The 67830-nt window shown below is 38.1% G+C and overlaps 1 protein-coding gene, 1 long non-coding RNA gene and 1 pseudogene across 2 annotated transcripts; 1 reads left to right on the forward strand and 2 right to left on the reverse strand.

The window, feature by feature from the left end:
- Positions 1–1245: 1245 nt before the first annotated feature.
- LOC129355643 (uncharacterized) lies at positions 1246–1731 on the reverse strand. The gene is made up of 3 exons (XR_008605295.1): positions 1649–1731; positions 1379–1492; positions 1246–1296 (listed from the first exon to the last, which is right to left on the reverse strand). It is a non-coding gene; the product is annotated as an uncharacterized LOC129355643 (long non-coding RNA).
- Positions 1732–24111: 22380 nt separating this feature from the next.
- Positions 24112–26768, forward strand: LOC129355609 (macrophage mannose receptor 1-like; annotated as a pseudogene).
- A 32938-nt stretch (positions 26769–59706) lies between these two features.
- LOC129355610 (low affinity immunoglobulin gamma Fc region receptor II-like) lies at positions 59707–61972 on the reverse strand. The gene is given in 4 exon segments (XM_055025195.1): positions 59707–59840; positions 59946–60059; positions 60062–60187; positions 61864–61972. Coding segments are annotated over 4 exon segments (483 nt in total).
- Between the last annotated feature and the right edge of the window lie 5858 nt (positions 61973–67830).

Consider the following 67830-nt stretch of genomic DNA (forward strand, 5'->3'; position numbering starts at 1 on the left):
AATATAGTTACATTAAGAATAATGTGCAAAATAAATAGATTTTGTTTTCTGAAAAATGAGTTGTTTTTTACAGTAAAGACAAACGAGGAAATAAAATTTAAAAAATCAGGATCTGAATGAGACATGTTTCACAACAAGCTGAAAAACTGAAGTTAAATGTTGCAACCTTAGCGTTTGAACTCTGTGTCGGTGAGTAAATGAGTGAATTTTAGTTGCAGACCAAGAGGGGGAGAGAATAATCCTCCAGCTCAGCTCAGATGTTTCTCCTGTTCCAGTTCACTTTGTGTTTTTTTTATATATTAACTTCATAAAAACAACAAATTCTGCTTTGTTTTATGAGTACTTACCATGAATAACTCACTTAATCATTCGACTGAAAACATAGAGCAAAGTTCCATTGAAACAGCCTTTTATTGTGAAGGGCAAGAGTTAAATTTTACATCATGACTTGGTTTATGAGAACCGCTTTAAAAAAATGCATTCAAAAAGACAAAGTTAGCAACATTTTGAGGTCAACTCTTGGAAAATGTAAACTGCAAAAAAATATTATTTTTCAAACACAAATTAAAGACAAGCATTTACAACTAATCTATTGTCAAGAAGTTGATAGAAAAAAAAGCAAGATTTATTCTCTTGTAGTCTAACAAGCCCGTTCTCAAGTTAAAAAATAATATCGAGCAAAAAAAAAAAATATATTTATATATAAATATACATTTAAAGTTTCAACAGTCAAATGGCAATATTAAGAATGACACAAATAAAAGCATTTATTTTATAAAATATATAAAATAGATTTAAAAAAAACATTACTGTGACAACATGTTCCATAAATAAGAGAGTAAAAAAAATTCTGGTGTTTAGGTAGAAAACAAAATATAACTGGTTTAGCAAAAAAAAAAAAAAAAAAAGATAGCTTTGGTTTTATATAATTAGCTCACTGACAAGACATGTGAAATAAGATCTTCCAGGAAATTCTTACATTAAATTTTATTTAAAAAATATATATGCTGTTAAATAACATGCAGTAGTCAACCCAACTAGCTCACTCTCTTCTTTGGGGCTTTCCTGACTTCAGAATAAAGCGCTGCGTCAGCCGCTGCAGCACTCAATGCTTCTGTGAATGAAATGGACAAATAATGTCCAAAAATAGATAAACAACTGGTGAAAATGAGGAAATATTTGTCAAGGCAAAGTGTTCATGTCAGTGCAAACTCTGCTGCTGACTGACTGTACCTGCAGCCGCTGTCCTCACATCGGAGTAAACAGCGCCCTCTTCTGGCTCACGATTCCTCCCTGCTGGAATCAGAACTGGATTCATGAATACATTTTTGATATAAAAAAGAAAGAAAGAAAGAAAATCATTTGGTAAAATCAAAACCTTTTGTATCCAGCGTACCGCGTTGGACTCGGCCTCGTTTGGAGGACTTGGTCGTCCGTTTGGTGTTTTTGAACTTAATGTGAGCGTATGTGACGTCGCCGGCTTCATCTTCACCTGGCACAGAAAACAGTTTCATATCCATCAAACTCCTGTTGCAGTTTAACTACTGTCAACAATTGTTTTTTTTGGTGTTTTTTTTATTAACATCCAAAATCTTCTGAATATGCCGCAAACGAGTGTGGATGTAATGCATCGGTTAAAAACACCGACCATGAGAAGGCAAGCTGTAATCATTGGTTGAGGTCTGATTGAGAGGTTGATCTATAGAAGATCCCCGATCAGCGATCTCTGACTGGATCACCCTGGAACACACAGGAAGTCCATTTGAAGCAGCAAGTCAAAACACTCCTGATTCAAGATTAAGGAGAATGGAAATGAGTAAAAATAAGATGTACTGACCTGTGGCAAGAACCTGAAAAGAATTGAGATAACACAATGATGTCAACATGTATTTACTTATTTATTTTTAATTTTGCATTTGTGACATTAGACAAAGCATTTGTATGACCAGATGAAACGGGCGAACTGTGTAAAATAGTTTCAGGAGATGAAAGTTTCACCTTTGGAATGTCTAAAGCAACACAGCAGGAGCAGCATAATAACAAATACGGATCCACAAACTACACCGAGGACCAACAGGACTGGAAATGAAGGGCTCCCAGGTTTGGAAACACCTACGTAAACATTTGGGAAGACATCGTTCATTTCTCACGGCATCGTAATGATTAAAAACGCAACGATGTAATGAATCTCTGCTCACCTTTTAACAGCCATCCAGCTCTGAGGTGAAACGTCTCCTGAATGTTCACTTGTAGAAACCTTCATCTGACTGAGACACTGCAGAGATATTCAGCTTTCCTCTGCTGTCATTGATATCAGTTTGTCATTGTGATAGAAAATCACATTAGAAAGTTTGTTTTCTCCTCTCAGTCTGCAGCTCAGAGTGACAGAAGCTCCTTCAGTCACAGGATGGACGGGGCTCACCAGGAGAAGATCTTCATCTGTGAACCAGTCAGACATCAGTATCACTGTGTTAGTGAGGAAAATATATTTTATGTGGTTATATTGAGCTACTCTGCTTATTTGCGAAGCTAACTTTGGTCATTTCTCAGCTGGCATTATGTTCAACAAATGCTGTGCACAAGTGAAACTTGTTCAGTTCATCTTGAATGTGCAGACGTATACAGCATATTCTGTTTTTTTTGCAGAAATAGTTTGGGTGTGCTCAAACAGCTGTCTTTTTTTTTTTCTCTTATTTTCTCTGTACATAGAACTGTGTGTAACGCGTTAGCGCAGGCGACTAACCTGAACATTTAAAGGCATTAAAATTACAAAATGCAGATCAATGAACCATCTATTTTGACATGAGAGCCTCTCTCCCATGCTGGATTATCCAGTTCACAGCAGCGCGTTACAGACGGAGCTATGAACAGCAAAATACTTTTTTTTTTTGCAGAAAGCAACAAGAGTTGAACAGTTTCAACTTTCTTGTGTTGGGTCTTTAGCCAGCGTTTTGCATATCTAGTTTATATAATTACTGTGCTATTTTAAAGAAACTATAGTAACACTAATCAAATACAATAGATAGTAATAAAAATGACAGTAAACCTCAATAAAATCACAATAAAACTGTAATAGAATTACAATAAGAATACTGTAAAAAATTACAGTAAGTAAAGTGACTGTAATTTCTTTACAGCAACTGGCTGGAAACCCTGCTGCCAGGAAGTTACTGTAAATATTACAGTGTATATAATTAAACAAAAGCTAAGAAGAGGAAGATGGTACATTGATTTGTTTCTATTCCATTAACTATGAAAAAAATGATCATAGTAATGGAAAAATCTTGTGGCCTGTATATTGCAAACTCTCTCAATGAACTGCATAAAAAATTTGCTTCAGAAATATTTCAGTAAATCTTCTCTGACAAATACACCCATTGGATAGTAACCTACTGTGGAAGGTGATGTTGACGGCGTTGCTGAACTGTCCTGATCCAGACTCACACCAGTACCGATTTAGGCTTTGACTGATTTTAACGCTGCATGAGATCCAGACATTTTCCCCCAGGAAGCGCAGTTTGGTATTTGGGTCAGGTCACCTGCTTCTGAAAACCTCCTCACTCTCCATTCAGCAGAGTTTCCTCCACAGTTCAGAGTAAAAGACTCAGAGCTGAAGTGTTGATCTCTGTCAGGACTCACTGAGAGAGACGCTGCTGGATGAGGGACTAAATAAAACAAGACAAAAAAAAAATAAAGACAACATATTTGAAAAAATCAGTGTTGATGAATTAGCTTTCATTGTTTTCATTTAGACTCATTTCTTCAACTGTATTATTAGCAACATGTCCTTCAGACATTTTTTGCTTCATTAAGTTTGTTCTTCTTTTGCATAAGTTTAAAGGAAACTAAACATTTGTCACATTGCACATGGGATAATTTTAGGATATATTACCAGTGAAGGAAAATTAGGAAAGAGAAGAACTGACCTGCAGACCAGACAAACTTTGGTTCACTGTAATCAGTGAAATATTCTGGGTTTCCTCTTCCAGCTCTACATGAATATCCTGATGTCTGATTCTGTTCATGTATGATGAATGAATCTTGTACAGTCCCACTGATGCTGTCAGGCAGCAGATCATATCTGTAGCCGTCCCCAGTCTCATCAGGAACAGCTTTACACCAGAAGAACCTCCATCCTGCAGACTGGTCATCATGGTTACATCTCAGAGTCACTGAGGCTCCAGGACTCACCAGGATGGAGACACAGTGAGGACTGACTTTGGTCCTGTAGGACAGAGAAATGTTTTCAAAATCAAGACATGTTCCACCTTCATAAACTATGATCACAATAACATAGAAATAAAAGTCTTAAATATTATCAGTAATGACCTTTCTCACAATATTTGCTTACAGCTAACAGCTTTTCTCTATCAAGACAAAAACTGCTTAGATACTTTACAAATATCTTGTCAGTAAAACGAAAAACTTAAAACATCTTTTTCAGTGTTTATATGTTCATATGTGCAACAGGTTACTGTGAACTACAGTTGTGATCAGAATCATTCAAATTAAAATACATTCATATATAATAACCTACTGTATATAGTGATGTTGACGGCATTGCTGAACTCTGATCCAGACTCACACCAGTACACTGCTTCATGGTCCTGCTGACTGTTAATGATACATGAGATTACTCATTGTCCACCAGGTGGCGCAGTCATACAGATATGACTGCCTGCTTATTTGTTTATAATGTCTTATTCTCCCATCAGTAGATTTTCCATCACATTGTATGAGACGTTGTGATCAGTGAAATGTTGCTCTCTGTCAGGACTCACTGTCAGAGTGAGTCCAGCTGGATGAGCATCTGAAAAACAAAGATTTGCAAAAATCAATAAATCATTCACTGAATCTTCTGATTAGTACATGTGCCTATTTATTTATTGCTGTTATTGAAGTATTATTATGCTGTCATTACTTACACTAATCCAGAGGAAAGTGACAGTTTACTAACTTTACATGCTGTTGTATTTAAATCTAAGTAAATGGTAGTTAGTCATGCAAACTGATAAAAAGTCAAGGCAGTAATACATCAGACTTTATATAACTTTTATTTTCCTTATGCAATGTAGTAACCAAAGTTTTATCCAGTTTTACCATTTGTGTGATTGTTCCTGCTTATGTGAATTAGGAAAGTAAAATATACTTTGGTTCAGATTATTTTATGTCAGATCTGTAACTTTCAATAACCTCAAATATTCCCCTTTTTTCCTACCTACAGTTCAGAGTTATTTCTGGTGTTACTGTACATAAAATTGGCCTTTTGTGACTAAATGAGTTCACTACAGTTTCTATCTCCTATTTTTTCACATTGCTGTATATATATGTATATTATGGCAGATTAAAAGTCAATATGAGAATTTATCATGGACATAGAAACAAATGATGGAATATGAAGTACTGACCTGCAGACCAGACAAACTTTGGTTCACTGTAATCAGTGAAATGCTCTGAGTTTCCTCTTCCAGCTCTACAAGCAAATCCTGCTGTGTGTTTCTGTCCAGTAATGATGAAGGAGTTCTCTACAGTCCATGGATGGCACCATTGAGCAGCTCATATGTGTAGTTCTTGTTTCTCAGATCAGGAGCAGCTTTATACCAGAAGAACTTCAGTTCTGAAGATGAAGATTTAACCTCACAACTCAGAGTCACTGAGGCTCCTGGAGTCAGCCATGATGGAGACACAGTGAGGAAAGGCTTTGGTCCTGTTACAGACATAATAACGTTTATGATTTCTTTTTCAGTTTATGTTCTCGTTGACATTTCAAAACTAGTGCATATTGTTTTAGTCCAGTATTTAAAACAAACTATTAAAGGTTCAACAGTGATTGTAATTGCCACAGGAGGGGAGCTGTCTTGTAATGTAGAAGTCCCTAAAAACTACCAAATAAACAATAATTTTTGATAGAAGAATGAATTCATGATGAGTAAAAAAAGGAAACCTTACCTTGAGTTTTTCCACACCCAAGAAAATAACTGAGACCTAAAAACACAAAGCTTTTCAGACATCATATAAAAATGAAACATGAAAGAGGAAATGTGAAAACTCTAAAATAAATGTTTTTCTTTTTTACATTTCTATTAATAACAATAATACAGGTGTAAGGAACTAAAGCTGTGACAATATTTCATTAAAAATGAAGCTTTTCTCACAGAGAGATGTTCACACACAGTGAACTCGACTTTCAGTCATTTACTTCTGCATATTATATGAGTCAAGTTAAATGTGGATGCATTGAGCTTTTCATGCTCCATTATATCTTAATATCTTAAGCTACAAAGATACCAGATACTGAAGTGCCCGTCTTGTGAGGTACACATGGAAGATGTTTTTATTCAACAGAAACGAATCCAAACGCACCAAACAGAGCAACGCAACCATAACCATGAGCTCAGTGTGGTGCAGTATGTCAAGATCACAGAAGTAGCACAAGTTCTCTGTTCACAAGCCAAAATAAATGTCATGGATACAAAGACCGTCTACCAGGAGTGCTGTGGTGTGAGGGCTTTGCAAAACCCACGTATGAAGGCCTGAGTCCTCGACGCGGGTTCGACTCCCGCCCCGGTGACATACGCTGCACGACTTCCCCTCTTTCCTGTCTGTCTACTTGAAAAAAATAAAATGGGTCATTAGGGCCAACAAAATCTTCAGAGAGAGAGAGAGAGAGAAAAAAAAACTCTACCACTGTGTGTCTTTTACATTCTGAGAATGTATGTGGTCAAAACTTCCTCCACTGTTTCTAGTTTTGCACTTGTCTGACACTTCCCCATAGATGCCACTGAACTGTCTTTTCGCGGCTGCATGCAAGCGATGCTAAGTTTATCTATGCATTGTGAAAAAAGGCCAGAGATACTTGACGACGCTAGAAAAGCGTGAACCGCTTTTTGTCCCTCACTGGCTGTTTGCACAAGGTTATTTGAGCACCAAAATAAAGCTCCTCAATTATTCACCATTTGGGGGTCTGCATTTTGGTTATTAAAGACTTGGTGTCTGATAAGCAAGATACAAGTGTGTGTTTTTTTTTTTCACTGAAATATTTTTAGGTACAATTTGTTCTTTTTTCTAAAACTTTTGTTTGCAGTTAGGCATGTTCATCTGCTTGAATTTATAATGCTGGAAATTATTGCTGACTCCTGTTTCTTTGTCCTCCAGGTTGTATCATTACTGTTACAGTAGACCTGACACCCGGGACCTGCAACACAAGTTCTGAGTCTAGGCAAACAAAAATAATGTTTCTGTAGTCGCTAAATGATTTAGACATCCATCCATCCATCCATCCATTTTCTGATCACCCTTCTCCTTAACGGAGTCGGGAGTTGCTGGTGCCTATCGACAGCTGCGACCCGGGTGAGAGGCGGGGTTCACCCTGGACAGGTCGCCAGTCTGTCGCAGAGCAACACACAACCACACACACACACACACACCACACACACACACACACACACACACACACACACACACACACACACACACAACACACACACACACACACACACACACACACACACACACACACACACACACACAAACACACACACACCACACACACACACAAACACACACAACCACACACACCACACACACCCACAGATACACACACACACACACCTAGGGAGAATTTGGAAAGACCATTAACTGACCTGACAGTCATGTTTTTGGACTGCGGAGGAAGTCGGAGAACCCTGAGAGAAACCCACACACATACAGGGGGAACATGCAAACTCCATGCAGAAAGACCCCGTGCCGGGATTTTGAACTCAGAACCTTGTTGCTACAACTAACAGCGCCACTGTGCAGCCCATGATTTAGAAAAATGTTAAAAATGATTTCACAGTTTTGATCAACTGCCATTTTTTTTGCCATCATTGATGAGTTTAAATAGCATTGCCATGTCTTTCACAAACTATAACTGATGTCTTTCAAAGTGTCTCAATGTCTCTTCAGAGACGCCTGCCTTCATCCCTACTAGAACAATCTTGTGTGTAAAATGACGAACATCGACTAGCCATCCTGAACTGAATTGTTTGACACAGATCATAAAAAGACAAAAAAAAAAGGAGATTATTGGTTTTCCAAATGTCAAAATCTCATCTTTTCTCATTCTTGTGATTCTAATATGCCCCGCACATTCTGGCTTTGTGAAGTGAATCATAATTTACCCCAAAACAAAACAGTAAAACAAAAAGCAACAGACCTTCTGCACAGTTAACTTTTTTGTGCAAAACTGTGAATCTCTGACACGCTGTAAACATTGCTGACATTTTTCATCCCTTTCACACTTCAGAACGAAAAAGCGATCTACTCACAGAGTGCGGCCAACACCGACAGCAGAAACGGACCCATCCTCACAGCCGACACCGATGATGTGTCACTGCTTCAGACGGACTGCAACTTTTTGAAAGTAGACGGACTGAAACCATAATGTTGTCACTTCTCCTTAGCATGCATGTAAATGCTCCTATCAAGATGAAAGTTTAGTCTTCCTGCTTCCTTTTTTTCTCTTGCTCAATTCTCACACTTCTTCAGTGGTTTACATTTCCTGCTTTTGATGCTCACATTTTCTGAGTTGTTGAGAAAAAAGCCCATGAAACACGACCTTTACATCTCAGCTGAAAGTAATCAATATGTTTCATAGTAGAGAATCCTACTTATATATATATATTAAAATCTAGTAGTGCAATTATGACCACTGCAATGTCTGTAATTTGCAGTAGTCTCATCGAAGACTCAATCTTTAGTTTCAGGATTTTATGCAACTGACCAACATAAAACTGCAAATACCTTGGAAGTGGAAGAAAAAGTTGACAATTTAGTAATTGCCTTCGTCTTCCTGCTCTTCCATAAAGGCCATATTTGTCCCAGGTGAACAGTTGGTTTCATGTAAGACTTCTAACACTTCCAACAGCCTCTTTAGAGAAGGCGGGACTTTTTCCAGGATGAAAAATATATTCAGCAGTAGTAGCGTTTTAATGCACGGTTGTTATGTTTGTACTTGTAGTTTCTCCAAGCATGATGTGTTTAGATGTGTAGTTTGTGCTACTATTTGCTTAAAGCAAATGATCTTATTTACACTGGGCTTTTTTCCCCTCCTTCTTCTTCTTCAAACCTCTGTCTACATTTCCTCTGCAGTATGCGGTCATGTGTAGATGGGTTTGTACCCTGCCCGGGTTGTTGCAGCAGTTTCATTTTAGAAAGCTGCTCACGCCACTAATGGCCAGAAACCGACCTGCACTTGTTCTGCAGATTCTGAGGGGCTGTTCCCCTGAAATCCCACAGAAGCTGTAAGATTACTCATCATTTTCACATATAGCTGCTCCACTGTTGTTCAACTTCTCTAAATTGAAAAAGGGCTTGTGAAATATATTGAATCCGGTCTAATTAAATTTCCTATTGATAATAATGGGAAAGTAGCCAAGTACACCTCGCTGCAGCAAACAGAAAGGGGCGGGACGGACCACTGTTGGTCTCTTACCTTACTTGGAAATGGGACCATTGCACTCCGGAAGTGAAGGGGTCGCTATTTCCTATTTTATCCGCGGCCTCTTGATTTTATTTTCTTGGGAAATCTGTGATATATTTTCACCATAAGCAGGATTCACTCTCAGAATGTATTTGATCTTCTCTTATCTACTTCAGTGTAGCTCACAGTTGTTGTTGTTGTTTTTTTTTTAACAAATTCTATAGCTTTCGGTGTAATTCTGCTCCTTAGTTCTGCATCTTTCGGGCTTGCTGCTGCCTCTAGTGGTGTGGGGGTGGTAACACAACTAATTACAATTACTAAATTGTCAACTTTTTCTTCCACTTCCAAGGTATTTGCCGTTTTATGTTGGTCAGTTGCATAAAATCCTGAAACTAAAGTTTGAGTCTTCAATGAGACTACTGCAAATTACAGACATTGCCAATTCAATGCACAGTGGTCATAACTGCACGACTACATTTTTATAATTATATATATAAAAAGTAGGATTCTCAATTGTAAAATGCATTGATTTCTTTCCAGCTGAGATGTAAAGGTCCTGTTTCATGGGCCTTTTTCTTGACAACAACTATGACCCCGAGAGCATCAGTTCATCAAAAGCAGGAAATGTAAACATGTAGCATAGAGAAAAAACACTGAGGAAGTGTAAGAATTAAGCAAGAGAACAAAAACTTCATGCTAAGGAGAAGTGACAATATTATGGTTTTAGTCCATCTACTTTTAAAAAGTTGCAGTCCGTCTGAAGCAGTGACACATCATCGGTGTCGGCTGTGAGGAGGTCCGTTTCAGCTGTCGGTGTTGGCCGCACTCTGTGAGTAAATCGCTTTTTCGTTCTGAAGTGTGAAAGGGATGAAAAATGTCAGCAATGTTTACAGCGTGTCAGAGATTCACAAGTTTTGCACAAAAAAGTTAACTGTGCAGAAGGTCTGTTGCTTTTTGTTTTACTGTTTTGTTTTGGGGTAAATTATGATTCAGTTCACAAAACCAGAATGTGCGGGGCATATTAGAATCACAAGAATGAGAAAAGATGAGATTTTGACATTTGGAAAACCAATAATCTCCTTTTTTTTTTTTGTCTTTTTATGATCTGTGTCAAACAATTCAGTTCAGGATGGACTAGTCGATGTTCGTCATTTTACACAGAAGTTTGTTCTAGTAGGGATGAAGGCAGGCGTCTCTGAAGAGACATTGAGACACTTTGAAAGACGTCAATTATAGTTTGTGAAAGACATGGCAATGCTATTTAAACTCATCAATAATTAATGGCAATGTCAACATTACAGTCACGAAGCCATTTTCTATAATTGCGGACATCTCTATCAATGGTATTTAACATTTACATGGTGATAAGATTGGAAACCAGTTTGGAAAAATCAAAAGGTTACAAAATATCCCAAGAATATGAATAATTTGGGGCTTAACAGTTTGTGTGGCGTTCATGTTTGTCACATTGTAGTGTGACGCTCATGCCAAAAAAAAAAATGCATCTGTTCAAGTTAAACAGTCCAATTCAGGTTTTGTCCGTCCATAACTGCCATTAAACAAATGGCAGTTGATCAAAACTGTGAAATAATTTTAATATTTATGTTAATCATCTAGCGACTACCGAAACATTATTTTTCTTTGCTTAGACTCATTACTTATCAGACACCAAGTCTTTAATAACCAAAATGCAGACCCCAAATGGTGAATAATTGATGAGCTTTATTTTGGTGCTCAAATAACCTTGTGCAAACAGCCAGTGAGGGACAAAAAGCGGTTCACGCTTTTCTAGCGTCGTCAAGTATCTCTGGCCTTTTTCTCACGATGCATAGATAAACTTAGCATCGCTTACATGCAGCCGCGAAAAGACAGTTCAGTGGCATCTATGGGGAAGTGTCAGACAAGTGCAAAACTAGAAACAATGGAGGAAGTTTTGACCACATACATTCTCAGAATGTAAAAGACACACAGTGGTAGAGTTTTTTTTTCTCTCTCTCTCTGAAGATTTTGTTGGCCCTAATGGCCCATTTTATTTTTTTTAAAGTAGACACACAGGAAAGAGGGGAAGTCGTGCAGCGTAGGTCACCGGGGCGGGAGTCGAACCCGCGTCGAGGACTCAGGCCTTCATACGTGGGTTTTGCAAACCCCTCACACCACAGCACTCCTGGTAGACGGGTCTTTGGCTTGTTGACGGAGAACTTGTGCTACTTCTGTGATCTTGGTCACATTGGCCTGATGTGAGCTCTGACACACTGCACCACACTGAGCTCATGGTTATGGTTGCATTGCTCTGTTTGTGCGTTTGATTCGTTTCTGTTGAATAAAAACATCTTCCATGTATAACTCACAAGACGGGCACTTCAGTATCTGGTATCTTTGTAGCTTAAGATATTAAGATATAATGGAGCATGAAAAGCTCAATGCATCCACATTTAACTGTTGACTCATAATAATATGCAGAAGTAAATGACTGAAAGTCGAGTTCACTGTGTGTGAACATCTCTCTGTGAGAAAAGCTTCATTTTTAATGAAATATTGTCACAGCTTTAGTTCCTTACACCTGTATTATTGTTATTATTAGCAGAAATGTAAAAAAGAAAAACATTTATTCTAGAGTTTTCACATTTCCTCTTTCATGTTTCATTTTTATATGATGTCTGAAAAGCTTTGTGTTTTTAGGTCTCAGTTATTTTCTTGGGTGTGGAAAAACTCAAGGTAAGGTTTCCTTTTTTACTCATTCATGAACTCATTCTTCTATCAAAAATGATTGTTTATTCTGGTAGTTTTTAGGGACTTCTACAGACAGCTCCCCTCCTGTGGCTATTAAAACCACAGTTGAACCTTTAATAGTTTGTTTTAAATACTGGACTAAAACAATATGCACTAGTTTTGAAATGTCAACGAGAACATAAATTGAAAAATAAATCCTAAACGTTATTTTGTCTTAAATAGGACCAAAGCCTTTCCTCACTGTGTCTCCATCCTGGTTGAGTCCTGGAGCCTCAGTGACTCTGAGATGTAACCATGATGACCAGTCTGCAGGATGAGTTCTTCTGGTGTAAAGCTGTTCCTGATGAGACTGGGGACGGCTACAGATATGATCTGCTGCCTGACAGCATCATGGGACTGTACAAGATTCATTCATCATACGTGAACAGAATCAGACATCAGGATATTCATGTAGAGCTGGAAGAGGAAACCCAGAATATTTCTGGTTACAGTGAACCAAAGTTTGTCTGGTCTGCAGGTCAGTTCTTCTCTTTCCTAATTTTCCTTCACTGGTAATATATCCTAAAATTATCCCATGTGCAATGTGACAAATGTTTAGTTTCCTTTAAACTTATGCAAAAGAAGAACAAACTTAATGAAGCAAAAAATGTCTGAAGGACATGTTGCTAAATACAGTTGAAAAATGAGTCTAAATGAAAACAATGAAAGCTAATTCATCAACACTGATTTTTTTTCTCCAAATATGCTTGTCCTTGTTCCAATTTTTTTGTCTTGTTTTATTTAGTCCCTCATCCAGCAGCGTCTCTCTCAGTGAGTCCTGACAGAGAGCAACACTTCAGCTCTGAGTCTTTTATTCTGAACTGTGGAGGAAACTCTGCTGAATGGAGAGTGAGGAGGTTTTTAGAATCAGGTGACCTGACCCAAATACCAAACTGCTCTTCCTGGGGGAAAATGTCTGGATCTTCATGCAGCGTTAAATATCAGTCAACGCCTGAATCAGTTCTCTGGTGTGAGTCTGGATCAGGACAGTTCAGCAACGCCGTCAACATCACCTTCCACAGTAGGTTACTTTTTGTCGTGCTACTTTTGTTCATCCATTGTTACATCCCTTGGTTTAAAGTCAAGGGATTAAAGGCTGTTTGTTGTTCACTTGTGGTAACAGTGCAAAAAAACCTTTTTATGTCGTGTAATCATGAAACTGTCTGCATAACTACATTTTTATATAAATGTTACTGACTTTAGCCAAAAGATAAAAAAAGGATGCATATTTTAAGTTTATCAATAAATCATTTCTAATCATTATCTAATTGTCTCCAGCAGCTGATTTCTGACTGAAGCGTCATTTCCTCTGACTGGTTTACAGATAGAGGTCCTCTCCTGGTGAGCCCCGTCCATCCTGTGACTGAAGGAGCTTCTGTCATTCTGAGCTGCAGACTGAGAAGAGAAAACAATCTTTCTAATGTGATTTTCTATCATAATGACAAACTGATCCAAGGCGACAGCAGAGGAGAGTTGAAGATCTCTGCAGTGTCTCAGTCAGATGAAGGTTTCTACAAGTGTCAACATTCAGGAGACGTTTCACCTCAGAGCTGGATGGCTGTTAAAGGTGAGCAGAGATACAATATTTTATAACTTAATGAGAAATAATTTGTATGAAAGTGATCTTGTTTTTGTGTATTCTCTGATCATTTTCAGCTACTAAACCTGTATTAACTCCTGGAAGCTCTTCATTTCCTGTGCTGTTGGTCGTTGGATCAGTGATTGGAGTCGTTCTTCATTCTCCTGTTGCTGCTGTGTCGGTTCAGACAGACCAAAGGTGACAACCTGAAGTAGTAAATTTGTATGTTTCACTCTTTCATTTATCAAATGAAGAACTGAGTCACAAACTGAAACAACAAAAACCAAGAGAAGTGATCAGAATAATTACTGAAATTAACACTTTTTTTTTTTTGAAATAGCAATGTTTGGTTGTTATCATGTCTTTCAATTGAAATATATTTAGTTTGACAACTGAATCAATCAACTTATTTTAGCTCTAAACATGAAGCAGGTCTGTAGGAGTTAAAGCTGGCTTTAGTATCCAAAAACTTAAATTAATGTAATTAATGTAAACAGCAATTTTCCAGAGAAAAAGATCAATAAAAAACTTTTCAGAAAAGGTGTTTTTGTTATTATTAATATCAGTGTATTTCACAAACTGCAGTCAAAACTCTTCTCAGATCAACATTTTGTTTTCCATTATTGACATATTGTCAATCTTTGTGCACATTTGTATTGGAAATGCAGCAACATGTTTTACACTGATATAATTTTATGTGTTGAATAGAAGAAATGGTCTGTAGGATCATTACTGCCACCTGCAGGTCAGAGAGAAGAATTGAAGTGAGGGATTTGAGGAAGGTGTTTCAGCAACATGTTTAGGATCCAGTGTATTTACCTGTTAACAGCATTTATTACTGTTTCCTTTTCTCCACCACTTTGTGTCACTTGACCCAGTTATATATTTGATCTGTATTTATTTACAAACGCAACATTTAAACCAGCCACCAATGTCGAATGTCAAAATTTTACAGTTTTTCAATTTATTTAGGAAGGAGATTACATAAAATAAAAATGTCTCTTTTGTGAAAAGGTCTTGGAAGAGTGGAGACTGTCTACCAGGACGAGCAGCAGCAGCCAGTGTACTCCGCTCTCCTCCATGGTCAGTGTCTCACTTTGCTCTCAATGTTTCTACACGTTTTTAACATAAATTATATTCATAATTTTTATCCTTAATGTTTGATTCTCAAAAAAAAAAACTTTGGTTTTACTTTTATGATATAACAAAAACATGTATTGAATAAAATAATAAGATAAAATATTTACGTTATATTTTTAACTATTGAGATTGACTTTGTAGACAAGGGAATAATATGATGCCTGAATATTATCTTTAAATGTCCTTCTGCCCAGCCTTATGTTGCTGATCTTAGTCACACAAAAAAACACAATAAATTTCATTTTTATGGCTTTCAATCAATTTAACATGAATTATATAAGTATACTTGAAGCTGGTATTTTTCAGTCATATGTAGCTGGTAATTTCAATATAAACTTAAAAGACATTTCAGGAATGTTAACTTTCCCATCAGCATCACTGACACAATGTGAGTTTTGAACTTTTCTGTGTTTGTCACTGACTTGTAGGAGACCTCGGTGTTTACGAAACAATCAGACAACTTGGAAACTACGTAAATGGTAGAGTAGAAAGATTTCTCATCATATAAATGCGTTAAGATCTGCAATTATACAACAACTTGAAACAATAAACTGAAGGAATAAATTTCAGTTTCAGGTCAAGAACAATCGGATTATGCTGATGTCAGCGCCAGGTCAGATTCAGACTGAAGATTTTGTCAAGAGGAATGAATCAACAAGCTTATATTATGTCACGTTTTATTGGGCTCAGAGTTCATCTCAGATTCATTCTTCATGGCTCTTGGCTGGGAAAAAAAAAAAATTCACCCAAAAATTGGTTTGTGTTCTGTTGGAACTTGTTAATGAGACATGCTATTTTCGCCTCATGAGAAAAAGTGTGTATTTTTGAACATAGCGCCACCTACAGCTGAAAATGACTTAATGTGTGCTTGTGAGTAGCAGTGTGTTGTAATAAGTTGCGCGGCGGAAGAAGAACATATAATAAGAATAATGGAAAAATGTAGTAAAACAACATGGCTCCCTGCTTTGCTTTGCTCACTTCCATGGGCTCAGAACCCAATAAAGAAATGTTGACTAAATACTGTCTTTGTGTTTTTAGTGTCTTTCTAACTACACAGCTAGCATATTCACATTACCTATGATACAACGTTCTTCAGAGTTGTTGCTGATTCCGGTGGGGAGGAAGAGTCTGCTGTAGCTGTCTGTGTTACAGCGCCTCTGTTGAAGCTGCTGACTGACTCTGACTTCTGTGCGCTCTACTCATGGAGGAAGCTTCGGCACAAAGTGACGTAAAATAAAGAACAGGCAGAGAAAAACCACAAGACAACTTCATTATGACAGTTTTAGAAATGCATTATGTTTGAGACGAAGCTCTAATAGGATCAGTTTTCTGGAAAAGAGACAAACATTTCAGTGTTTCTTTAACTGACCCACATTAGTTCACCCTTTTGCCTGGTAAATGAAAAAGGATTCAGTTCACTCCTGATGGTAAAATGAATAGAAGAAAGGAGACAATCCTGGCACGTTATTAAATACATTTGAGCTTTCCATAAACTCAGCCAAACTCACCTTGAATTTCCTACTGACACAATACATGAGTACAGTCTTTCTAGGAACTTCCTACACTTCATTTTCACTTTCATTTGGAAAACACTGACAGCATGCATATTTCATTTAGGAAACAAGTTTAATAAGATAAAAATATGTTCAAAGTTTGTTTTATAAGTAATGCTGGAAAGATCTTTCAATTTGAAAAACAAGCAAAATGACTGTTTTCCCAAATTAAATGTGTAAAATATATATTGTCAAATTCTAATGTGTTTCCTATGTTAGGCTTTCTAAGTGTCACAGAACTAATCAGACCTCAGGCAGAGCTCCTACTGGTAAACAGGATGAAACACCAAACTAACGAGACTCAGCTCTCCTCCAAGGTCTCTAAAGCTTCAAAAATTATTTCCAATAAGCCAGATAGCAGCGACCCACTGCTGTTTTCACTACTCCCCCTCACGCACATACACATATAATGTTTTTATATATTCACAAAAACTTTTCATTGGCATCCATTCATCTCTTCAGCCTAACCCTAAACTCAATTCCGAACCGAACCCTAAAACTGTAGTGTTTATTGTAAAAATGGGCCTTACAATGTGAGAAATGCTAAAAACACATAAATGTATATGTATATATAAATGCATAACACATGTGTTCAACATAATAATCCTGCTGAAACAGTTTGCAGAGGTAAAATTAGAGAGATTGTGGTTCGTTACTGTCTTCCTTTCCGCCCTGCAGGTGATTCTGCCATTTATGAGTCAATCGGAAGTTCTGGAAATCCAGTCAATGGTAGAGTATAAACTGATTCATAAAAGATGACTCTGTATACATAAAAAAAGTACAAATCATTTTAATTCCTTTCAGATCAAGGAGTTAAGGAGGATGAGAAAGTCGCTCTGCTGTGAGCTTCTCGACAAAAAGAGATGAAGCGAAACCCGAGTTCCCTGTTGCTTTACTGTCGAGGGAAACTGTACAAATCAATTTCTACTTCTGTGTACAGTGTAGGTGTAGAAATGAATGATTTACAAGGCAATGACTGACTGAGCACGGACATACATTGAAGATCTGTTGTTACATCAACCCTCCAGACCTCTCAGGTCTTCCGGTTCTGGTTCTGCTTTATGCACCACAAGTCTGGATCATCGTGGCGGACCAGTGGAACGATGTGGCCCCTCCAGTCAGAAAAATGGCGTCGCTGTTTACATTCAGATCTCACTAATTATTTAAAGGTAAAACGTGTTTTGAAGTTGCATAGTAAGCATATTCCTCAAAAACTCTTGCCTGAAGCACAGCTGGACCAAAAGATTTGATGACGCGCTTCTCACTTATGGTTGCTAATCTTTTCTCTCGCGTCTCCAATTCCTGCCATAAACACTGTTTGCCAGACATTTCTTTCTGATTACATGTACTTTATATAGCAGTATCTAAAAAAGTAAGACTGCATGATCAAGAGCAAGATGTTTCTGTCAGTATGAGCAACCATGAAGGAAACATGTTTAGAGAAATGGATGCAAATGAGTTGATTTTTATGAGAGCTGCTCTGAAAAGTTTCCAGGAGGAAGTGAAAACAGTCATTGTGCCGAGTTTGGCTTTATGAGCAGACAAGCAAACAGAACGAGGATAGGGTCAGTTTTTATCACTATGACATGCAAATGGCTGCAGAGACACGAAGAACAGGCGGAGACGCGACACCACAAAACATTAGAGAAGATGATCAATCATGTTTACAATTGATTTTAAAAAAACTCAATCGATTCATTGATTGATCGTTATGCTTGAGTTTGAGAGCTTGAAAGTTTCAAATGCGTGTGTAGGTGTGTGTGTGTGTGTTTTATGATAGCTGCTCTCCGGGTTGGAAACGTCAGTTTTTATTATTATGACATGCAAATGGAGATGAAGACCAGAAAGAGACTTCACAAAACATTACATCATCAGAGACATTTAGTTTTGTGTTTGTTTTTAAAAATATGCTTGTTGATCAAGTGACTCTTGTGAAAACAGTGTTTTGTGGAATACACTAATTTTGATACAGCCAAAAAAACAGCCAAAGGTTTCAATATGCATTTAAAATATAATACTGACTATAGAGGAAACTTTATTGTTCAAGTGCAGAAGAAACTCTGCATAGAGAATGAGAAACTGATTACATAAAAACATTTTTCTTCAGAGAAGATATTCTTCATAACCAGGCTGGTATTTTGGAAAAACTCCCAAAATGACAATGATGGACTGATGATGGTAAAATAGATGCTAAACAAAGAGACTTATCCTTAAATCCATCAATACTGACACTTTTTAAAGCCACATCTAGTTAGCTCAGACATGTGATGTTTATTTTTGCATGTTTAAATATTCAAATCCGCACACTGAGGGTTATCTGTCCGGCGGTGCAGAGCAAACAGATCTGCAGGCAACAGAACGAGAACATCTTTATTTCACTTCGACGCAAGAGAACCTGACTGAATGTAAGTTTTTCAATCTTTTATCAGATGTGCGTCTGTTTGTAGGTGGATCCACAATAGTGGCTTCTTCTTTTTCTGATTCCTTCTATGAAGTTTGATGAAGTACAGTCTTTTAATTTTATTTATCTTCACACTTAGATATAAAAAGATTGTTTATTGTTTCATTTTGTTTTTGGGGAGATTTTACATGTATGTTTTTTTCCCCAACAGAAAAGAATTCGTCAAAATCAAACATTTTCGTCTAACAGCAAATATGCAGTGGACTCTGCTTCTGCTGATTTGGACGAGTAAGTGGCTCTGCATGGATTATGTTGGCATTTTCATTGAAAGATACTATATTATTTTACACCAAAAAGACTTGTAGATGATAAAAAAATGAATACAGTCCAACAAAGTCTTTGCTGTGACTGCCTTACAGCACTTTAAAGTTGTCTTGTGAATAAATCCACTAAGTATTTTCATCTGTTTTAGGTCAATGTTGTCCAGTGGTTTGTCAGCTCTATGAGTTTCACTACATTAAAGAGGCAAAGAACTGGACTGAAGCTCAGCAGTACTGCAGAGAGAAACACACTGACCTGGTCACAGTGACTAACATGAAGGACATGAAGAGACTCATCAACATCTCAGATGGAGATATAAAGGAAGCTTGGATTGGTCTGTATGATCAAACAAATGGTATCAGAACATGGTACTGGTCTCAATCTGAAGTGGAGTTCAAAGAAAGTGAGACAAACTGGAATGAAGAAGAACCAAATGACAAAACTGGGTGGCAAAACTGTGGAATCATATGGAAGAACCTGAAGTGGGGAGACCTGTCCTGTAATGATCATCAATATTTTCTCTGCTATGATGGTGAGAATGTTTGAGTCTTATGGTTGAATTTAAATCTACCATTTTGAATGGAAAATTTTCATAGACGTACGACTAATAATTTGGGTTCTTGAACATGGTATTTTTGTTGCAATATTTAACTTATGATTGTATTCTGGGAAGAAAATATTTATTTCAACTAATGCTCATATCTCGTTTATCACACAGACAGTAATTCATCCAAGAAATATCACTTGATTCAAGAAAAGAAAAAGTGGACAGAAGCTCAGAGTTACTGCAGAGAGAAACACACAGACCTGATCAGTGGAACGAAGCAGCTAAAAGATGGAGAAGTGGAGAATGAGATCAGTTCTGTGGGAAGTAATACATACATTTTTACTGGTTTATTCAGAGACACCTGGAGGTGGTCAGATGGAAGCAGTTTCTCTTTCAGATACTGGAAAACATGGTTTGACAATCAGGCAAGTTATGGTGGTCAATGCGCCATGACTAAGTTTGACGATGGAGGCAGATGGAGGACTGAGAACTGTGATGGAAGAAAACCCTTCATCTGTTATGATGGTGAGTTGTTCTAATAAATATTCCCACAATAAAATAATGAATATTGTATTGCAGAAGAACAGTTGATTCTATTCATCTTCCTATATACATTTTTATATTTGTGTTTGGAACAAAATATTTAAGTTACTTGAAAATATACATATGTTTACCTCAAATCATGAACGTACAAAACACATTTTAAATGTCATTCTTCTTGTTTACAAATGACATCCTAAGACATAAGATATTAATTATTTTAGTCTTTTTCTGAACTTCTGACAGATAAATTGATCCTGATCAAAGAAAATAAAACCTGGGAGGACGCCTTGTACTACTGCAGAGATCACCACCATGACCTGGTCACCATCACCAACATGGATCAACAGATATCAGTCCAGCAGGAAGCCCAGTTTGCATCGACTGATTATGTCTGGTTGGGTCTGAGCTATGCTTGCACTCTGGATTTGTGGTTCTGGGTCAGTGATGAGATGGTCAGATACAACAACTTGGCCCAGAATGAACCGATGGACGACTGTGACATGTCTGGAGCCATGGAGACGGGAGGAGGATATCATTGGTTTAAGAAAAATGATACTGAGAAGTTTAATTTTATTTGTTCCAAGTAAAGGTCATCAGTACATCAGTACATCAGTTGCTTTTAGTCAGGTGTCATTTTTCATCTTTAATCTTTTTTGATTGTTTGATTGCCCTGGACATCAAGAAAGACCAAATTCAATGTTAATTAAAACCTTGTATTTGCATGTTGAATATTTACATAGTTAAAAGACACAAATGTATCAGAGTATGTCAAAAAGGACGTAAATAAACCATAAAGTACCAAAAAAGAAGTGGAAGTCTTTCTATTCTTTTCAGTTTATCAAGACTCAGGCTGAGTAATTTGGTTTCGGTACATCAGAGCTTCTGCATTTTTGACATTCATCACAACTTTCAAGTTTCCAGGAGCTCCACATAAATTTAGAATATGGAAACATCATTAAAAAAAACATCTGAAATCAGATCTCTGAAAGACTGAAGAATGTCTGAGGAGCAGGAAACTCTCTGAATCATATTTCTCTTATAAGCTTGAGAAAAGAGTCAATTTGTCAAACGTCAAGTATGTAGAGAAAAATATCTGAAACAAAAATATCTGGTCTGTAATTTTCATGCCATTAATAATGAAAAGAAACGTTTCTTAATTTTCAAGAAACGTTTGTGCGTTGAAGGCTCCCAGAATGAACTGTACTCTGTTAAATAAATGCATTTATTTGTTAAGGTTTCCTTTAGCATTACCTGTTTCATTTGTTTAATATCTTGATTAAAAACAATTTTTAAAAAATCTTTTTAGTAAGAAACTGCAGCTTCTGAAACCAAATCAATTTTAGTTCATGGAGCTTAAATGTTCCTCAAAATGTTTTTAAAAGTCTTCTCACGTCATGACAAATAAATAAATAAATAATCTGACTGCGTTTTATGACAGGTGCAGACGTTTGGGTGGAGTAATTTAATATTCAAATACTGACATTCTGCTGAATAGAAGGAATACATGAGAACCAGGAAAAGCAAGTAATTTAAAGGAAGTGGCTTCAAAAAATGACATGGAAGAAATTTGAATGAGATGAAAAACAAAAAAGTATTTTAAAACATAAAGAGAAAAAAAAAACTGTTCTTTGCTTTGGACGTACTGCAGAGATCATCATGATGACCTGGTCACCATCACCAACATGGATGAACAGATATGGATCCAGGAGAAAGTCAAGAATGCATCGACTCCTTTCGTCTGGTTGGGTCTGCGCTTCAAACTGCACTCTGAATTTCTGGTTCTGGGTCTGTAAGGAGATGATCGGCTATAAGAACTTGACCTCGGCAGGATGGATGAACGACTGCAACACGTCTGGAGCCATGCAGGCTGGAGGAGAACATAGATGGTTCCAAAGAAACGACACAGAGGAACTGAACTTCATTTGTTCTAAGGTCTAATTGGAGCATTATGGCCACTGCAGGCCAAAGGAACGATGAGGCCAAAGACGAGATAATACCAATTTGATACAAACGTGGTTATCTACAGTCAGTTCATACGATAAATATGTAAAATGTGTTTGAAGCTGCATAGCATAGATTCTTTCAAAACTCTCACAGCTGAACCAAAAGCTTTTATAATCTTGATGTTCTGAAGAACTCAGATGATGCGTCGTTCTTTTATTGTTGCTATTATTTGTTTCTTTTTGATTTCATGTTGCATAGCTTCATATAAACAAATTAGACTAATTGAGTATTTTTCTCTCAGTTCTTGATCCCAAACAGAAACACTTGTGCTGATCTTGTGAGCTCCATCCTCCTCTCCTCTTTTCTCTCCTGATTCACAGTGAATAAAAGGACTTTGTGCCTCAATCTGAGTTCTTAAGAGGACATGAGTCTTCAAAGATTACATATAGTTCACATGTTGTTGTGAAAACAAATGACACTTTGTTTCCATATGAGGCAAAATAAAATCAGTTTGTATGTGATTATATTGAGATGTTCTGTTTCTTACTGACTGAAAAATGACGACAAGTTCTGTTTTTCATCCGCTGACTTTCCTCTCTCTGCAATCGCAAACTCAGTTTTTCACACTAAAAATAGAAGCTGGGTTTCTTTTGTCACAAAGGAGACTTTCATTTTCATGTTTACCTGAACATTTTATGTCACATGATGTCATTTCCTCCGAAGGAAGAAAAAAACTATCTTCTTCTGTCATCCTGGAAAACACAGCTTTCACTAGAGTTCACCACTCAAAACAAAAGGAAGTGTTGAAAAGGTGAAAAGTAACTCAGAAGGTGAGATTAACTTGAAAAAAACAAAACATATATATATTTATATATATATGAAAATAAATTAAAATATCCCTATTTCTATCATTTGTGTGATCAGCTATGAGTGACATTGAAGACATTTCGCTCCTCAGTGATTAAGTTCATTGACAGCAGAGTTTCCATTTAGAAAGAACAGGACGTTTGCGTCACCATGAAGGAAACATGTTTAGAGAAATGGATGCAAATGAGTTGATTTTTATGAGAGCTGCTCTGAAAAGTTTCCAGGTGGAAGTGAAAACAGCCAGTCATTGTGCTGAGTTCAGCTTTATGAGGAGACAAGCAAACAGAACGAGGATAGGGTCAGTTTTTATCATTATGATATGCAAAAGCTGCAGAGACACGAAGAACAGAAGGAGACGCGACACCACAAAACATTAGAGAAGATGATCAATTATTAATTATTAATTTTTAAAAAACTCAATCGATTCGATTGATCGCTATGCTTGAGTTTGAGAGCTTGAAAGCCAAAAACACGCAAGTTTCAAATGTGTGTGTAGGTGTGTGAGTTTTTCATGACAGCTACTCTCCCGGTGGAAACGTCAGTTTTTATTATTTTATTATTATAAATGATGAAGACCAGAAAAAGACTTCACAAAACATTACATTATCAGAGACATTTGGTTATGTGTTTGTATATAAAAATACGCTTGTTGATCAAGTGAATCTTGTGAAAACAGTGTTTTGTGGAATACACTAATTTTGATACAGCCAAAAAACCAGCCAGAGGTTTCAATATGCATTTATAATATAATACTCTGCATAGAGAATGAGAAGCTGATTACATAATATATTGGAAAAAAACTCCCAAAATGACAATGATGGACCGATGATGGTAAAATAGATGCTAAACAAAGAGACTTATCCTTAAATCCATCAATACTGACACTTTTTAAAGCCACATCTAGTTAGCTCAGACATGTGATGTTTATTTTTGCATGTTTGAATATTCAAATCTGCACACTGAGGGCCGTCTGTCAGGCGGTACGGAGCAAACAGATCTGCAGGCAACAGAACGAGAACATCTTTATTTCACTTTGACGCAAGAGAACCTGACTGAATGTAAGTTTTTCAATCTTTTATCAGATTTGCGTCTGTTTGTAGGTGGATCCACAATAGTGGCTTCTTGTTTTTCTGATTCTTGATGCAAGTATAAATATTTGTAATATTGAGTTGTCCATGTGCCTCCTGCTAACAAAACTATATTTTAATAATGTGATGTTGAATTAAAAATAGTTTTTTTTAAATGGATTTACAATTCTTGTGGTTATTTTTTAGATTGTAGTATAAAACAAATGCTCTATGTTTTCAACTAGGCCTATAAAATCCTAAATAAATGTAAAATAAATAAATAAATGAAAAGACTAAGTCACATAAAACTTCAAGGAAGCTATATGAAATACAGTCTTTTTATTTCATTTATCTTCATACTTAGATATAAAAAGATTGTTTATTGTTTCATTTTGTTTTTGGGGAGATTTTACTGTATGTTTTTTTTTCCCTCAACAGAAAAAAATCTGTCAAAATCAAACATTTCCGTCTAACAGCAAATATGCAGTGGACTCTGCTTCTGCTGATTTGGACGAGTAAGTGGCTCTGCATGAATTATGTTGGCATTTTCATTAAAATATACTAAATTTATTTTCCACCAAAAAGACTTTTAGATGATAAAATAATGAATACAATCCCAATAAAGTCTTGCAGCACTTTAAAGTTGTCTTGTGAATAAATCCACTAAGTATTTTCATCTGTTTTAGGTCAATGTTGTCCAGTGGTTTGTCAGCTCTATGAGTTTCACTACATTAAAGAGGCAAAGAACTGGACTGAAGCTCAGCAGTACTGCAGAGAGAAACACACTGACCTGGTCACAGTGACTAACATGAAGGACATGAAGAGACTCATCAACATCTCAGATGGAGATATAAAGGAAGCTTGGATTGGTCTGTATGATCAAACACATGGTACCAGAACATGGTACTGGTCTCAATCTGAAGTGGAGTTCAAAGAAAGTGAGACAAACTGGAACCCAGGAGAACCAAATGATGAAACTGGGTGGCAAAACTGTGGAATCATATGGAAGAACCTGAAGTGGGGAGACCTGTCCTGTAATGATCCTCGATATTTTCTCTGCTATGATGGTGAGAATGTTTGAGTCTTACGGTTGAATTGAAATCCACCATTTTGAATGGAAAATCTTCATTAAAGTACAACTAAAAATAACCAATATATTATTAGAAAATTCTTAACTATGAGATTTGGAGACTTGAACATGGTATTTTTGTTGCAATATTTAACTTATGATTGTATTCAGGGAAGAAAATATTTATTTCAACTAATGCTCATATCTTGTTTATCACACAGACAGTAATTCATCCAAGAAATATCACTTGATTCAAGAAAAGAAAAAGTGGACAGAAGCTCAGAGTTACTGCAGAGAGAAACACACAGACCTGATCAGTGGAACGAAGCAACTGCAGGATGGAGAACTGGAGAATGAGATCAGTTCTGTGGAAATTAATACATACATTTTTACTGGTTTATTCAGAGACACCTGGAGGTGGTCAGATGGAAGCAGTTTCTCTTTCAGGCACTGGAATAAATGGTTTAACAATCAGATAATCAATAGTGGTCAATGTGCCATGACTGTGTTTGATGATGGAGGCAGATGGAGGACTGAGAACTGTGATGAGAAAAAACCCTTCATCTGTTATGATGGTGAGTTGATCTGATAAATATTCCCACAATAAAAGAAGGTGATTTTATTGATGTAGCACATTTTCAGCAACAAGGCAAAACAAAGTGCTCAATGCTGTGTGGAAAGAAAAAAAAGTTTTTAAAGCGTTTTTCACAGACATAAAATGACAAAGCATTGTACAATAGAAGTCAACCTTAAAAGCATTCAAAACAGAAAGCCAACATGAGAAGTACAATAAAATCAAGAGATAAAAGCCTCACTGAGGAGTGAAATGTGTAATATTATATGTATATTACTACTAAAATCAAGAATAAAGAAAGCAAAATGCCAATAAATACATATCCTTTAGTTCATAGATAAATGAGTTAACAGTGTGAGCCGAGGATCAAGACTTACGTCTGCAGCTGTAGTCTTCCCTAGTTCTATATATATACTGAAACATATTTGAGTATGTTTTAGTCATTTTTCAAATGACTAAAACATAAAACAAATTAAAATTCAACATGTTCCCTTGAATCAGACACATTATTGTTTCTCTGTGCTGTATTTCACTGTTTTTAAACCTAAAGTGTGAATGTGATTGTCCTGTGATCCTTTGTTACAGATAAAGTGATCCTGATCAAAGAAAAGAAAACCTGGCATGAGGCCTTGACCTACTGCAGAGATCATCATGATGACCTGGTCACCATCACCAACATGGATGAACAGATATGGATCCAGGAGAAAGTCAAGAATGCATCGACTCCTTTCGTCTGGTTGGGTCTGCGCTTCAACTGCACTCTGAATTTCTGGTTCTGGGTCTGTAAGGAGATGATCGGCTATAAGAACTTGACCTCGGCAGGATGGATGAACGACTGCAACACGTCTGGAGCCATGCAGGCTGGAGGAGAACATAGATGGTTCCAAAGAACGACACAGAGGAACTGAACTTCATTTGTTCTAAGGTCTAATTGGAGCATTATGGCCACTGCAGGCCAAAGGAACGATGAGGCCAAAGACGAGATAATACCAATTTGATACCAACGTGGTTATCTACAGTCAGTTCATACGATAAATATGTAAAATGTGTTTGAAGCTGAATAGCACAGATTCTTTCAAAACTTTCACAGCTGAACCAAAAGCTTTTATAATCCTGATGTTCTGAAGAACTCAGATGATGCGTCGCTCTTTTATTGTTGCTATTATTTGTTTCTTTTTGATTTCATGTTGCATAGCTTCACATAAACAAATTAGACTAATTGAGTATTTTTCTCTCGGTTCTTGATCCCAACAGAAACACTTGTGCTGATCTTGTGAGCTCCATCCTCCTCTCCTCTTTTCTCTCCTGATTCACAGTGAATAAAAGGACTTTGTGCCTCAATCTGTAAGAGGACATGAGTCTTCAAAGATTACATATAGTTCACATGTTGTTGTGAAAACAAATGACACTTTGTTTCCATATGAGGCAAAATAAAATCAGTTTGTATGTGATTATATTGAGATGTTCTGTTTCTTACTGACTGAAAAATGACGACAAGTTGTTTTTCACCCGCTGACTTTCCTCTCTCTGCAATCGCAAACTCAGTTTTTCACACTAAAAATAGAAGATTGATTGCTTTTGTCAAAAGGAAAACTTTCATTTTCATGTTTACCTGAACATTTGATGTCATTTCTTTCAAAGGAAGAGCAAAACTATCTGCTTCTGTCATCCTTTGCTTCCTGAAGACATTTCGCTCCCCAGTGATTAAGATCATTGACAGCAGAGTTTTCATTCAGGAAGAGCAGGACGTTTGCGTCACCATGAAGGAAACATGTTTAGAGAAATGGATGCAAATGAGTTGATTTTTATGAGAGCTGCTCTGAAAAGTTTCCAGGAGGAAGTGAAAACAGCCGGTCATTGTGCGGAGTTTAGCTTTATGAGGAGACAAGCAAACAGAACGAGGAAAGGATCAGTTTTTATCACTATGACATGCAAACGGCTGCAGAGAGATGAAGAACAGAATAAGACATCAAATATGAGAGAAGGTGATCATCTCTTTCCCACTGCTTGATCTGATATGGCATCTAATCATGCCTGAAGGTCATCCAGGTTTTATCAGTTTGGACTGTGTTGTTACGGCGATGATGTGCTTCAGTGTATTGACCTGAAATAAAATGCCAGTAAAGAGCGTTCTCAGTGTCTGCGTTTCCATTACAAATAATATCCTGCTAATGTCAGAAAGACACAAATACGCAATTTCCATTAAATAAGTTAACTTTCAGCACATTAGAACAATAGCACAGGCCGACTGCCAGTAAGTAGCATCTTACAGGCACAGCTCCAGTACAGTTCAGTCCATCACAACCAATCAAATTGCTTAAACTTGATTTTGCCCTTGACTGACCAGTAAGGTAGGGACAAGTGAAATTGATGCATTTTCCTGCGGTACTAAAAACATTTATTAACAAAACTCTACATTTACTTCGTGTTTTAAGCCAACAAAAATTATCTGAGGGTTACATATAACCTCTCAGGTAATATGTTCCCCGTTCCTTTTGGAAATGTCACGGCAGACGCTCTCGCAAAGTTTCCACGCTCATCCGCCCATAAATCTGTTTTGTCATTGGCGGAGAAACACTGAGGCCTACTGGCAAAATACTAATATGGTTATTCATCATCTTTAGCTGTCTTTCCAATGCAGTGCGTCTCAATTAGCCTGTCTATAAAATTGTAATGAGTACATCTCTGCATAACACTTTATCCTTAATAACGTATAAGAGAATAAAAAAATTAAGAAATATGGACCAACTTACAGCAAAGAATATCTTTATTAACTGTAACAGAAAAGATTTAAAGAGCATCTGAAATCCAAAATACAATTAAATCCTTAATTAAATTGAAAAAACTGAAGCAGCTCATCAGCGTGATTGAAGTGTGATGTCTTTAAGTGACGCCTTAATTGATTTGGCTTCGTGCTGTCTGCTGCTAACATGTTTAGGCACAGTGAGCAAATCGGTCTTTCCTCGTCTCCCACTGTAGTCACAGTGAAGCAAAGCGCGGATACATACGCTTCGTCATATTTCCTCGTTTTAGCTTTTGGGAGAGTTTCGTTTGTCTCTTTATCTCTGTCTCTCTGCCTGTCTTCTCATCCCTGTTAAATATTTTTTCATGGTGTGACTTGAGGGTTTGCTAAACTCCGTGTCATGCTCGTAATCTGCGCTGTGTGCAAAGCGCGCATGCTCAGTGCATACAAAACCCCAACGAAGCGAATGCTCCCTGCACACACTCTGCCAATGAGAGCGCCACTGCCCCCTAATGTAGTGGAGGTGCAATTGCACGTTATACTTGGACAGTAAATAAAAAATGAAAATGAAAAAATAAAAAAGCATGTTTCCCGAAATCAAACGTCCCTTGACGGAGCCTCCCCACTATTTGAGAAGCACTGTTTTAGGGGGAGATTTTAATGTGGTCTTTTCCACTCAACTGGATAGAAATGGACAGAACCTTATTTTGGATTTCTCTAACCGGCTAAATTCAGTAGATATTTGGAGACATCGTCATCCTACTGACTCCGATTCACTTGGAGTAACAAAAGCTTTTCAACTCTTCTAGAACTGACTTCTCATAAGCAGATCACTGTTTTGTTTTTTTTTCTTTTGTTGCCTTTATTGTTCTTTTTGCTATAATGTAAAATTTTCATATGTATTTGAATATATTTTTGACATTTTGTTATGAAAACCTAATTGAAAAAGTACACATCATTATATTTCACCAATGTATATTTAAATTTATTTAACTTTTGTCTTTCTAGACTTTAACATCAACACCCTCAATATCTGTAATTGTTCTTTATTTGTTTTTATTATATTTGAATATATGACGTTGAGTTAACCTCTGTATGCATGTTATTTGTTTGAAATAAGGTAAAAAAACAAAACAAAAAAACAGATTGTTTTCATTCAAACTTGATGAGTTTGCCATTTGTTCTACTGAGGCTGTGACATCAATTTGTGACATCACGCTGCTCTCTATTACATCACAGTACTTCAATCTTGAGTTTTGGTACGAAACAAACACATTTAGTCAGTGAAGAGCTTCCACAGCAGACTACTTTTGAAACCAACGAATCACAATAAAAATGGATAAAGACATTTACCTCGAAACGATTTCTGAGATGATTGATTTATCAAATTATTCTCCACTGCTTTCACAAGAAGAACTGGAAAGACAGATTGCGGAATTAGAAAATGAAGTCCTTCAACTAGAGAAGGAATTAGAAATGATGGAACGACAAGATGAGATCAAATTGGAGGCAGAGAGAGAGTCACAGATTGTGATTGAAGATATTTTAAATGGAATAATGGAGCAAGTGAAGAAAGATAAAGATAAGAAAGACGTACAGGATGTGCTTGACGGTGTGTTGGACAGAGTAATGCAAGTGGAAATAGAGAAGGATAAGAAAGAAATTCAGGATTTGATTGATGGTGTGTTGAAGAGAGTGATACAAGTGGAAAAAGATAAGGATAAGAAAGAAGTTGAGGATGTAATTGATGGTGTGTTGAACAGAGTAATGCTAGTGGAAAAAGAAAAGGATAAGAAAGAAGTTCAGGATTTGATTGATGGTGTGTTGAAGAAGTGGGGGATAAGATTGAGGATGTAATTTGAGAAAGAAGTTGAGGATGTAATCGATGGTGTGTTAAACAGAGTGATGCAAGTGGAAAAAGAAAAGGATAAGAGAGATGTTCAGGATGTGATTGATGGTGTGTTGAACAGAGTGATACAAGTGGAAAAAGATAAGGATAAGAAAGAAGTTGAGGATGTAATTGATGGTGTGTTAAACAGAGTGATACAAGTGGAAAAAGATAAGGATAAGAAAGAAGTTCAGGATTTGATTGATGGTGTGTTGAAGAGAGTGATACACGTGGAAAAAGATAAGGATAAGAAAGAAGTTGAGGATGTAATTGATGGTGTGTTAAACAGAGTAATAGAAGTGGAAAAAGAAAAGGATAAGAGAGAATCAAAGGCTGTGAACACAGATACAGTAAATGAAGTGGAGGACGAGACAAAAGTGATTACAGAAGATAAAAAGGAGGGTAGTTTCTTGAAGAAACTCACTATTGGAATTGGTGCGGTGGTAGGGTAGGATTGGATTGTTGTGGTGGGGGAATTGCACTGTGGAGAAGGTATGCATCTCGCTCATGAAACCGCCTCTTTAGAGGCCTCTTTAGAGGCGGTTGCATGTTTTCAATCACAGCCTGTGATTGTTTCATTTCTTTCTCCACTTTGGACGACACCACTAGTTCCTGCTGGCAGGGGGAATTTGTGTTTTCTTTGTTCAGAAAAGTTAGTAACACTTTATTTGACGGGTTGCGAATAAGGTTAGGTGACAAAAGGGAAGTCCTGGACGAGATACAGGATCTGGGAACAGTGTACCCAGAAGGACGTTCACTGGAGTTTGGCCAGGCAACTGGCACCAGGCTGGGCATTTCCTGGGAACTCCCTGGGACGGGGCCCAACCCTGGGAGCCGTCCCCTGGTCCCCCGGCCGAGATCAGAGAGCGATGTACACTTCCTTTCGTTTTATTCATCATTTCCACCAGTGGTAACATTTGCTTGTTGATCATGTGACTCGTGTGAAGGGAAAACAGAGTTTCCATTGGAGTTTTGTGAAATAAACTCATTTTAATTCAGCCTAAAAAAACCCCCAAAACAAAACAAAAAAACAAAAACACCAACAAGAAAAACACCTAATCTTAGCACAAAAAACGAACAAAACATTTTCTTCAGTCAGGATAGTTGACTGGACTGTAGTTATCCATAACTGGGTTGGTATTCTGGCAAAATGCCATTTGTTCTATTTGTTAGCGTGCACATTTAGTTAACATATGTATTTATTTCAAGTTAACGTTAATTTTGTTGTAAGACAAACTCTTGTTGTTTCTTGCCGGTTCTTACCTGCCTTGGAGTTGCCAGACCAAAGACGTTGGTCAGGGCTCAGCAGGCTTGCATGCTGATTGGACGACACCACTAGTTCCTGCTGGCAGGGGGAATTTGTGTTTTCTTTGTTCAGAAAAGTTGGTAACACTTTATTTGACGGGTTGTGAATAAGACTGTCATAACACCTGCCATGAACATGAGTAAGTCTTCATGAATATTTATGATTGTTGTCATAAAGTGTCATTCAGTAAATCATGACACTTTCAATACAAAGTTGATATGATTCAAAATGTCGTCGCTATGACAACTTGACAACCAAGAAATCATTATCTGATATAAATTTGTTTCAAAATTAACTTTAAAAATAATGTAGCTTTATGTTATTAAAGCTAAAGTTTAATTAAAGTTATATTTGAGCAGCCAGTTTGCTTTTTTTCAGTACAGTTTTTGTTTCTTTGATCTCTTTTATGAGCTCAGACTATTTTGTCCTTTAAAAGTCTTTGGATTATTATTATTATTATTATTATTATTATTATATAATATAATATAATATTATTATATTATTATTATTAGTAATAATAATAATAATAATAATATAATAATGATAATAATAATAATAATAATAATAATAATAATAATAATAATAATAATAATTTTCATTAATACTATATTATTAATAATAATATAATGATCATTAATATTATTTTTACTACTAATAATAATATTATTACATCATAATATAATATTATTTATAATAATAATTAGTAATTATTATTAATAATATTAATAATTATTAATAGTAATAATATTATTGTTAATATTATTATTAATAATGCCATATTATTTATTATGATACGTTTATTGTAATAAACTCATTATTATTAATAATTATTATTGCTTATGATTAATTAATCATAATTATTATAAATAATAATAATAATAATAAACTATTTTTCTAACGTCTCCTGAGATGCCTCCTGTTTTTAACTCTGTTCATCACGTTCACCAATGCAAAAAAAAAAAATAAAAAAACTGAACTTGGTATAAAAATTTGATGTAAATAAAGATTTTTTTCCAAGTTCTGTATGAAAGTGTCACCATGACAACATAAACAGAAAACCACAAAATGTTTTGAGGTTTTTTCTGGTGTGGAAGGAAAAAACACAGCAGGTTTTTATTCCCTGGTTTCCCAGCAGAAAAATGTATTGTGGAAGAATAACAGAGAAAAGAAGAGATGCTGTTTGAGCAACAATCAGTTTATACTGAAAATGTGTTCAGTGTCATGTTAGTCTTCATCAATTTAACGTCTGTTTGTTATTACGCAATAGCCAGCCCCGCCCTAACCCACACAACTCCTCTGGGCTGACTACTGACCAGCTCTCCGTCTAACGGGTCCAGAAAGTCCCTAGAACCTGATATTACCCTGCAATGAGGCTGTGAGGGACAATCTGTCTAAGCTGGTTGAGAAATACTGGTTTAGCTCTAACTACCTACAATCCAGAAGTTATGACCCTTTTCAGTAAAGAAGCAATCAGTTGAGTCGCCCTCACAACTGCATAACCCCAATAACCACTTCTGTTAACGGTCGCCCTCTCTCTAAGAATAACCACACTTGTTAACGGCTAGATTAGTTTTAGCGACTTTGTGAGTCCCAGGGTCATTATCTGTATAACAACTAAAGGAAAATCTGGAGCCACCACATTTCTAGAATCATGTACATAGATTTTACATGAAGTAGAAGAACCATAACCAATAAAATGACTCAATTAATTTCAATGTCCACAAAATTTATTAGAATTTTGATATATATATTTATTTAAGCAAGCTTTGAGCAGGAGTAAATGACAACTGGATTAATAATCAATGATTGTAAATATGTAAGAACAACAAAAAGTTTAATTAAGATCAATCACAAACCTATCCTGACTTCTTTCCCTAAACTGTGCCATCAATTGACTAAAAAAGGCTTTGGGGTGCAGGCAGACTCATACCCAGGTGGTACAGAATCTCGGCAACAGAAGACTTGAATATCCTTGGACAGAGTCTTGTCTTAGTAAGACAAATCCTCCTTTGAATAGGAACAAAGCAAAGTTGGCTGTTATCTTCCAAACATCCCAATCTTCATCACTCTTTGTGGCCTTTGTCCGATTCCCAAGTCCGCTGCAGCATTCTTGAGATCTTTTGGGTTGAGTGCGAAGCCACGATCAAATCAGCAGCCAGAGCTGTTGGGTGTCGGGTCCCGTCTCCCTTTCAGCGGTGCGAAGGCTTGTCTTCCCTCTGGTTCCACGGCGCGGCTTCTTGCTAGTCCATTGGCCTGCTGCTGCCAGCTCGATCCGCCAGAGACAAAGAACCACAGCTCTCTGCTTCTCCGTTTATTTATACTCTTTCCTCTAGCTGTTGTGTTTGGGGAGATGGTATACGTGACTTCTCAAGCATTTGATTACCTCTTCGAAGGTCCCATACTTTCCCATATTTGGTCGACGCCCTGTCCACTTCTGCTTTATTTGTTTATTTCAAATCCTTGGCTTGGCTCTCGGATTTCCTAATTTGGTACAAGACCAGGCAACCCCATCCTCAAGACATGTCCAGGCTTGTCTCTGCACCCACAGACTGTCCCTATTCTTTTATTATGTGATTTCAGTTCTTTATATGCTACACGATTACCATAAATCCTCAACACAGTCATTTTTATTATACATTTCTCAAACCATAACTGGTTGAAATTCATTAGCTTTAATAATCAAATAAGATTATAGTACTTGCAACTTGTGATTCAACTGTTTTATATAATCATCAATAATCAACTTCAGAATTTACTCACTTTATAATCATGAATACATCAACATAATACACTTTTTCATAATCAACAGTGAATCAACATACAAGATTACTTCAGTCTCTCAGGCCTTTCTTGATCTGTTTTCTGCATCAACCTGGACATACCAGTTTTAATCTAATAATCCAAAAGTTTACTACAAAATACTTCAGCTCCTCTTTCTAACGAAGTGACATTTGCACATTTGCTCATCTTGTTGGCCTGCGATGTGATGATGCAAACATTTTCACCTCAGTTCACCTCTCTGTGTTCCCGTTCTCATGATTGATCTGTGGCGAATCTTCTGTCTTGGTTTGTGTTACACATGCAACCAAAGAACCAAACAATACTAAAACAAAATCACTATAAAAATCAGAACATCGTTTAATTACAAGCACATCAGAAAGTTTGCAAGTTTGCAAACCAAAACAGCAACCAAACAGATGGGCGACAAAAAATGCGACTGCAGAAACAACAGCAACAACAAAATCCTACCAAATATTTTTGTCCCGTATCTAGAGCAAATATCTTCCACTATAAATGAGCCGAAACCAACTCAAGAGCAACTTGATCTCTGAAAACATTCAGGACAAAGTGAAAGACTGACCATGTTGGAGAGAGGAGTGAACCTGATGCAGATGTTCATCCTGACCGACTGGCTGCTCTGATCCCCGACCTTGACCACAAAAGAAGATTTAAAAATATTTTTGATGAAAATGGTTTCTTATTTGGTAATTCCTGTGTGTTTAACGACATCGATGTGCTCTGGTGGGAATATGACAGCGTCAGAAGGAGATGCCCTCACATTTTGACTTGATGAAGTAACAGAGCAGCAGCAGCAGTAGGATGAGAACGATGAATCCAATCACTGATCCAAAGACGAGGCCAGTGGAGCTTCCAGGTCCGGATGCAGCTGTGATTAGAGACGGATAAAGATTGCAACCTGTGACAATGGAAGTGCACAAAACCAACAAACAAACTGTGACGGTGAGCCACGCAGGGTGAGACCCACCCTCATCATAATTTGGTTTCACTTTAGTTTACTTTGTAGTTATTTTTAAAAAATATTTCTTAATGCCGTATTTTCAAACATCAAGCCGTTGCTTTTTTTCCTCACTGTAGCCCTGTGCAGCTTTCCTTCAACCACCAGGGGGCTCTTGAGCATACAATATATTATATTTCTTCATTATCCTATAACAACTTACAATGTTTATATGGAGTGCTCACATATTGACGCTGCAAGGTCAAAAGTCAGTTTTATGTTGTATTAATACCATTTTTTTGTTTGACTTTTCTCAAACTCCCCCTACCTGCAGGACAGATGACTGAGGTTCCTGAAGTCCAGCTGTTGGCCTCGTTGGACTGAACCACATGCATCAAGCTTGGTGGGGGTGTTTTGGGACTCATTTGATGGTTTTGTGTTAGTTGTCGTGTGGCAACCATTTTGTTTTCCCATATGGTTTCACTAAACCAGTATTTAAATGTCCTTATGTGTCATTTCAGGAGGTCAATTAGTTTGTCTCATGTCAGTTTGAGGGTTTTGTCAGTTAAATTTTGGAGTTGAGTAATTTGAGTTGACCTCTCTCATTGTTTAATTGCTGTTACATTTCTCATATTTTGGGGGTAAATAAAAGCCCACTTTTTTGAATTCTACACTTGTGTTCTCCATTCTGCACCCTTGGTCCCTGACACAAACAAACACACAAACAAACACAAAAACAACCATTCAAGAAGATCAGTGCATTAAGAATCTCACCTTTAACAGCCATCCAGCTCTGAGGTGAAACGTCCTGAATGTTCACACTTGTAGAAACCTTCATCTGACTGAGACACTGCAGAGATATTCAGCTCTCCTCTGCTGTCATTTTGGATCAGTTTGTCATTATGATAGAAAGTCACATTAGAAAGTTTGTTTTCTCCTCTCAGTCTGCAGCACAGAGTGACAGAAGCTCCTTCAGTCACAGGATGGACGGGGCTCACCAGGAGAAATCTTCATCTGTGAACCAGTCAGAGAAAATGAAGCTTCAGTCAGAAATCAGCTGCTGGAGACAATTAGAGAAAAACAGGTTATATAGAACAAACAGAACATTTTATTTCTATTAGATTTTTACATTTTAACTTGTCCACCTTTTGTTTAAGCACTAATATGAGGAACACTTGTGAAAACATAGCGCTACACAAATAAACTGCAGAAACTCTATGTTGACATGGTTAGTAGCTGCTGAAACAGCAATGAAGACTTGATGGTAGGGATCAAAAATGCACAAAAAATGTTAGACATTTTGAGATGCCTTTCTCTGGTGGATGACTGAAGCTTCATAACAACTACTTTACATTAATTGGGAACAAAAAGAAAACTGGTCTATTTGAATTCAGTTCCTTTTTTTGTGATAAACCATAAAATTTGTGATGAATGAAACATGTACATTAACATACCATTGATGCTGATGTTGACTGCATTGCTGAACTCTCCTGATCCAGACTCACACCAGTACACTGATTTAAAGGGCCAGTAACTGTTAATGGTGCATGAGGATCCAGTCATTTTTCCCCAGTTGGAGCAATATGACAACCTCTGATATGTTTCTATAAACTCCTTCACTCTCCACTCTGTAGAGTTTCCTCCACAGTTCAGTGTCACAGACTCAGAGGTGAAATGTTGATCTCTGTCAGGACTCACTGAGAGAGACGCTGCTGGATGAGGATCTGAATAACAACATACAGAAAATAATTGCTTGAAGCTAACAGAGCCATAAAGATTCTGTTTCTAGGCTGTTTCTTTTTCTGTGTTGTTTGGAATATGTTTGAATTGTTTTGGTTATAATATCTAAATAAGAAACACTTTTCCCTTTTAGATAGAGCCTTTATTTGCTTTGATTTTAAAGTCTTAGTCACATCACTTGGCACGCTTGTCTGCAATGGTGAATATTGCAGACAAATGACTGTAAATATCATTATAGTTCACAGCAATTTATTTTTATGTTTTATTTTTGTGAACAGTATAATTCTTATTTTGTGTCCGAAAATAAAAAACAAAAAAACAACCTAAGTTACAAAACTCTGTTAGGAGAGGTTGATGTGACTATTTTTGTGAAAAAATGTTGATGTTTCACAAAGATTTATTTGACTATTTTGAACTTTTGTAAACTGATGAAAACAAACTACAGAGAAAATTCTATCCATATGATCTTTGAGACTCACATATTCAGAGAAATAAACAGAACTGACCTGATGACCAGATGAACTTTGGTTCACTGTAATCAGTGAAATATTCTGGGTTTCCTCTTCCAGCTCTACATGCAAATACTGCTGTGTGTTTCTGTCCAGTAATGATGAAGGAGTTCTCTACAGTCCCACTGATGCTACCAGCTAGCAGCTCATATCTGTAGTTGTACTTTGCTAAATCAGGAACAGCTTGATACCAGTAGAACCTCCATCCTGCAGATGAAGGTTTAACCTCACAGCTCAGAGTCACTGAGGCTCCAGGACTCAACCATGATGGAGACACAGTCAGGACTGGTGGAGCTGTTGGAAGAAGATATTCAGTTAAAATAAATCAAATACTCTGTAACTTGTTGAAAATTTCAAAATCTTTCCAAGAAATTATAACTCCATATTTTTGTTTTACAGTTTTCCAGATCACAGTCTAATATTCTGCTAGAAACATTCACTGATGGCTCTTATTTGAAGAAGAGACACATTGAAGAGCTGAACCAATTCAGTTAGTTTCATTTTAAGTAGCTCCAAAACAAAACATACCATATATGCTGATGTTGACGGCATTGCTGAACTCTCCTGATCCAGACTCACACCAGTACACTGCTTTAAAGGGCCAGCGACTGTTAATGATGCATGAGGATCCAGTCATTTCCCACGAGTCAGAGCAATCTGACAACTGGTCAACAGAGGTTATTTCTCCATACTCCATCTCTCTCCACTCATCATATTTTTCTCTCAACTCTTTCACTCTCCACTCAGCAGAGTTTCCTCCACAGTTCAGTGTCACAGACTCAGAGGTGAAATGTTGATCTCTGTCAGGACTCACTGAGAGAGACGCTGCTGGATGAGGATCTGAAAAACAACATGGAGAAAATAATGAACACAGATAAAACTCTAGCTAAACCCTAACAATTTCACTCGTAGTCTTCTAAGACTCTTATAATAATGAAATTCAAGGTGGATCTCCAGGAGGGGAAAAGGTGAAACCTGTAAATGAAGGACGGTCACAGCTTAATGAGTCCATTAATCGCTTGCATGCAAAGACTCAAACATGATTTGTAAGAGCTCTAACATATTTAGCTATTCAGTTTCATTTACCATGAGAACATAACAGTTAAAATGTAAAAATATAGTTAGGAATGGTTCAAGAATTGACATTTCCTAGATAGCTTCGTTAAACTGCGTTGCAATTTTACTGTGACCCAGGAAACATAAATATGCTATGACTAAGTCTAATTTAAGTCTGATGTCATTGGAAATAAAATGGAGGAAGAGAAGAAGACAACTGAATAAACTGGATAAAGTAGATGAACACATGAACATCGATGGGAGAAAACCAGAACTGACCTGATGACCAGATGAACTTTGGTTCACTGTAATCAATTAAATGTTCTGGGTTTCCTCTTCCAGCTCTACATGCAAATCCTGCTGTGTGTTTCTGTCCAGTAATGATGAAGGAGTTCTCTACAGTCCCACTGATGCTACCAGCTAGCAGCTCATATCTGTAGTTGTTCTTTGATAAATCAGGAACAGCTTGATACCAGTAGAACCTCCATCTTGCAGATGAAGGTTTAACCTCACAGCTCAGAGTCACTGAGGCTCCAGGACTCAACCATGATGGAGACACAGTCAGGACTGAATCTGGTGGAACTGTTAAGAAGAGATTCAGTTAAAGTAAATCAAATACTCTGCAATATGTTGAAAATTTCAAAATCTTTCCAAGAAATTATAACTCCATATTTTTTACAGTTCTCCAGATCACAGTCTAATATTATGCTAGAAACATTCACTGATGGTTCTTATTTGAAGAAGAGACACATTGAAGAGCTGAACCAATTCAGTTAGTTTCATTTTAAGTAGCTCCAAAACAAAACATACCATTTATGCTGATGTTGACTGCATTGCTGAACTCTCCTGATCCAGACTCACACCAGTGCACTGATTTAAAGGGCCAGCGACTGTTAATGGTGCATGAGGATCCAGTCATTTCCCACGAATTGGAGCAATCTAACAACCTCTGATATGTTTCTCTAAACTCCTTCACTCTCCACTCAGTAGAGTTTCCTCCACAGTTCAGTGTCACAGACTCAGAGGTGAAATGTTCATCTCTGTCAGGACTCACTGAGAGAGACGCTGCTGGATGAGGATCTGAAAAACAACATGGAGAAAATAATGAACACAGACAAAACTCTAGCTAAACGCTAACACTTTCTTTGTTTTTTTGTTAAAGACTTTATTGATTAATTTGAAATCAAACCACACACTCCTCTTTGTATTTTTATCATTGAATTATGTTTTCATTGAGGTTTGGTTTAGTTGTGCATCAATCACCTCTCCTCGGGCTGCCACCTTATCGTGGTGGAGGGGTTTGAGTGCCCCAGTGATCCTAAGAGCTATGCTGTCTGGGGCTTCATGCCCCTGGTAGGGTCACCCAAGGCAGACAGGTCTTAGGGGAGGGACCAGACAAAGCGCGGCCTGAAGACCCCTATGATGAATAAAAACTTTGGCTCTCGTGTTTTCTCGCCCGGACGCGGGTCACCGGGGCCCCACTCTGGAGCCAGGCCTGGAGGTGGGGCACGTTGGCGAGCACCTGGTGGCCGAGCTTTTACTTATGGAGCCCGGCCGGGCTCAGCCCGAAGAAGAAACATGGGTCCCTCTTCCAATGGACTCACCACCTATGGGAAGGGCCACAGGGGTCGGGTGCAGTGTGTGATGGGTGGCCGAGGGAGAGGGTCCTGGCGGTCCGATCCTTGGTTACAGAAACTGGCTCTTGGGACGTGGAATGTCACCTCTCTGGTGGGGAAGGAGCCGGAGGTGGTGTGTGAGGCTGAGAGGTTCCGGCTAGAAATAGTCGGTCTCACCTCGACGCATGGCTTTGGTTCTGGAACCAGTCTCCTTGAGAGGGGCTGGATGTACTTCCACTCTGGAGTTGCCCACGGTGAGAGGCGTCGAGCAGGGGTGGGCATACTTGTTGCTCCCCATCTCAGCGCCTGTACGTTGGGGTTTACCCTGGTGAATGAGAGGGTAGCCTCCCTCTGCCTACGGGTGGGGGGACGGGTTCTGACTGTTGTTTGTGCTTACGGGCCAAATGACAGTTCAGCTTACCCACCCTTTTTGGAGTCCTTAGAGGGGGTACTGGAGAGTGCTCCTCCTGTGGACTCCCTCATTCTGCTGGGAGACTTCAACACTCATGTGGGCAATGACAGTGAGACCAGGAGGGGTGTGGTTGGGAGGAACGCTCCATCCGATCTGAACTCGAGTGGTGTTCTGTTGCTGGACTTCTGTGCTCGTCACGGATTGTCCATAACGAACACCATATTCAGGCATAAAGGTGTCCATATGTGCACTTGGCACCAGGACACCCTAGGCCGCAGTTCGATGATTGATTTTGTCATCGTTTCGTCGGATCTGCGGCCGTATGTCTTGGACACTCGGGTGAAGAGAGGTGTGGAGTTGTCCACTGACCACTACCTGGTGGTGAGTTGGATCCGGTGGTGGGGGAGGATGCCAGTCAGACCTGGCAGGCCCAAACGTGTTGTGAGGGTCTGCTGGGAATGTCTGACGGAGTCCCCTGTGAGACAGAGCTTTAACTCCCATCTCCGGCAGAGCTTCAAACACGTCCCTGGGGAGGCGGGGGACATTGAGTCTGAGTGGACCATGTTCCGTGTCTCCATTGTCGAGGCGGCTTATCGGAGCTGTGGTCGCAAGGTTGTCGGTGCCTGTCGTGGCGGCAACCCTCGAACCGGTTGGTTGACACCTTCGGTGAGGGATGCTGTCAGGCTGAAGAAGGAGACCTACCAGACCTTTTTTGCCTGTGGGACTCTGGAAGCAGCTGATGGATACCGGCGGGCGAAGCGGCTTGCAGGTCTGGTGGTTGCTGAGGCAAAAACTCGGGCATGGGAGGAGTTCGGAAAGACCATGGAGAAAGACTTCCGTATGGCTTCGAGGCGATTCTGGTCCACCATCTGGCATCTCAGGAGGGGGAAGCAGTGAAGCACCAACACTGTGTACAGTGGGGATGGTGTGCTGCTGACCTCGACTCGGGACGTTGTGGGATGGTGGGAGGAGTACTTCGAAGACCTCCTCAATCCCACCAACATGCCTTCCATTGAGGAAGCTGAGCCTGGGGACTCTGGGTTGGGCTCTCCAATCTCTGGGGATGAGGTTGCCGAGGTAGTTAAAAAGCTCCTCGGTGGCAGGGCCCCGGGGGTGGATGAGTTTCGCCCGGAGTATCTTAAGGCTCTGGATGTTGTTGGGTTGTGTTGGTTAACGCGACTCTGCAGTATTGCATGGACATTGAGGGCAGTTCCCCTGGATTGGCAGACTGGGGTGGTGGTCCCACTGTTTAAAAAGGGGGATCGGAGGGTGTGCTCCAATTATAGAGGGATATAGTGTGGTTTTCGTCCAGGTCATGGAACACTGGACCAGCTCTACACCCTCAGCAGGGTCCTGGAGGGTGCATGGGAGTTCGCCCAACCAGTCTACATGTGCTCTGCGGACTTGGAGAAGGCGTTCGACCGTGTCCCTCGGGGTGCCCTGTGGGGGGTTCTCCAGAAGTATGGGGTACCGGGCCCTTTTATACGGGCTGCCAGGTCCCTGTATGACCGGTGTCAGAGTCTGGTCCGCATTGCCGGCAATAATTCGGGCTTGTTCCCGGTGAGGGTTGGACTCTGCCAGGGCAGCCCTTTGTCACCGATTCTGTTCATTACTTTTATGGACAGAATTTCTAGGCGCAGCCAGGGTTGAAGGGATCCGTTTTGGTGGCCTTAGGATTGCATCTCTGCTTTTTGCGGATGATGTGGTCCTATTGGCTTCATCGGGACGTGATCAGCAGCTCTCGCTGGAGCGGTTCGCAGCCGAGTGTGAAGCAGCCGGGATGAGGATCAGTGCCTCCAAGTCCGAGACCATGGTCTTGAGTCGGAAAAGGGTAGAGTGCATTCTCCGGGTCGAGGGAGATGTCCTACCCCAAGTGGAGGAGGTCAAGTATCTCGGGATCTTGTTCACAAATGAGGGAAGAAGGGATCGGGAGATCGACAGGCGGATTGGTGCAGCGTCTGCCATGAAGTGGGCGCTGTACCGGTCCATTGTGGTGAAGAGAGATGAGTCAAAAAGCGACGCTCTGGATTTACAGGTTGATCTACTTTCCCACCCTCATCTATGGTCATGACTGGAAGAACAAGGTCATGGATACAAGAAGCCAAAATGGGTTTTCTCCATAGCGTGGCTGGGCTCTCCCTTAGAGATAGGGTGAGAAACTCGATCATCCGGGAGGGACTCTGAGTACAGCCGCTGCTCCTCCACATCGAGAGGAGTCTGTTGAGGTGGCTCGGGCATCTGGTCAGGATGCCTCCTAGACGCCTCCCTGGTGAGATGTTTCGGGCACGTCCCACCGGAAGGAGGCCCCTGGGAAGACCCAGGACACGCTGGAGGGACTATGTCTCTCGGCTGGCTTGGGAACGCCTCGGGATTCCCACGGAGGAGCTGGATGAAGTGGCTGGGGAGAGGGAAGTCTGGGCCTTCCCTCTTAAGCTGCTACCCCCGCGACCCGACCCCGGATAAGAGCAGAAGAATGGATGGACCACACACTCCTCTTTGTATTTTTATTATTGAATTATGTTTTCATTGAGGTTTGGTTTAGTTGTTTATTAGTCAGCTGATGAGATCTCAGACTATGACTAATCTTGGTCTAAAGGTTCTGAGTGAAGTCACTTGTACTCTTCTAAGACTTTTATAATAATGAAATTCAAGGTTGATCTCCAGGAGGGGAAAAGGTGAAACCTGTAAATGAAGGACGGTCACAGCTTAATGAGTCCATTAATCGCTTGCATGCAAAGACTCAAACATGATTTGTAAGAGCTCTAACATATTTAGGTATTCAGTTTCACTTACCATGAGAACATAACAGTTAAAATGTAAAAATATAGTTAGGAATGGTTCAAGAATTGACATTTCCCAGATAGCTTCGTTAAACTGCGTTGCACTTTTACTGTTACCCAGGAAACATAAATATGCTATGACTAAGTCTAATTTAAGTCTGATGTCATTCGGAAATAAAATGGAGGAAGAGAAGAAGAGAACTGAATAAACTGGATAAAGTAGATGAACACATGAACATCGATGGGAGAAAACCAGAACTGACCTGATGACCAGATGAACTTTGGTTCACTGTAATCAATTAAATGTTCTGGGTTTCCTCTTCCAGCTCTACATGCAAATCCTGCTGTGTGTTTCTGTCCAGTAATGATGAAGGAGTTCTCTACAGTCCCACTGATGCTACCAGCTAGCAGCTCATATCTGTAGATGTTCTTTGATAAATCAGGAACAGCTTGATACCAGTAGAACCTCCATCCTGCAGATGAAGGTTTAACCTCACAGCTCAGAGTCACTGAGGCTCCAGGACTCAACCATGATGGAGACACAGTCAGGATGGAATCTGGTGCATCTGGTGGAAGTAGAGATTCAGTTAAAGTAAATCAAATACTCTGTAATATGTTGAACATTTCAAAATCTTTCAAAGAAATTATAACTCCATATTTTTTACAGTTCTCCAGATCACAGTCTAATATTCTGCTAGAAACATTCACTGATGGTTGTTATTTGAAGAAGAGACACATTGAAGAGCTGAACCAATTCAGTTAGTTTCATTTTAAGTAGCTCCAAAACAAAACATACCATCTATGCTGATGTTGACGGCATTGCTGAACTCTCCTGATTCAGACTCACACCAGTACACTGCTTTAAAGGACCAATAACTGTTAATGGTGCATGAGGATCCAGTCACTTTCCCCCAGTTAAAGCAATCTGACAACCTCTGATATGTTTCTATAAACTGCTTCACTCTCCACACAGTAGAGTTTCCTCCACAGTTCAGTGTCACAGACTCAGAGGTGAAATGTTGATCTCTGTCAGGACTCAGTGAGAGAGACGCTGCTGGATGAGGATCTGAAAAACAAGATGGAGAAAAGAATCAACCCAGATAAAACTCTGGCTAAACCCTAACATGTTAAAGACTTGTTACAATTACGTTAAATAGAGCCATTATTTTGTCTTTGCATTTTTACCACTGGATTAAAATTTTTGGTTTGGTTGTTTCGTCGTCAGCTGATTGCCAGAAAACTACTAGATTTGATCTAAAGGTTCTGAGGACAATTCCTCACATTCTACCATGACCCGTGTAAAGACACAAATAATACGGCAATCCATGAGGAGGATCTCCAGGAGGGACCTGGGATGCAACCTGTAGGTGAAGGATGGTTATGGTTTAATGAGTCCATTAATTGCTTGCAGACAATAAATTATGTAATTTCTAGGAGCTTCAGCAAAGTTCTACAGTTAGTTTTACTTACAATAAACACAGGAATATAATAGTTAAATTCTAAAAGTATTTCGGACTATATCAGGGGTTGAAGTTTCACAGACGTTTCTGTTAAACTACGTTGCTCTTTTATTGTCAGACTGGAAACATAAATAGGACACAATTAGAATAAGACGGCTAAATAAAACTGCTTATTATTCTAAAAGAGGAACAGAAAAACACAGAAATATACAAACCCAACCCAAGAACACTGAGACCTGAGAGAAACATAAAATTACCAAAATCTGCCGTGTTACAGCAGATATCATTAAATCATATACAATTTAGATTATGCAAGGTGTTTATTTCAATGTTTGCTTTTAACAAATTAGAAATATCTCTTAGGACGACATTGTGAGCATTTGATCTCTGAGACCCGACTTCAAAGATTGGTAATAATCATAGATGGATAAAGTAGATGAACACATGAACATTGATGGGAGAAAACCAGAACTGACCTGATGACCAGATGAACTTTGGTTTACTGTAATCAGTGAAATATTCTGGGTTTCCTCTTCCAGCTCTACATGCAAATCCTGCTGTGTGTTTCTGTCCAGTAATGATGAAGGAGTTCTCTACAGTCCCACTGATGCTACCAGCTAGCAGCTCATATCTGTAGTTGATCTTTAGTAAATTAGGAACAGCTTTATACCAGTAGAATCTCCATCCTGCAGATGAAGGTTTAACCTCACAGCTCAGAGTCACTGAGGCTTCAGGACTCAACCATGATGGAGACACAATCAGGACTGGTGGAGCTGTTGGAAGAAGCGATTCAGTTAAAATAAATCAAAAACTCTGTAACTTGTTGAATATGTCAAAATCTTTCCAAGAAATTATAACTCCATATTTTTTTTACAGTTTTCCAGACCACAGTCTAATATTCTGCTAGAAACATTCACAGATGGTTGTTATTTGAAGAAGAGACACAATGAAGAGCTGAACCAATTCAGTTAGTTTCATTTTAAGTAGCTCCAAAACAAAACATACCATTTATGCTGATGTTGACGGCATTGCTGAACTCTCCTGATCCAGACTCACACCAGTACACTGCTTTAAAGGGCCTGCCACTGTTAATGGTGCATGAGGATCCGGTCACTTTCCTCCAGTTGGTGCAATCTAACAACCTCTGATATGTTTCTATAAACTTCTTCACTCTCCACTCAGCAGAGTTTCCTCCACAGTTCAGTGTCACAGACTCAGAGGTGAAATGTTGATCTCTGTCAGGACTCACTGAGAGAGACGCTGCTGGATGAGGATCTGAAAAACAACATGGAGAAAATAATCAACACAGATAAAACTCAGGCTAAACCCTAACATGTTAAAGACCTGCTACCATTACGTTAAATAGAGCCATTATTTTATCTCTGCATTTTTACCACTGGATTAAAATTTTTGGTTTGGTTGTTTAGTCGTCAGCTGATTGCCAGAAAACAACTAGATTTGTTGTAAAGGTTCTTAGGACAATCCCTCACATTCTACCATGACCCGTGTAAAGACACAAATAATACGGCAATCCATGAGGAGGATCTCCAGGAGGGACCTGGGATGCAACCTGCAGGAGAAGGATGGTTATGGTTTAATGAGTCCATTAATTGCTTGCAGACAATAAATTGTGTAATTTTTAGGAGGTTTAGCAAAGTCCTATAGTTAGTTTTACTTACAATAAACACAGGAATATAATAGTTAAAATAGAAAAATATTTAGGACTATTTCAGGGGTTGAAGTTTCACAGACGGTTCTGTTAAACTACGTTGCTCTTTTATTGTCAGACTGGAAACATAAATAGGACACAATTAGAATAAGACGGCTAAATAAAACTGCTTATTATTCTAATTGCATTTTGTTGTTGACTTCTTGGAATGAAAACATTTTAAAAATCTTGTTTCTTACCAATTGCAGTGGACAGTGCAAAGGATTTAAAATTAGACAACAAAGTTTGTTGACAAAGCTGGAAAAAGTGTGGAGGAAGAGAAGAAGAGAACTGAAGAAGAAAGAATTAGACAAAGGTGATGTCACCATATTAGCATGAGAATGTGTTCAGTTCTGGTCTATTATGTCAAACATAACATGTCATACAGCTGTGGGATCGTTTGCAATTTGTTCCAACTTGGTGTTTTATGGTGAATGGTCAGAATTTGAGGCTTTGATTCGCCTGCATGCTCTGATGCAGCAAAACAGTTTTGATAATTTTTCATCTTCAATGCCTTCAGACTGAGTGATGCTGAAAGTCTGTTTGTCAAAAGCTGTGGGAGGAGTTTGCTCAGATGAATGTTGAAAAAACATAAAATGGTGGCTTTGATCCAAAATGGCCGACATCCTGTTGGATTTGGACCCAGGGTTCAAGAGATTTTTAAAGATCCTGTGAATTCCTATATGTGTGCTGAATTTCATGACTAGAAATTACAATGGACTGACATAAAGGAAGACAAGAACGAGACAGATCTAACCAAAATAAGTAACCTAAAATGATAAAACTGGAGGGATCAAGAAGGGTTAAACTAAAGTGAGCTTGAACACGACTGAAGAAACTAAAAGAGGAACAGAAAAACACAGAAATATACAAACCCAACCCAAGAACACTGAGCCCTGAGAGAAACATAAAATCACCTAAATCTGCCGTGTTACAGCAGATATCATTAAATCATATACAATTTAGATTATGTATGGAGTTTATTTCAATGTTTGTTTGTAACAAATTAGAAATATCTCTTAGGATGACATTGTGAGCATTTGATCTCTGAGATCCGACTTCAAAGACTAATAATAATCATGGATAGATAAAATAGATGAACACATGAACATCGATGGGACAAAACCAGAACTGACCTGATGACCAGATGAACTTTGGTTCACTGTAATCAGAGAAATATTCTGGGTTTCCTCTTCCAGCTCTACATGCAAATCCTGCTGTGTGTTTCTGTCCAGTAATGATGAAGGAGTTCTACAGTCCCACTGATGCTACCAGCTAGCAGCTCATATCTGTAGTTGTTCTTTGATAAATCAGGAACAGCTTGATACCAGTAGAACCTCCATCTTGCAGATGAAGGTTTAACCTCACAGCTCAGAGTCACTGAGGCTCCAGGACTCAACCATGATGGAGACACAGTCAGGATGGACTCTATTGCCAATGGATGGGATTAATAAAAAAACAAGAGGAAAATAAAATTCCACATGAAATGTTATAAGTCAATGTGCTGTTAACATGAACATGTAGAAAATATAAAAATTGATAATAATCCACTGCTTCCTTTTACTGAACAAATGATACTAAAGGAGCCTGAAACTTGCTGACATGCAGCTGATCAGAACCAAATGGTTCAATAAACGTTCAGAAACAAGGAGTTTCCATTTACCTTGACATTTTCCACAGCAGAGAAAACTGAGAACTGCAAAAAATAAAGATCGGTACTTTATTAGATCGATTAGTAAATGGTCAATAGCTGTGCTGTCTTTCTGTATTTGCTTTAGGCCAGTTTGAAGTTGAACTGAAACAGCGTAAAAATGGATGTTTGCTCAGTTTATGTTTTTAAGTGAACACACAAATGAATCTCATCCTAATCTTCTCATTTCAAGCATTTCCCTCGATCTGCTCGATTAAAAGTCATGTACTCACTCAGGAAGTCCAGCACACAGAGCAAGACGTTGTCCATCTTCACGTCCTACACTGGTGATGTGTCTCTCTGGTTTGGCAAGAGACAAACTGACAAACCAGCAGCTAAAAAGGATCTGAGCATAAAACTCAATGCAAACTATTTACAGACGCCCTGTTTTCATTTCACACTCTTAGCTCTGCTGTTTCTTGACACCACAGCATACTTTGACACTTGTTCCTCCATCACTTCATGTCCAACCGTCAGAAATAAAATGTATCCATGGTTACACTTTGGTGGAAAAACAAATAATTCAATGAAACACTTCAAATATATTCAGTCACTCATTTGTTGTTCATGTACAATAAATAAACTTGATTGTTTTGCATAAAATCAACATTGATTTCATTTTGAGCGTTCATGTTATTTCATCTATCTATCATATCACATCATTAGGAGATGATCATGTTTTCATGTGTATTTAAGCTGCGACTCCTACTTAACATGTCACTGATTTAAAATCTAAATCTGATGATTTTCTATTAGACAAGGAACTTAAATATTCTTTACGTCTGTATTCTGTCTGCAATCTGAGCTACAAACTAATGACAGAGTAGAAACAACATTTAGCTTTAATGTTGTTCATATTTAAATGTTAATTTAATAATAAAACACGTGACAAACTGAGTAAAATGGAGTCAGCTTAGAGCTGGGTGCTTTGAGGAAGTGCTCTAGTAAAATACAAGAAGTATTTTTTTTCTTTTTTTTTGTACCTTGCAACATGTTTGGTATCTTTACTTAAAGTTGATCCTTTTTCAGCTTTAGTTATTAAAATAATAAACAAAGCCATTTACAAACAAAAATCAATTTAAAGCAAAAGAAATCAAAACACTATAAATCACTGAACGGTTTAGCGCCGCAATACATTGAAGTTCTTCTGGTGTTGTATCAACCTTCTAAGGTCTTCTGGTTCAGGTTCTGCTCTGCATCCCCAGAACCAGAACCAAACATGGAGAAGCAGCTTTAAGATTCTCTGCACCACAAATCTGGAACAAACGTCCATAAAACTGCAAAACAGCTGAAATACTGAGTGCCTTTAAATCCCAACCAGCCATGTGATAAAACTTGTGGACTTCAAGTTACACCAAATACTGTAAAATAAATAATTTTTTTGCCATCACTACTTTGTCTTCATAAATGGTGGAAAGCGGCATTGCAAAGGCACCAGCATTAGGCCTGCTTAATGCTTCCTGCTTCTGCAAAAGGGCTTATCAGCAGAACACAGACGTCTCTTTTTTTTGACACCTCTGTGTGCTGCTTCTGTAAATTAAGCTCATTCTTGATTCTAAGAAGTGGACATAAACTAAGCTCAGAGTGTGAACATGACTTGTCAGATCTCACTTCTTTTTTCATGTGAGTCAGCGTCTCTCACATCGGTTCAAGTAAAAAAAAAAATAAATAAATAAATATGTGCAAGCTTGTTCTCGCATACATAGTAGCCGTTGCCGGGTTTATAGTAAATTATTGCACTTCCTCCCCCATTATTGTTGAATTGTGGTTCAACTAAATCATCTTCAAAAGCAAACCAAGGAACAAACATTAAACCACCTCCAGCAAATATAAAAAGTGATTTGACCAAAAGGACGTGATTAAAGTGTGTCCTCTAATTAGCATTCCAGGTTGAGTCCAAGAGATTTTTGTGTAGTTTAGTTTTATTTTGTTTAACCAAAATAAAACAAAACTAAAATCCCAAATATTGTGACACTTCATACATTTTACCCTCTTTGTGAAAACAGATCCTGTTGATACATGTGAATTAGGCACACATTTATTTTGGATAGATCAGTTATAATTTGTCAAAACAATACAGGCATGATGGAAATGAATAGCACTTTTAATAACAGGCATATAAATAGTAAGCTATTTTTTTATCTTCATTTCATTGATGCCACTATGGCTTAAACAATCTTCTGAATCTTATTTACTACACGATTTCTGTGCAGTTCATCCTGGTTCATCATCACAGCAAATCACATATGAACAATGTAAAATAACTAAGTTGTTCAAACTCTGACAGCCAGATGGGAGCAAATTGTTTCCAGGACGATTCATGGTGTTCATAGTTTATTCACCCAGGTATCTGGGCTGCAGCTACAGCAGAAGCAAAAACATATAAAAGACATTCAGTGTAATCATCTCTGTACAAATGATAGAAAGATGGTTAGATAGAAAGACAGAGACCAGGCGCTGGGCCTCTGCTGGTATTTTAGCTCTGTAATTTCTTCATAAATTGTGAAAATGTAAAATGTTTCATTCCTGTCATCTGAGATTTAAAACGGTTTAGCTCAGAAAGATTTCTCAAAATTGCAATGAGAACATGTCACTAAATCAGCGTCAGTGTGTTCGGGGTGTTTTTTTTTTTCCTTTTTTAAATCAGGAAGTGCTGTGATTTACTTTTAATGCACATCTGTAATCTAAAAGGCAATGGACAGATTCATCACTGAGTTGCATGAAACTCAAAAAGAACATTGAATGTTTGACAAATGGGAAATTGTGGGCAATTACAAAAACTATGGAACATGATGGCAAAGTAGTTGGTCAGATTGGTGCGTAACAGAAATATGCTTCTAATTTCAGTAGGTAAGATTATAGTTCTGGTATCTTTTTTGTAATAAAAGATGAGGCCTATATTGCGGTTTCTTCATGCATATTTCTTCTTACTGCAGAATAAACGACGTCGGATGTTGCAGGTCTCAGCTCCCCTGTGAAGGAAGAAGAGAGGATTTATGTAAAACCAAACATGGTGCAAATGTGAGTTTAACAACAAATGCTGCTGGAGATTCTGTCTCCGTCTGTACCAGTGAACATGTTAATTCAATGTTTGAGAAAATAGTTTTCAACCAGTTTACAGAAAACACGTCTGCTCCGTTCCAGAATTATTGTGAAAAGTTTCAATTTAGATCAAGATCTACAGCAGAGATGAGTGAAAATGTGCTGTGGGGAAAAGAAAAAACTGTAACTAAACTTTAATATTGTTCAGAAATATCTGACCTCATGAGAGATTTTAGTACAAACACACTGTACCTGGAGAGGTTCTGTTAACCTCAGAGTAAACAGCGCCCTCTTCTGGTTCAGCATGTCTTCCTGATGAGATCGTGACAAAAAAAAACCCAAAACAAATAAACTCAGATTTAAGTGAAGCTCAGAGTAGATTTCTCTTGATGCATAATGCATTTAGAAGAGGAACTCACTTCTGTGTCCAGGATTTTTAAATTCAATCAGACAGTAGGTGACATTTTGGGAGTCTCTTTATCTCTGTCTCTCCGCCTGTCTTCTCATCCCTGTTATATATTTTTTATGGTGTGACTTGAGGGTTTGCTAAACTTCATGTCTGCACTTCGTGCTCGTAATCTGCGCTGTGTGCAAAGCGCGCATGCTCAGTGCAAACAAAACCCCGACACCACAAAGCGAATGCTCCCTGCAGACTCTGCCAATGAGAGCACCACTGCCCCCTAAGGTAGTGGAGGTGCAATTGCACGTTATTCTTGGACAGTAAATAAAAAATGAAAATAAAAAAATAAAAAAGCATGTTTCCCGAAATCAAACGCTGTAAATGACCTTTTTAGTATTTTGTGTATCCTCATTTAAAAACGAGTATTTGTTGACATAAGAATTTATGCTTTTATTTTGAAAGGGTTTGAAACGGAAGAGTGGTGAAGTGTGACGCAAACGTTAGACAATTAACTGATAATTAACTGCTGGTCATCGCGCAGAAAGAGAGAGCGCTCAGGTCGGAGTAAAGCTAATGAAGGAGTGGTTCAAATTAGGCTGTAGACAGTCAGTTGGTTGGCGCTTGGTTGATGGAGAACAAGGTGAAAGTTTTTAATATGTTTAGTTTTACTTTGAAACGTGTAATTTGCTATTAGGCATGACGGTTGTATTTTACAATTATACGGTACTAATATTCGTTAATTAACCGTTAAAAGTTAATATGTTGCGCTTTATTTTATGACAGAAGGTTTAATTACAGAATGTAAGAAAAAGGATTTATATGTAAAAGTAAAATGTGAAAACAACACTGTTTGAGTTATTAATGTATGTTATTTGTATGTTTTGTAGCTCTTACGGTGTGTTCACATAAAAAGGCATTCAATAAACATTGTGAACCATCAGTTTGAGAGACCATGCATTCAACCGGGACGCTACAAACGTCCCTTGACGGAGCCTCCCCACTATTTGAGAAGCACTGTTTTAGGGGGAGGTTTTAATGTGGTCTTTTCCACTCAACTGGATAGAAATGGACAGAACCATATTTTGGATTTCTCTAACCGGCTAAATTCAGTAGATATTTGGAGACATCGTCATCCTACTTACTCCGATTCACTTGGAGTAACAAAAGCTTTTCAACTCTTCTAGAACTGACTTCTCATAAGCAGATCACTGTTTAGTTTTTCTTTTCTTTTGTTGCCTTTATTGTTGTTTTTGCTATAATGTAAAATTTTCATATGTATTTGAATATATTTTTGACATTTTGTTATGAAAACCTAATTGAAAAAGTACACATCATTATATTTCACTAATGTATCTTTACATTTATTTAACTTTTGTCTTTCTAGACTTTAACATCAACACCCTCAATATCTGTAATTGTTCTTTATTTGTTTTTATTATATTTGAATATATGACGTTGAGTTAACCTCTGTATGCATGTTATTTGTTTGAAATAAGGTAAAAAAAAAAACAACAAAAAAACCCCAGATTGTTTTCATTCAAACTTGATGAGTTTGCCATTTGTTCTACTGAGGCTGTGACATCAATTTGTGACATCACGCTGCTCTCTATTACATCACAATACTTCAATCTTGAATTTTGGTACGAAACAGACACATTTAGTCAGTGAGCTTCCACAGCAGACTACTTTTGAAACCAACGAATCACAATAAAAATGGATAAAGAGATTTACTTAGAAACGATTTCTGAGATGATTGATTTATCAAATTATTCTCCACTGCTTTCACAAGAAGAAAACTGGAAAGACAGATTGCGGAATTAGAAAATGAAGTCCTTCAACTAGAGAAGGAATTAGAAATGATGGAACGACAAGATGAGATAAAATTGGAGGCAGAGAGAGAGTCACAGATTGTGATTGATGATATTTTAAATGGAGTAATGGAGCAAGTGAAGAAAGATAAAGATAAGAAAGACGTACAGGATGTGCTTGACGGTGTGTTGGACAGAGTAATGCAAGTGGAAATAGAGAAGGATAAGAAAGAAATTCAGGATTTGATTGATGGTGTGTTAAACAGAGTGATACAAGTGGAAAAAGAAAAGGATAAGAGAGAAGTTCAGGATGTAATTGATGGTGTGTTGAACAGAGTAATGCTAGTGGAAAAAGAAAAGGATAAGAAAGAAGTTGAGGATGTAATTGATGATGTGGTAAACAGAGTAATGCTTGTGGAAATAGAAAAGGATAAGAGAGAATCAAAGGCTGTGAACACAGATACAGTAAATGAAGTGGAGGACGAGACAAAAGTGATTACAGAAGAAAAGAAGGAGGGTAGTTTCTTCAAGAAACTCACTATTGGACTTGGTGCGGTGGTAGGGGTAGGATTGGTTGTGGTGGGGGGAATTGCACTGTGGAGAAGGTATGCATCTCGCTCATGAATGGAGTCACCATAAAACCGCCTCTTTAGAGGCCTCTTTAGAGGCGGTTGCATGTTTTCAATCACAGCCTGTGATTGTTTCATTTCTTTCTCCACTTTGGACGACACCACTAGTTCCTGCTGGCAGAGGGAATTTGTGTTTTCTTTGTTGAGAAAAGTTGGTAACACTTTATTTGACGGGTTGCGAATAAGGTTAGGTGACAAAAGGGAAGTCCTGGACAAGATACAGGATCTGGGAACAGTGTACCCAGAAGGACGCTGATTGGACTTTGGCCAGGCAACTGGCACCAGGCTGGGCATTTTCTGGGAACTCCTTGGGACGGGGCCCAACCCTGGGAGCCGTCCCCTGGTCCCCCGGCCGAGATCAGAGAGCTATGTACACTTCCTTTCGTTTTATTTGTCATTTCCACCAGTGGTAACATTTGCTTGTTGATCATGTGACTCGTGTGAAGGGAAAACAGAGTTTCTATTGCAGTTTTGTGAAATAAACTCATTTTGATTCAGTCCAAAAAAACCTCAAAACAAAACAAAAAAAACAAAAACACCAACAAGAAAAACACCTAATCTGAGCACAAAAAATGGACAAAACATTTTCTTCAGTCAGGATAGTTGACTGGACTGTAGTTATCCATAACTGGGTTGGTATTCTGGCAAAATGCCATTTGTTCTATTTGTTAGCGTGCACATTTAGTTAACATATGTATTTATTTCAAGTTAACGTTAATTTTGTTGTAAGACAAACTCTTGTTGTTTCTTGCCGGTTCTTACCTGCCTTGGAGTTGCCAGACCAAAGACGTTGGTCAGGGCTCAGCAGGCTTGCATGCTGATTGGACGACACCACTAGTTCCTGCTGGCAGGGGGAATTTGTGTTTTCTTTGTTCAGAAAAGTTGGTAACATTTTATTTGACGGGTTGTGAATAAGACTGTCATAACACCTGCCATGAACATGAATAAGTCTTCATGAATATTTATGATTGTTGTCATAAAGTGTCATTCAGTAAATCATGACACTTTCAATACAAAGTTGATATGATTCAAAATGTCGTCGCTATGACAACTTGACAACCAAGAAATCATTATCTGATATAAATTTGTTTCAAAATTAACTTTAAAAATAATGTAGCTTTATGTTATTAAAGCTGAAGTTTAATTAAAGTTATATTTGAGCAGCCAGTTTGCTTTTTTTCAGTACAGTTTTTGTTTCTTTGATCTCTTTTATGAGCTCAGATTATTTTGTCCTTTATAAATCTTTGGATTATTATTATTATTATTATTATTATTATTATTATTATTATTATTATTATTATTATTATTATTATTATTATATTATTATTATATTAATTTTAATCAATATTATTATATTATTAATAATAATATAATGATTATTAATTGTAATAATATTATAGTTAATATTGTTAATGACACCATATTATTTATTATAAGTTTATTGTAATAAACCCATTATTAATAATAATTTCTTATGATTGATTAATCATAATAATTATTATAAATATTATTATTATTATTAATAATAATAATAGTAAACTATTTTTCTAATGTCTCCTGAGATGCCTCCTGTTTTTAACTCTGTTCATCGCGTTCACCAATGCAAAAAAAAAAAAAAAAAAAAAACTGAACTTGGTATAAAAATTTGATGTAAATAAAGATTTTTTTCCAAGTTCTGTATAAATGTGTCACCATGACAACATAAACAGAAAACCACAAATTGTTTTGAGGTTTTTTCTGGTGTGGAAGGAAAAAACACAGCAGGTTTTTATTCCCTGGTTTCCCAGCAGAAAAATGTATTGTGGAAGAATAACAGAAAAGAAGAGATGCTGTTTGAGCAACAATCAGTTTATACTGAAAATGTGTTCAGTGTCATGTTAGTCTTCATCAATTTAACATCTGTTTCTTATTACGCAATAGCCAGCCCGCCCTAACCCACACAACTCCTCTGGGCTGACTACTGACCAGCTCTCCGTCTAACGGGTCCAGAAAGTCCCTAGAACCTGATATTACCCTGCAATGAGGCTGTGAGGGACAATCTGTCTAAGCTGGTTGAGAAATACTGGTTTAGCTCTAACTACCTACAATCCAGAAGTTATGACCCTTTTCAGTAAAGAAGCAATCAGTTGAGTCGCCCTCACAACTGCATAACCCCAATAACCACTTCTGTTAACGGTCGCCCTCTCTCTAAGAATAACCACACTTGTTAACGGCTAGATTAGTTTTAGCGACTTTGTGAGTCCCAGGGTCATTATCTGTATAAATGGTAAATGGACTGAACTTCTATTGCGCTTTTCCAGTCATTTTGACCACTCAAAGCGCTTTACACTAGAGACACATTCACCCATTCACACACACATTCATACACCGATACGCAGACCGGTAGGCAATTTGGAATCGAACCTACAACCTTCCGATTACAAGACGACAACTCTGCCACTCAGCCACAGTCGCCCATATAACAACTAAAGGAAAATCTGGAGCCACCACATTTCTAGAATCATGTACATAGATTTTACATGAAGTAGAAGAACCATAACCTATAAAATGACTCAATTAATTTCAATGTCCACAAAGGTCATTAGAATTTTGATATATATATTTATTTAAGCATTCCCATTCCAAGCTGCTCCGGGCGAAATGGTGACCGACTCGCTAGTGAGGCAACGAAGCTTCAAATGGCTTCGCTCCTTAGACAGCATGATACCCTGCATCACTCTGGGAGTTATTGTTTTCCTTCACTCCCAGATGGAACCGTCTCGTTGCAGAGAAACAAGCTCAGTCGCTATCATGAGTCAAAGTTTTCGTGAAAGTAAAATGTTCGTTTTTGTGGCGCATATGTACCTCATTTTGAAGGGATATGTAAATGTTACCATAGCCCTCAGAGTCAGAGGGCGTTAGGGCAGTGGTCGAGACAAGATGAGAGGACGGTTTAAGGATCGTCGGCCGATTCTCCAAACCTCTTGTGACCACAGAGCTGATTAAGGTCCAACAGGTTCGGTCGGTTTGTGCATCCAAAACCGATTCCAGTCATGAACATCCAGATTCCTGAAGAAAATCCCATGAAACCCCAACATACCTTACGTAAATTTAGAGTAACAAACGTGTTGTAGTGTTTGTTTTTCTCTCTGTGTTTTAAACCCAATTGGAAACCGACTGAATAATCTGAGACACACCCTTTTTTATGAACTCTTTGTTGGATTTCATGTAATCCAACAACCGTCTTAATTTGTCAAACAATTAAACCTCATGAACCCGAGTTATAACATCTGCATGTCTGATAACCGTGAAAAAGAGGTTAGAAACTTTCCGACTCTTTTAGACATATACAGACACCCAACAAACTCTAATGGTTAAAAAATGTATTTTATTTTTATTTATTCATCCAGGTAAAACCCCATTGAGATCCAGATCTCATTTTCAGCCGGAACCACACAACAACCTGGTTCTTGAAAAGTCAAAGAGATCAAAACATGTGCACAAGTTTTAAGACAAATGACAAAACAGCTAAAAGCAGTGACATAGACTGACAGAATCACAGTGTGTGCTTCTGACAAGCCACTCGACAAAAATCCTGATGAAATCAGATCCGACATGCTGAGTTCAGACTGGAGCTGATTCCCTGCTCACACTAAACGCTGGATTCACCTTTTTACTCTCAAACACAGGAACAAGAAAAATGTTGGAGTGGTAAGTAGTAAAGGTTTTTATGAAAGAAGATTATACACAGAATATACATACTCTGGATTACACTTAGACCAAAGTTTACAATTAACTCTTATTTGCTGTTGCTGTATCACATGGACGATCAGCCATTTTACTACCGTCCTCTGGATGGCGCTATCATTCCATTACAGTCAGGCTCTAAAAAGGCTGCTGAAGTTCAGGCACCAGCTCTGGTCGATCCATTTGATTGTATATAAGATATAATAAAAAATGCCAATAAAGCTCCAGAAAACTCTAATTCCCTACGTTGACAACAAATGCAATACATAATATACATGGAAAAAAAAAATCAGAAAGTAAATATGAAATATATATATATATATATATATATATATATATATATATATATATATATATATATATATATATATATATATATATATATATATATATATATATATATATATATATATATATATATATATATATATATATATATATATATATATATATATATATATATATGGATCCTCTATTTTCACATGACAGAGAGTTGTAACAGGTGAAGGTCTAATGGTGAGTAAATTTAGATTTTCCTCTTGTGATTTTGTTGAACTTCATTTCATGGACCTGAAAGACAAGAGAGAGTCAATGTCACTGATGGGACATATTAAAGGTTCATTCTACGACATTATTTGCAAGTGAGCAAAGTAATTCAGATAAAAATTATGAAAATATTTAAAAAGTGTTGATTCAGAACCTGCTCTAAACTGATTTGGCTCTGAATCAATTTCACTCCATTGGATGAAGTCTATGCTCGGCAGTTTTTGTTAAAGACTGTCACAGCAGTGATGTGCAGCAGGACTTCAACTTAGGAAAAAAATACAAACTTTGACACTGCGCTGGATTTTCAAAATTAAAAATATGAGGAAAATATCAGAGCAGAAACAATTTAGAGGATTTAATAAACCGTTACAGATGAGATTTTATTATTTTTTTTACCAACTTTTATTTTCATTCTGAAGTCGCATCAACTTTGTCAGAGATCTTCTCTGAATCATCAAGTTGCCCTGTTCACACGATCAGAGGAAACACAAATGTTGTTGTTACCAGATTGTTGCTCTGAATCAAGAGACACACGAAACAGAAACACCTTCATTCTGAACTAAAAATACTGAAACTGACTATATTGTTGATGAGTTATGGTATAATTGCAAAGGCTCCAACATTATTTGATAGAGTCAACTTTATACTGCACCGTTTCCAGAGTTTTCAGGGCCTTCGATTGTTTCATAGACACAAAGGTCGCCTAAAGGTCAATGAAAGTCCAACACAAGATTAATTAGTCAATCTTTGTCTGTGATGCAGATGGAAGCTTAACAAATTAACAGGTTTAAATTTTCAGCAGAAGAAATACACATTCTATTAAAGTTGGACTGGATGGATGGAAATGTTTTCTGATTAAAATCTGTTTTAAAGATTAGTTGACATTCAGGACTCAGTGAAAGACTGACCATGCAGGAGAGAGGAGTAAACTTGATGCAGATGTTCATCCTGACCGACTGGCTGCTCCGAACCGCAACCTTGTTCACAAAAGAAGATTTTTGGTGAAAGTGCTGTCTATTTAAAAATGCAAATGCGTATATGGCGTTAATGTGCTCCAGTTGAAATATGACCGAGTTAGAAGAAGACGCCCTCACATTTTGGCTTTTCGACGTAACAAATCAGCAGCAGGAGAATGAGAACGACGACTCCAATCACTGATCTGGTGACAAACAGGACAGGGAAAGAAGAGCTTCCGGGTCCGGAGTCAGCTGTGTTTAGAGAGCAATGAGGAATATTACTTGTGACAACGATAGCGCACAAGACAAAAACACTAAAACAACCATTCAAGAAGATCAGTGTATTAAGAATCTCACCTTTAACAGCCATCCAGCTCTGAGGTGAAACGTCTCCTGAATGTTGACACTTGTAGAAACCTTCATCTGACTGAGACACTGCAGAGATATTCAGCTCTCCTCTGCTGTCATTTGGATCAGTTTGTCATTATGATAGAAAATCACATTAGAAAGTTTGTTTTCTCCTCTCAGTCTGCAGCTCAGAGTGACAGAAGCTCCTTCAGTCACAGGATGGACGGGGCTCACCAGGAGAAGATCTTCATCTGTGAACCAGTCAGAGAAAATGAAGCTTCAGTCAGAAATCAGCTGCTGGAGACAATTAGAGAAAAACATAAACACATGATTTTTATCATTGATGTTTTACATTTTATCTTTAGCATCTTTTATTTCAGTTGTAAAATTTGCCAAATAAATATTTACATTTCACTATTATTATCGGTAGTGAACTATGTAGCATTTATGTGCATCGACATTTATAACAGCAGCTGAAACAACAATGAAGATTTAATGTTATTAGAACCAGATTGAATGAAAAGATCTAATTTCAGATCAAAAACTAAGCCTTTCTGATTTTGGTGGAAGACTGATGTGTTTTTAAATGTAAAAAAAAGCAAAACAGGAATAAAAAAATATTCTTTGAAGTTATAACTCCTGCTCTTCCAACTCATTCATTCATCAGATCCAACAATCAAAAGTGCAACAGAGAACATATCATGTGAAATGTATTCAAACTGATATTTCATTTCTGCTTCATCATGGATGCATTCAGTGTCGACTGTATTCAGTCTCTAATTTCTGGAAAGCTGTAAAATTCCTCTAGTGAATAAAATAATACATGTATTAACATACCATATATGCTGATGTTGACTGCTTTGCTGAACTCTCCTGATCCAGATTCACACCAGTATACTGCTTTAAAGAACCATACACTGTTAATGGTGCATGAGGATCCAGTCATTCCCCACGAATTGGAACAATCTAACAACCTCTGATATGTTTCTATAAACTTCTTCACTCTCCACTCAGCAGAGTTTCCTCCACAGTTCAGTGTCACAGACTCAGAGGTGAAATGTTGATCTCTGTCAGGACTCACTGAGAGAGACGCTGCTGGATGAGGATCTGAAAAACAATATGGAGAAAATAATCAACACAGATAAAACTCTGGCTAAATCCGAACATGTTCAAGACTTGCTACAATTATGTTAAATAGAGCCATTATTTTATCTGCATTTTTACCACTGGTTTACAATTGTTGGTTTGGTTGTTTTGTTGTTTTTAACAAATTAGAAATATCTCTTAGGACGACATTGTGACAATTTGATCTCTGAGACCCGACTTCAAAGATTGGTAATAATCATAGATGGATAAAGTAGATGAACACATGAACATCGATGGGAGAAAACCAGAACTGACCTGATGACCAGATGAACTTTGGTTCACTGTAATCAGAAATATTCTGGGTTTCCTCTTCCAGCTCTACATGCAAATCCTGCTGTGTGTTTCTGTCCAGTAATGATGAAGGAGTTCTCTACAGTCCCACTGATGCTACCAGCTAGCAGCTCATATCCGTAGTTGTTCTTTGATAAATCAGGAACAGCTTGATACCAGTAGAACCTCTATCCTGCAGATGAAGGTTCAACCTCACAGCTCAGAGTCACTGAGGCTCCAGGACTCAACCATGATGGAGACACAGTCAGGACTGGTGGAGCTGTTGGAAGAAGAGATTCAGTTAAAATAAATCAAATACTCTGTAACTTGTTGAATATGTCAAAAATCTTTCCAAGAAATTATAACTCCATATTTTTTACAGTTTTTCAGACCACAGTCTAATATTCCACTAGAAACATTCACAGATGGTTCTTATTTGAAGAAGAGACACAATGAAGAGCTGAACCAATTCAGTTAGTTTCATTTTAAGTAGCTCCAAAACAAAACATACCATCTATGCTGATGTTGACTGCATTGCTGAACTCTCCTGATCCAGACTCACACCAGTACACTGATTTAAAGGGCCTGTCACTGTTAATGGTGCATGAGGATCCAGTCATTTTCCACGAGTCGGAGCAATCTGACAACCTCTGATATGATTCTCTAAACTCCTTCACTCTCCACTCAGTAGAGTTTCCTCCACAGTTCAGTGTCACAGACTCAGAGGTGAAATGTTGATCTCTGTCAGGACTCACTGAGAGAGACGCTGCTGGATGAGGATCTGAAAAACAACATGGAGAAAATAATCAACACAGATAAAACTCTGGCTAAACCCTAACATGTTCAAGACTTGCTACAATTATGTTAAATAGAGCCATTATTTTGTCTGCATTTTTCCCACTGGATTACAATTTTTGCTTTGGTTGTTTATAACAAAATAGAAATATCACTAAGGATGGCATTGTGAGCATTTGATCTCTGACACCTGACTTCAAAGATTGGTAATAATCTTGGATGGATAAAATAGATGAACACATGAACTGACCTGATGACCAGATGAACTTTGGTTTACTGTAATCAGTGAAATATTCTGGGTTTCCTCTTCCAGCTCTACATGCAAATCCTGCTGTGTGTTTCTGTCCAGTAATGATGAAGGAGTTCTCTACAGTCCCACTGATGCTACCAGCTAGCAGCTCATATCTGTAGTTGTTCTTTGATAAATCAGGAACAGCTTGGTACCAGTAGAACCTCCATCCTGCAGATGAAGGTTTAACCTCACAGCTCAGAGTCACTGAGGCTCCAGGACTCAACCATGATGGAGACACAGTCAGGACTGAATCTGGTGCATCTGGTGGAAGAAGAGATTCAGTTAAAATAAATCAAATACTCTGAAATATGTTGAATATGTCAAAATCTTTCCAAGAAATTATAACTCCATATTTTTTACAGTTTTTCAGACCACAGTCTAATATTCCGCTAGAAACATTCACTGATGGTTTTTATTTGAAGAAGAGACACATTGAAGAGCTGAACCAATTCAGTTAGTTTCATTTTAAGTAGCTCCAAAACAAAACATACCATCTATGCTGATGTTGACTGCATTGCTGAACTCTCCTGATCCAGATTCACACCAGTACACTGATTTAAAGGACCAGACACTGTTAATGGTGCATGAGGATCCAGTCATTTTCCACGAGTCGGAGCAATCTAACAACCTCTGATATGTTTCTATAAACTGCTTCACTCTCCACTCAGCAGAGTTTCCTCACAGTTCAGTGTCACAGACTCAGAGGTGAAATGTTGATCTCTGTCAGGACTCACTGAGAGAGACGCTGCTGGATGAGGATCTGAAAAACAACATGGAGAAAATAATCAACACATAAAACTCTGGCTAAACCCTAACACTTTAAAGACTTGTTACAATTATGTTAAATAGAGCCATTATTTTGTCTGCATTTTTCCCACTGGATTACAATTTTTGCTTTGGTTGTTTATAACAAAATAGAAATATCTCTTAGGATGGCATTGTGAGCATTTGATCTCTGAGACCCGACTTCAAAGATTGGTAATAATCATAGATGGATAAAGTAGATGAACATGAACATCTATGGGACAAAACAGAACTGACCTGATGACCAGATGAACTTTGGTTCACTGTAATCAGTGAAATATTCTGGGTTTCCTCTTCCAGCTCTACATGCAAATCCTGCTGTGTGTTTATGTCCAGTAATGATGAAGGAGTTCTCTACAGTCCCACTGATGCTACCAGCTAGCAGCTCATATCTGTAGTTGTTCTTTGCTAAATCAGGAACAGCTTGGTACCAGTAGAACCTCCATCCTGCAGATGAAGGTTTAACCTCACAGCTCAGAGTTACTGAGGCTCCAGGATTCAACCATGATGGAGACACAGTCAGGACTGAATCTGGTGCATCTGGTGGAAGAAGAGACTCAGTTAAAATAAATCAAATACTCTGAAATATGTTGAATATGTCAAAATTTTTCCAAGAAATTATAACTTCATATTTTTTACAGTTTTTCAGACCACAGTCTAATATTCTGCTAGAAACATTCACAGATGATTCTTATTTGAAGAAGAGACACAATGAAGAGCTGAACCAATTCAGTTAGTTTCATTTTAAGTAGCTCCAAAACAAAACATACCATGTATGCTGATGTTGACTGCATTGCTGAACTCTCCTGATACAGACTCACACCAGTACACTGATTTAAAGGGCCTGTCACTGTTAATGGTGCATGAGGATCCAGTCATTTTCCACGAGTCGGAGCAATCTAACAACCTCTGAAATGTTTCTATAAACTTCTTCACTCTCCACTCAGCAGAGTTTCCTCCACAGTTCAGTGTCACAGACTCAGAGGTGAAATGTTGATCTCTGTCAGGACTCACTGAGAGAGACGCTGCTGGATGAGGATCTGAAAAACAACATGGAGAAAATAATCAACACAGATAAAACTCTGGCTAAACCCTAACACGTTAAAGACTTGCTACAATTATGTTAAATAGAGCCATTATTTTATCTGCATTTTTACCACTGGATTACAATTGTTGGTTTGGTTGTTTAGTTGTTTTTAACAAATTAGAAATATCTCTTAGGACGACATTGTGACAATTTGATCTTTGAGACCCGACTTCAAAGATTGGTAATAATCATAGATGGATAAAGTAGATGAACACATGAACATCGATGGGAGAAAACCAGAACTGACCTGATGACCAGATGAACTTTGGTTCACTGTAATCAGAGAAATATTCTGGGTTTCCTCTTCCAGCTCTACATGCAAATCCTGCTGTGTGTTTCTGTCCAGTAATGATGAAGGAGTTCTCTACAGTCCCACTGATGCTACCAGCTAGCAGCTCATATCTGTAGTTGTTCTTTGATAAATCAGGAACAGCTTGATACCAGTAGAATCTCCATCCTGCAGATGAAGGTTCAACCTCACAGCTCAGAGTCACTGAGGCTCCAGGACTCAACCATGATGGAGACACAGTCAGGATGGACTCTATTGCCAATGGATGGGATTAATAAAAAAACAAGAGGAAAATAAAATTCCACATGAAATGTTATAAGTCAATGTGCTGTTAACATGAACATGTAGAAAAATATAAAATATTGATAATAATCCACTGCTTCCTTTTACTGAACAAATGATAATAAAGGAGCCTGAAACTTGCTGACATGCAGCTGATCAGAACCAAATGGTTTAATAAACGTTCAGAAACAAGGAGTTTCCATTTACCTTGACATTTTCCACAGCAGAGAAAACTGAGAACTGCAAAAAATAAAGATTGGTACTTTATCAGATCTATCAGTAAATGGTCAATAGCTGTGCTGTCTTTCTGTATTTGCTTTAGGCCAGTTTGAAGTTGAACTGAAACAGCGTAAAAATGGATGTTTGCTCAGTTTATGTTTTTAAGTGAACACAACAAATGAATCTCATCCTAATCTTCTCATTTCAAGCATTTCCCTCGATCTGCTCGATTAAAAGTCATGTACTCACTCAGGAAGTCCAGCACACAGAGCAAGACGTTGTCCATCTTCACGTCCTACACTGCTGATGTGTCTCTCTGGTTTGGCAAGAGACAAACTGAGAAACCAGCAGCTAAAGAGGATCTGAGCATAAAACTCAATGCAAACTATTTACAGACGCCCTGTTTCCATTTCACACTCTTAGCTCCGCTGTTTCTTGACACCACAGCATACTTTGACACTTGTTCCTCCATCACTTCATGTCCAACCATCAGAAATAAAATGTAGCCATGGTTACACATTGGTGGAAAAACAAATAATTCAACGAAACACTTCAAATATATTCAGTGACTCATTTGTTGTTCAAGGACAATAAATAAACTTGATTGTTTTGCATGAAATCAACATTGATTTCATCTTGTGCGTTCATGTTATTTCATCTATCATATCACATCATTAGGAGATGATCATGTTTCATGTGTATTTAAGCTGCGACTCCTACTTAACATGTCACTGATTCAAATCTAAATCTGATGTTTTTTCTATTAGACAAGGAACTTAAATATTCTTTACGTCTGTATTCTGTCTGCAATCTGAGCTACAAACTAATGACAGAGTAGAAACAACATTTAGCTTTAATGTTGTTCATGTTTAAATGTTGTTAAGTTCTGAATAATAATAAAACACGTGACAAACTGAGTAAAATGGTTTCAGCTTAGAGCTGGGTGCTTTGAGGAAGTGCTCTAGTAAAATACAAGAAGTATTTTTTTTCTTTTTTTTGTACCTTGCAACATGTTTGGTATCTTTACTTAAAGTTGATCCTTTTTCAGCTTTAGTTATTAAAAGAATAAACAAAGACATTTACAAACAAAAATCAATTTAAAGCAAAAGAAATCAAAACACTATAAATCACTGAACGGTTTAGCGCCGCAATACATTGAAGTTCTTCTGGTGTTGTATCAACCTTCTCAGGTCTTCTGGTTCTGGTTCTGCTCTGCATCCCCAGAACCAGAACCAAACAGGGAGAAGCAGCTTTAAGGTTCTCTGCACCACAAATCTGGAACAAACGTCCAGAAAACTGCAAAACAGCTGAAATACTGAGTGCCTTTAAATCCAGACCAGCCATGTGATAAAACTTGTGGACTTCAAGTTACACCAAATACTGTAAAATAAATCATTTTTTTGCCATCACTACTTTGTCTTGATAACTTGTGGAAAGCGGCATTGCAAAGACACCATCATTAGGCCTGCTTAATGCTTCCTGCTTCTGCAAGAGGGTTTATCAGCAGAACACAGACGTCTCTTCGTTTTGACACCTCTGTGTGCTGCTTCTGTAAATTAAGCTCATTCTTGATTCTAAGAAGTGGACATAAACTAAGCTCTCAGTGTGAACATGATGTCAGATTGCACTTCTTTTTTCATGTCAGCCAGCATCTCTCACATCAGTTCAAGTGAAAAAAATTCAGTATGTGCAAGCCTGTTCTCGCATACGTAGTAGTAGTTGCTGGGTTTATAGTAAATTATTGCACTTCCTCCCCCATTACTGGTGAATTGTGGTTCAACAGAATCATCTTCAAAAGGCACTTCTACCCTTTTCCGTCTCAAGACCATGGCCTTGGATTTGGAGGCACTGATCCTCATCCTGGCTGATTCCAGCAAGAGCTGCAGATCACGTTGTGCCAACAGGACCAGATCATCCGTAAAAAGCAGAGATGCGATCCCCTCAGCACCTCAACTGCGCCTAGAAATTCTGTCCATGAAAGTAATGAACAGAATCAGTGACAAAGGGCAGCGCTGGGGGAGTCCAAATCCCACCGGAAACGAGCCCGACTTACTGCCGGCAATGCAGACCAGACTCTAACACTGGTCACTCAGGGACCTGACAGCCTGTATCAAAGGGCCCGGTGCCCCTAGAGAACCCCCAACAGGGCTCCCTGAGGGACACGGTCAAACGGCTTCTCCAAGTTCACAAAACAAATTTAAACCGGTTGAGCTAACTCCCATGCACCTTCCAGGACTCTGGTGAGGGTGTAGAGCTGGTTCAGTGTTCCACGACCAGGATGTAAACCACACTGCTCTTCCTGAATCCGAGGTTCGACTTTCCGATGGACCCTCCTCTCCAGGACCCCCAAATAGACTTTGCCAGGGAGGCTTAAGAGTGTGACCTCTCTATAATTGGAGCACATTTCCGGTTCCCCGCCGGTACCCATCAGCAGCTTCTACCCCATCCACCCATCCACCCAAGTACCCCCTCTTAGGGCCCTGCCACCAAGGAGCTTTTTAACTACCTCGGCGACCTCGTCCCTAGAGATTGGAGAGCCCAACCCAGAGTCCCAAAGCTCAGCTTCCTCAATGGAAGGCACGTCGGTGGGATTGAAGAGGTCTTTGAAGTATTCTGCCCACCGGCCCACAACGTCCCGAGTTGAGGTCAGCAGGACACCATCCTCACTATAACCAGTGTTGGTGCTGCACTGCTTTCCCCTCCTGAGATG

This window comes from Poeciliopsis prolifica, unplaced genomic scaffold (assembly GCF_027474105.1).
Source record: "Poeciliopsis prolifica strain line A6 unplaced genomic scaffold, Auburn_PproV2 SCAFFOLD139, whole genome shotgun sequence".
NCBI lineage: Eukaryota > Metazoa > Chordata > Actinopteri > Cyprinodontiformes > Poeciliidae > Poeciliopsis > Poeciliopsis prolifica.